The sequence below is a fragment of the Cornus florida genome, unplaced genomic scaffold, assembly GCF_030987335.1.
Source record: "Cornus florida cultivar Cherokee Brave unplaced genomic scaffold, ASM3098733v1 CherokeeBrave_3.0.0_Hap2_Chr05, whole genome shotgun sequence".
Taxonomy (NCBI): domain Eukaryota; kingdom Viridiplantae; phylum Streptophyta; class Magnoliopsida; order Cornales; family Cornaceae; genus Cornus; species Cornus florida.
Window position 1 is genome coordinate 76,509,651 of NW_026775575.1, and position 72,089 is coordinate 76,581,739.

Consider the following 72,089-nt stretch of genomic DNA (forward strand, 5'->3'; position numbering starts at 1 on the left):
GTTGTTCATCCAGAAATGATTCATGAATTTCAAGATTTGGAGAAGATTCAACCATTAATCTAGACAGATGATCGGCAACGACATTGTCGGAGCCCTTTTTATCCTTGATTTCAAAGTCAAATTCTTGAAGAAGTAGAATCCATCTTATCAAGCGAGGTTTGGTTTCCTTTTTCATTAAAAGATGCCTAAGAACGGCATGATCGGAAAACACAATTACATTGGATCGTAAGAGATATGACCGAAATTTATCAAGGGCATATACTACGGCAAGTAACTCTTTCTCGGTGGTAGAATAGTTCAATTGGGCACTTGAGAAAGTCTTACTCGCATAGTATATAGCATATGGTAGTTTACCTACCCTTTGCCCCAAAACAGCACCCATTGCGAAGTCGGAAGCATCACACATAATCTCAAATGGTAAGGACCAATTTGGAGGTTGCATGATAGGAGCGGATGATAGAAGAGTGCGAAGTTGATGAAAAGCATTTAGGCATGCTTCATCAAAGACAAATGGAGTCTCCTTGGCAAGAAGGTTACACAAGGGTCCAGCAATTTTGCTAAAGTCTTTGATGAATCGGCGATAAAAACTGGCATGTCCTAGAAAGGAGCGGATTTCTCTCACCGTAGTAGGTGGAGATAATTCAGAAATTAGCTCAACTTTCGCTCTATCTACTTCTATTCCTCTTTTAGAGATGACATGTCCAAGCATGATTCCTTCTTGAACCATCAAATGGCTCTTTTCCCAACTTAACACAAGATTAGTCTCACGACATCTTTGAAGCACTTTTTTGAGCTTTTGGAGACACGAATCAAATGAGGACCCAAAAACCGAGAAGTTATCCATGAAGAATTCTAAATACTTCTCCACCATGTTCGAAAAAATTGACATCATACACCTTTGGAAAGTGGCAGGAGCATTGCACAATCCGAAAAGCATCCGTCGATAAGCAAATGTACCGAAAGGACATGTGAATGTGGTCTTTTCTTGATCCAATGGATCTAAGGCCACTTTATTGTACCCCGAATAACCATCTAGGAAGCAATAGTATTGTTGCCCAGCCAATCTTTCCAAGATTTGGTCAATGAAAGGTAATGGAAAATGGTTTTTCCTAGTGGCAGAATTCAGCTTTCGGTAATCTATGCAAACACGCCATGAAGTGGCGGTGCGTTTCGAGATGAGATCACCCTTAGTATTTTTAACAACTGTGATTCCTGACTTCTTGGGAACCACTTGAGTTGGACTAACCCATTTGGAATCAGAGATAGGATAAATGATTCCTGCATCTAGAAGTTTCACAACCTCCTTCATGACAACTTCCTTTATATTTGGGTTCAATCTCCTTTGAGCATCCCTAAATGGCCTTTCATCCTCTTCCATGTGTATGCGATGCATACAAATAGAAGGGTCAATGCTTTTTAGGTCAGCCACACTCCATCCAATGGCTTCTTTGTTAGCTTTAAGCACTTCCAAAAGATCATTCTCTTGGTCATTTTCAAGATTGGAAGCAATGATGACCGGAATAGTCTCTTTTGGGCCTAAGAAGGCGTATTTCAGATTTGATGGAAGAGGCTTAAGCTCAAGAATAGGAGGAGAGATGAGAGATGGAACTGGTGGAGTACTAGAGAGTGAAGGAAGAGGTTCTTTCTTGCTTTTCTAAGGTGGGTAATCCAAAGTGGCCACAAAGTCCATCAAAGCATTCACCTCACTTATGGATCCTTCTGTGTCAAAACCACAACTTTCAAACATTTCACAAAGGCACGCCTCAAGAGGGTCCTTAGATAGAATAGAGGGAAGAGTCTCCTCTATGGTTTCATCTAAGACATCTACTAGGAAACACTCGTCTTCATCTGTGGGATGTTGACTTGCATTGAAAACATTAAGTTTAACCATCATGTTGCCAAATGAGATATCCATAATGCCAGATCTGTAATTAATAGTGGCATTGGCGGTGGCAAGGAATGGCCTTCCTAGGATGACTGGAATGTGATTGGTGAGATTAGGGACTGGCTCAGTATCTAGTACCACAAAATCAACCGGGAAATAAAATTTATCAACCTTAATTAGAATATCCTCAACAATCCCCCTTGGTTTCTTAATTGATCTATCGGCTAGTTGGATGACTACCGATGTTGGCTTCAAGTCCCCTAATCCTAATTGCAAGTAAACAGAGTATGGAATGAGATTGATACTTGCACCTAAATCAAGGAGAGCTCTACGAACCTCTTGGTTTCCAATAACACAAGAAATAGTCGAAGCACCCGGATCCTTGAACTTAGGAGGAGTGTTATAAAGAATGATGGAACTCACTTGTTCTGTTAAAAGCACTTTCTTAAGGTCCCTTCCCTTGCTCTTCCTCTTTTGTGTGCACAAGTCCTTCAAGAACTTTGCATATGGTGGAATTTGCCTAATTGCATCTAGAAGAGGAAGATTGATTTTCACTTGTTTAAACACTTCCATCATATCATGAATTTTTCCTTCTTGTCTCCCAAATGATGAAGTCTCTCTCAAAGCTTGAGGAAATGGAGCTTTTGGCTCATAAGGCTTCTCTAATTGGGGAGATGATGATGAAGATGATGGAATGTCCTTTTTGGAACCACTAGCATCCAAGGAAATTGGAATAGAATTTGGAATGAGATAGATGCAACCACTTGGTTGTGCCAATTCATTATCCTCCTTAGGTACCTCTACCTTATTATCCACTTTCCTACCACTCCTCAAGGTAGTAATTGCTTAAACTTGCTCATTTCCAGAAAATTCTGATGAAGGACTTGCTTACGCCATAAATTGCCCTTTAGGATTGGTCTCAGTTTGACTAGGCAACTTACCTTTCTCTCTCACATTTAAAGAATTAGCTAATTGCCCAATTTGAGCTTCAAGCTTTGCAATTGATTGAGAGTGAGAATGAAACAGTTGATTATCTTTTTGAAGATTACCTAAAGCTTGCAAGACTTTGTCCTCAAAAGCGGAACTCTTAGGAGGCGCTTGATTTGGATTAGAGTAAGATTGAGAATTTGATGCTTGAGGATGAGAGTAGGACTGAGGATTTGATGCTTGTGGATGAGAATATTGATTCACATTTTGAGGATAAAATGAAGGACGGTAACCTTGAGAATTCTGATTTTGATTTTGGAGATGTGGGGGAACATACTTTGCTTGGTAACCTTGAGTTTGAGGAGGGTTTGCACCGTCTCCTTGATTTCTCCATGCAAAGTTTGGATGATTTTTCCACCCCGGATTGTAAGTATTGGAATAAGGGTTGTTCCCTTGATGAATGAAAGCAACATTTGCTTGTTCTTGAGACTCACTTGGTATAATTTGTCCAAGAGGGCAATTTGAAGTTTGGTGAGTGTAACTAGAACAAGTCATGCACATTTCATTGGAATGGTGAGGATATGATTGAGTTACCGGACCTTGATTCAAAAGGAATGTATCAAACCTTTGAGTAAGATTTTTGACCTCAACGGCAATTTCTATGGAAGAGTCTATTTGATTTATAGCTTTCTTTCCTCCCATATGTGCTAGGTGACTACCCTTAGAAGATGAAGATCTATGCATTGAGTTTTCACTCATTTTTTTGAAAAGTTGCCAAATTTCATCTTCATTTCTTTCAATGTAGCTTCCGCCACAAGAAGCATCAACAATGCCCTTATTGGCATCGGATAAACTTGAAAAGAAACATTGAACTAATTGCCACTTAGGAATGTCATGATGTGGACACTTCTGTAGCAAGTCATTCAAACGTTCCCATGCTTCATGAAGGGCTTCTCCTTCTTGTTGTTTAAATTCACAAATGGAAGTTCTAATGGCATCAGTTCGACTTGCGGGGTAATACTTTTTTAAGAACTCTTGTTGCAATTGTGCCCAAGAGGTGATTGTATTTGGCCGCAAGTTGTTGAACCAATATTTAGCTTTATCCCGAAGAGTGAAAGGGAAAAGCTTCATTTTTAGGACTTCTTCCGGAACATCCGTGATTTTCACGGTGGAACAAACTTCCAAGAACTCATCTAAATGTTTATAAGGCTCTTCATTGCTCAACCCATAGAAAAGGGGGCACATGTTAATGGTGGAAGCCTTAATCTCATAATGATGAGCACGAAAATTTGGCAATTGAATGCAAGTAGGTGCATTATATTGATTTGGAGTGTAACGATCCCTAAGGACCATTGGAGGATTGAGAGGATTGAGAGGAGGATATGGCATTTGACCTTGTTGATGATATGCCATTTGACCTTGTTGAGGGTTTGCCATTTGAACATATTGTTGTTGTTGCTCACCAATTGGGGGAACAACATATGGCCTTGGCATCCCTAGATTAGGTTGTTGCACCGCATGATTAACTAGTTGTGGCATTCCCAAGGGTGGATGCACACCTTGAGGATCCACAATATGAACTTGTGGTGGGTGGTGCACACCATTATGATCCACATGACCAAGATCTACAATGGGATCTTCAATTGGATCTTCCATTAAAGGTGATGGAAGATCAAAATTTAAAAGATTAAGATGACTATCCCTAGTACTACTTCTTAAACGCCGAAGAAAAATTTCGAGATTTTGATTTACAAGAGCAAGAGCACGATTAAGTGATCTACGACCATGCATGCACTAGAACAAGTCAACACACCAACATTTCAAAATTTCAACCTCCACATACGATGTTCCCAAACTCCTCAATAATATCAATGCACTTAAAACAAATAAATGCCTCCACACGGGCCGATGCCTTCTACAAGAAGGTATGCTTGTACTTAAAAATAAAACAATTCAATTTAAGCCTCTACTTGGGCTGTCCAAAGCATGCAAATTGGTATACAATTAAAGTACTAAAATTAAAAAGAACTTACAGATGGTCCTTAAGCAACTTCAAATTTTTTTTTAATTGCTTCTAAGTCCAGCGTTTGCTCCACTTTGCTTCAAGTACCTAATTGACAAATCAAATAAAAAAAAATTAAAAATTAAAATGACTTAAAAGTAGACAATCAACAAAGAACTAATGTTTAATTCAATTCTTCAAAACCGTTAGATCCCCGGCAACGGCGCCAAAACTATGGTGCGACCGAGCGTGTGCACAAAATAATGCACAACACTTTAGGTTTAGAAATAATGTCAAGTGGGCACCATATTTTAAAATTTATAAAACCACTAAACACTTATACTATGGAGTATGAAGTGAGCAAGGATCGTCCCAAGAGATCTAAACAATTATAGGTTTTCCAGAATTGAATTCTACTTTAGTGCTTATGTGATTGCCAAAAGGGTTTTGTTTGTGATTGAAACTAATTTTAAACTAAATGATTGCAATAAAGAAATAGAGTTTAAGAGATTGGAAAGAGACTTAGGGTGTAGGATTCACCACTAAGCACATTCCCTAACTCACTCACTTTCAACTAATTGGGGAAATAATACTATGTAATCTATATGTGGCTAACAAGTGCAATGAAAAGTGTAAACCATCAATTTCAAGCATGAATCAACTACCTAATGACAATTAAACTAAGTGTAGTGCAATTCACCCATTCAAAGCATGATTTATCAATCCAAGTTTCAAATTTAACACACATTAATCTAGAAGATAATGTAATTATGACAAAAAGTATGGAATTCAAATATAAGTATGGATGGTCTACTTACCTAATAATTGAATTGCAATTAAATTAATTAAACTTAAATTAAACTAATTAAACATGAATTTAAAACTAATTAGACAACAAATTAACCTAAACATGTAGTACCATCCATCAAATGGAAGCATTTTTCATCAATTTGAAACACAATTACAACTAAGTAATACCATGCATAGCCATCACAAGAATCAATTAACAAAGAATTCATGTGTAAAATTTGTTTATCAATCAACCACACATAAGACAATATGAGATTAATACAGATAATCAATTGGAAGAATTTAATTCATAATATTCAAGACTATACACTAATTACATAAATTAATCCCCAAAAAGTATGAAAAGAGAGAGAGAATAGGTTACATGCTTAGGGTTTATCCAACCCTAAGTAGAAGAATCAGCCACTCATGGTTGATGGAGTCGAAGACAGGACAATCCCCATCATCTGCTTCATCTTCTCTGAACTTTTCTTCCAAACCCTAGCCTGTTCTTACTTTTTCTCTTTTTTCGCGTGTTTTTCCAGAGAGAAAATACGATACTACGATACAGAAAAAAAAAATAAAAATAAAACTTAATTAATTTCTCTAATAATCTTTACCTAAATAAAAACTAAAACTAACCCTAATCTAATGGCTCACTGGGCCTTAAGTAACAATCTCATTAAAGCCCGACAGTTCCTAAAATGAGCCCAAAAATTAAATAAAAACTGTAATGTTGCTAAGTCCTGGGGGATCGATCCCCCACCCTGGGGATCGATCCCCCCAGAGTTGACAAATTCCTTTAAGCCTTATTCAGCTCCATTTTTGCCCCGGGCTATTTGGTTTGCTTCTCCATCTTTGGGAACATCATCAAAGGCCCGAAATTGACCTCTTTGTGCCATTGTCTGAAAATCTTTGCTTAACTCCAAAAAGGCTTAATTGGACCGTTCTTAGCTCATTTTAACTTTATTGTCCTGAAATACACATAAACATAAATTAGGACTAAAACATAAAATTAAGATAGATGCAAAGACTGAAATACCTTAGCTTAGGTGCTGAAATGTGCAACATTTAAGCACTTATCAGAATCCTAGGCCTTCTCGGACCCCTCGTAAACTCAGTATCATCCACCTGTTCCTTAATGCCCTGACATGAAGACTCTCCACGCGTGACAACCATGATACTAAATGCACGAGAAGAAAGAGGTCAAAAATAACGCAAGTTATTATGACCGAATGCAACACACACTATGGATGCACGAAACAAGAAGCATGTCAATGTATGTGACATACAGTCATGCTAAAATAGGTAAGCATATACAACATGCTAAACAGATGCGGAAATCTTCTAGGCACTTAAGCACATAAGCACATAGACATGTCATCAAACTAAGCACGTAAACATGTTATAATACTAAAACATGTTATCAAGGCATATGAATAAAGTCAAAGTACACCAATAAAAACATGATATGCACCCAAAACCCGTTGTCTTAAGGTTTTCGAACCTAGGAGCTCTGATACCACTTGTAACGACCCGGGTTTTTTTTAACCCGGTGGGTAAGTGATGAACCGAGGATTGACCCGTTAACGGATCCAGATGCTGAAGCAAAAGATGAAACCATAGTCTGTTGAGATATAAATCATGTCTAAGACACAAATGTGACATTCCATGTGGTTATGGAAGCTAAAGAGAGAAAAGGGGGAAACTAGAGTTAAAATGGGCTAAATCCGTCAAACAAGGGCAAAATGGTCAATTCACAATTAAAAGGAGAAAATTGACTCTAAACAAGTCAAACAAGGTGAATACAACTTAATCTAATCATTTCTAATATTCCAAGAGGTTTTAAGAACTTTGGATAATAATTCCCGCAAAATATCCTTTCCCAGTTTAAGTGAAAACTGACACTACTTCACTAAAACATACATATCTCTCACTGTGTTTGGAATCTGAGAATGTGATTGGTACCATTGGAAATTTGACTCAAAATCCTTGAGTTTAGGCTCAATAATCACCCTATTTGGTTTAGAAATGAAGACGTTATGACCCTTTGAAGTTGGAAGACCAATATTGAAACAAAATCTAGAAGCTGTGCATATGCAGGCTATTTAGTTCAACCGAAACACCTCGAAAAGCTGCTATAAGTCCTGCTATATGCCAAAGGTGTTATGGTTCAACCCATGCTTTGAATCCTATGATGATTTGGTTCAAAAATGAAAGTTTAAAACTGATTTTCAATGAGATTTTGAGTATGTGAACATGCCAACAACCTTGAAATGACTAAATGAATGTATTACAACCACTTATAGCCTTATACATGTCCATTACAAGAATTTCATATGCCAAACCCTCAAGGTTGGTTTAAAAACATTTTTAAAGAAAAGGATGGTTCCAAATGACTACAAGTGTTAAAGTAAACATATTTGGCCCTTGGCCTCATTACACACACATCCATATAGTATCAAAAGGTGCACTTACATGCACATTACATGTCTTAAACAATAAATACAAGTTTCTAACATAATAACCAAAATAAGGTGTGATATGCTAACAAACACATATTCTAACATAGTAAAGATGCTTCAAGTAGTCTAGCAAGTCTAAGATTGTTGTGCATCCCACAATATAGCTTTTTTTACCTAAAAAACACCCGGTAACTTTGGGGTGAGTAAACAAGTTTACTCGTAGGGAATGCACAGGTTTATCTTTATACAAGGTTTGCAATTCAATACAATTTAATCCATGCTATTAAAGTGACATTAAAACTTTTAACATAGCATAATGAGATGTAAATTCGCAAAGTTAACAATTTGGAATTTAAATGCGAAATCAAACCAAAGTGGATACTTGGATATCGCCTGGATTAAAACCGTACTCTTGGGATCACTTTAGGGCTATTAACCTATGGGTACCTTCCCATAGTGCGCACTATAATGTAGGGAGCTCTCTATCTCCCGTACTAGAACCAAGTCCTAGCCTAGTCAAGATCTTGATAATATCCTAAGTCTCCAAAATCAATAAGTAGAGCAACAAGTCATGATATGTGATAAAACACAACAAGTTCCATGAATTGAATGACTAAATCATTAGAACAATAAGATAGAAATTAATTAAACTAATTAAGTAATTTCTCTAGATTTCAAGAGTTGTCCAAATGATTCCAATTAAATATATGACAAGGAGTAACTCATGGACATGTCATATATCAAGTCTAAAATGGAATTAAAGCATGGTACAATTAAGTAGAATTTAAATCAATTTAAATTAATTAATTTTCTAGATATAAAAGCTCATTTAAATCATGCCAAATTAATACTATAACACCCCCTACCTCAATAGAGAATAGAATCTCTATAATCCAAGGCAACCAAGCTTAAAAATAGAAAATTAAACAAGGGTTTTATAGAGAAGAGTGAGAGGAAACTTAAGTATTCCAAGTTTAATGGTTTTAGGTGAGTGGACGGGCACCAAAATTGAAGTCAAAGCTATTGGTCAAGCTTTTCCTTCAATGGAGGCTAAGTTAGAGTTCTTGAGAGGAAAGAGATGAATGAATAAAAATGCAAATCCTAAGTTAAAATGGTGGGATTCTCCACTAACTATGTGCTCTTGCACTACTTCTCACAGACACACTAATGCGAGACTAAAGGTGAGCCCTACACTTGTCACCATCCTATGTAACTTCTTAGGCTTAATATTGAATCTACACTTGTTAACCATCTATGCCAACAAGTGGTCTAATCCTAGGTCAACAAATGGGTGAATCTCCACCCTCAATGTGCCAAGAGATTAAGCCTCTAAGTAGTTCCACCACAAGACCAACAAGTGGCACCTTTGGGATGTGACACTTGTCACATTTTTTAAAAATTGCAAAAAGGTCCTTTTTGAAAATATCTTCCAAATTAAATTACAAAATGGTCCCTAAGACGAAAAATAATTACTTTTCTTAATTACACTAAAACCCCTCAAGTTTAGGATAATTACCAAAATGTCATGCTTTCATGCACTTTACAAAGAAAATAAACATTTAATATGCTTTTCTACAAAAGTAAAAATGTAGATATCATGGAAATGAAATATCATGGATGTATGCTAAGTTGGAATCACATTTGAGCACAAAAAGTGAGGTTACGCATGGAAAAATAAAAAAACAACTAAAGGATGAAATAGGGAAAAGTCGAAAAAAAGAATTTCCGAAAAAAGAAAGGAAGGAAAATGACCGGGTCATAACAATAAGTTTCAATATAAGGTTCAAATTTACAACCAAAATTGCATATCCATTTATTATCCTTTTTAGTTCCAACCATTGTTACATACCTTCTTAATGGGGTAGAAGTTATGTCATCCAATGATTAATGCTCTTCACCAACTGAATTGTCCATGGAAATAGAATCCAAGCCTTCTGCTCCATTAACTTTAGTCATTGTAATCCTACAAAGTAAATAAAAAATTAGAGAGTGTGGTGGTTATCGCACTCCGAACCCAAAGTTTATGCAATGTGGCTAAGTTTTACATTTAGAAATTGCCACTACTAACTTTCACTGAAAATATAGCTAAGGTGAGTAGGGATCGTCCCAAGGGATTGAGTGTCGTACTAGGTTGAGGAATCAAAGTTAGGGTTAGTTGGTTGAGTGATCAAAATAGTGGTTGGTTGGTTGAATTAAACTAGATGCAAATTAAATTAAAGTAAATAATAATGCAATAGAGAGAATAAAAGAGAGAGAGAGAAAGATCTTGGGGTTTAGAGATCACCACTAAGCATAACTTTTCTACACCTTTAATGAATGATAAATGAGGGGAAAGACATGTATTGCAACAAGGTGTGTGTGTGGTTGTGCATGGATGGCAAATTAAACATATATTGTCTAAACAACATGGTGGATAGCACAACATATCAAATTAAGCCATTAATCCTTTCTTTAAACTCATAATCCAAACACATCACAAGGTTAGAGATACATTTTACTTGCTTTTCATAAATATGGAACATCAAAAACAAGTATGAATTGTCCTCCTATTTAACAACTACACTACAACTAAGCTAATAATATGAAATTAAACTAATTAAACTAAGGGAGAGGTATAATCCATCAAGCAATGAGTATGAACTATCAAATAAACCACAAGAATATGATATTAAGCACTATGTCTTGACAATCTCTAGATCTATGGTATCAACACACATAGACATGCATCAATAACACAAGAAATAAAGACAAACACATGAACATCTATTCTAGCATACATAGACATATGGATAGAATGAAATGATCAATTGGAAGTATTAAACCACATAAATCATTGGAGAAATAAGATCTATATATATAAAAGTGTCAAGACATGAATCACAATACAAATCCCCTCAAAAATACATAAATCAAGAAGTAGAAAGCATGCTTAGGGCTAACTCTAGCCCAAGAGGATGTCTAGTCACTCATGGGTGATGTCCTCCAACCCTCAAGGGCAAGCTCCATGGAAGAAATCTGCTCCTTGGTTGATGAAGAGTCTCTAATGGTGTCTTTAGCCTCCTCCGCTTCTTTGCTTCCTCCCTAAGAGTTCTACAAGGTATGATATGATATGATGTAAAAAAACAATCCTTATCCTTCTATAGGTAGGTCAAATGACACCCAAAATGAGCTGGGGTCGTACAACAAATATTCCCCAATGATTATATAAAGAACAACTTTTTGTGAACTGGAAATTTAACTTTTTCGCACAGGAGGAAGTTCGATTGATCGAACCTTGGACTTGGATTGATCGAACATGGCTGAGATCTATCGAACTTAGGCTGGATCGATCCTCAATGGCGGTGCCTTTTTGGATAAAAACAAATCTGAGATATTTTGAAGATATTTTTGGGAAAAGGACAAAAGCGGTTGGTAGGGTGGTACAACTGGATCAAACATTTGGATAAGGACAAGAATGTTCAATTGATCAGAAAAGGAAGTTGGATCGATCGAACTTTTGAGATTTTTAAACAGGGACGAACATGGCTCAGCTCCATCTTGAAGTGCTGAGATCGATGAAAGTTGGATCGATCGAATTTTTTTTGAGATCGATCGAAGTTGCTGAAATTCTACCCTTTGCTTCCTTTTTGCTCTGCTTTGCTCCTTTCTTTGATTCATCCCAGAATTGTTTCAATTATGCTCTTATTTGGCTGAGTTAGCTTGTTTTGGGGATAAGTACTTGAAAATAGAAATAATACGAAATCAATACAAAATGGTAAAATAAGATAGATAGAGGTTCTAGAATACCTAAGCTTAAGGGGTTTAAATACGCACTTTTCAGTACTCATCACACCCCCAAACTTAAATATTGCTAGTCCCTAGCAATGAACTAGAAAGTAAATGAATGAAATGAACAACTATACAACTATGTAATAGAAAGCAATAAATGAATAACGCCATTTTTGTAGGGAACACAATTACATTTAGCACATGCAACAAGTCTTTTAAACCCCTAAGTTACCCCTAGTGGACGAGGGAAGTCTCGTGAGGGTTTCCAGAAATGATACCCACAAACATTAAGCTCATTCTTTCTAAAGAGATACCAATATTGCAAACAAGCATTGGGAGAAAACTACCTCAAGTACGTAATTTTTCAAACATTTCTGAGCAATTTCCCAAAATCTCAACATCAAGCAAGCAAGTATGGTCCTCCACACATCAAGAAAATGATCATGAAAATCAAAACAACTCAAGAATCCTTTTTGAGTGGACCGGCATCAAGTGTGTTGCTATCTTAGCCAACTAAAGAATTAATCACATCCTTACCCTCAAACTAGCACACAAATCTAATACCGATCATCAAGGCAAAAAGTGGACCTTTTATTAAAGCTTTATTGTTTTAGGTGCGCTTGTTCTTTTCACTCGATTTTTTTTTTTTATTTATTTTTTTTTTTTTATAGGGTCAAAGATGGAAGCATAGTGCAATGTGTTGATCTATTAAGCTTTCTAGCGATCCATGAGGTTGAGCGTTAGGTCAATGACTCCTAAACCAGACGGCTTTAAGGCATTAGATGTTCAAACACCCGTACGGACTTACAAGCTCAAATCGACTAGGCTACAAATTAAAACAACCTCCATCTAATCATTTCTCACCTTTTGGGAGAAGTCCTCACTTTTTTATTACTTTTGCAACTTCTTCTTTTTTTTTTTTTTTTAAATTTAATTATCAACCTAGAGTTTGGGCCCTTCACCTTTCGGCGCAAGAAATTCAATGCTTGATGAGGTTAGAATCCCGGCTACTTAGTGAAAATGAGTTGTTATCCACCTTTATCAAGAATGAAAGCTTTCAATGCACTACTAGCCCAATTAGGATATAACCAATTCAATAATCAACAAAGCATGTACCCCATAATTGAATGCTAGTGTGCGCCTGTGCTAGTGTAGAATCCTAGAATGAATCTCAAAACAATCACAAAATCAAGATGATGTGGACCACAACTGTAAGCAAGATATCATTTTTTCAAAAAATTTACTCCTAAATGGCATCTACAAGGCATACAAGGAGTATTGAACTCTCAAGTCATGCAATTTTTAAATTTTAAGCAATATAGTCCTTAAAAGATCAAAATCATAGCTAACATGGACCAATCATAGAAAATCTCTCAAATACACAAAATATGGTCAAAATTTTGAATTTAAAAACAAACACTGCAAAGCACCATTACCCCCAAACTTAAATGGCACAGTGTCCTCAATGTGCAAAGAGAACAAAAGGAAAGAGTATACCGGTGCGATGAAGGCAAAGAATGGTTAGGACAGAAGTATCCAAAGTGGGTGGCATAGCCCCCCCCAAACTTGGGATTAACTATGGTCCTGAAATTTGGCACTTGGATAAAACTCATCAGATAACAAAAGGGATAATAATAGTGCACAGTGGTCATGCAAGTGTAAATAGGATAGCAACTAAAAATAGAGAGAGGTAAAAAGGTGGTCCTAAAAATTTTGGGCAGTGCTCTTTCTCACTAAAGTCACTGAGATACACCTGATGGAGTAAAACAGACAGATATAAGAATATGACATCCATAAAGAAAGCATATATATAAAGCAGGATAAAGTGCATAGTACATCATAAAATCAAAACCGACAGACCGGCTACAAAAATAGTATACAGTGACAAAAATATAGCAAGTATCACAAATATCAAGTATAATAAGGAAGAGGGACTGGGAATCTCAGGTGGATGAGGCAGGTCGCGCTCCGCGGATGTCTCAGGATAGATCACAAAATGCGGCCATGACATCTGTACGGAGGGAAACAATGTCAGCTCTGAGGGCGACAATCTCTGTGCGGATAAATATCACTGAGTCCTCTAGAGTTTGAAGACACTCTCCAAAGCTGGGTGTCTGTGCTGTAGCCTCAGGTGCTGGATAGGGAGAATGATGATCCTGAGCCTGCTCCTATGCGTGAATGGGTGACCCAGCTGGAGAGTGCTGTTTTGCATCCTCTGCAGGCTGCTCTAAATCAATGTCCATATGTACGGTAGCCGGATCGACTGCTGCGTCGTCCGCTGCCGGGTCTGCTACTGCTATTGCCTCCTCAGCCTCTAGCTCCTCTGCTACCTCGGTTGCGTCTTCCTGTAATCTCTTGATAATGACATTGTAGCTCTTATCCCAGTCCTTCTTTTGGAAGGTACAGGATCCTCTCTCAGGGTGCTCCCGTGGATGGAAGGGATAACGCTGGTCTAGCAAGATCTGGGTGATAAGGTGGCCAAATAGGAAAGATTTAGCCCTTTTGGGCTGTTCCTTGCTAATGTGATCATCATAGAGCTTCCTCATCATGCTTCAGATGAGCGCAGGGATAGACAGCCAATGCCCTGTATAGAAAGCGTACAGAGCGGTCAAGTAGTCACCTTTCCGCTGAATCTTATGGCCGGCCATGAAGACGTTGCAGAACAAGATTGAGTCAAAGAACCACAAGTCATCTGGCAAATATGTGTGGGTGGCAAAGGTCTCGCCATTGGCATAATGACCTATGAGAAGAACGGCCATATTTGCATATAAAGGCCGGTATAGCCTGGGATATGTCTCATGTAGCTTTGGAGGGCAGTCATGTAGACAATGGCACGATCTGGATAATATGTCCACAGTGATAGAAATCAGATGGCCATCAATGGAGGTCCTCAGCTTCGTCGTGTTATGCGGGGCAGGTCGGAGGTTCTAGAAGAACATCCGTACTAGCCTCGGGTACACCGGGTATGTGACAGGGGAAATAATGGCTGTAAGGCCCCTCCATAGTATATCATCATAAACTGATCGGGTAAGTACTGATCGGGAAAAGAAGTCAGTGTCGAAGACTGACTCATGCGCCACTGGAAGGTGTGAGTATCTACATAATGGCTGGTCTAACTCCTGGGTTGGCTGAGCTGGCTGTGGTGGTGGAGATGGTATGTGCTCAGCCTCAACGTCACTGTGTGAAGGAGATGCGCCAACATCAGAGTGTAATCTGTTGTCAGAATGGGGAGACTATGTGGGCTCAGCTAGCTTCTCCTGTATGGGGTCCTGGGCATAAGATGGACCGGCCTCGTCATCCAAAGTCTGCCTGCCTTGGCGGTGATAGTGTCTGCGGGCTACAGTTTTGACCCGAGCCATGTCCTGTAAAATAATTGAAAACTTGCAAGGGAAGTCAGTGCCAGAATAAAGAATTTAAAGCACAAAATAGAATCATTTATGTCAAGTAAGATAAATAAAACAGATAAATGACATGAATCTATAGAAGTGACAGGATGTGAATATGCTAAGCAATATAAGTGTAAAATGCATCCAATGTGGAAAATCACAGGCATTGGGCATGAATGAGATAGCATGGACACAAGATAAGATGCATGGAATGTGTATATGAAATCTGTGAAGTTCGATCGATCACAAAAAATGTGAGATCGATCTCACATGATCGATCTGAGAAACTGAGAAACTAAGTTCGATCGATCTCACTAGATCAATCTGAGAAATAGGTTCGACCGATCGAACTCTGTGAAGAACGTGGACAGTCACAGATCTGTGACGTGGATGATACGGGGCCTTCATGAAAAAGGTCGTGGGCCCATCAACACACAAAACATCAATCCTAATCACCTAATGAAGCCCATACTCCCAAAAATAAATCAATTTCTGAAAATAAATACAACCATATATAATTTCAAACTTCATCAATGGAGATTTTCAACATTAAAATAGCTTGGATCTAACATTGAAATCATGTATGTATCAAAGGATGCTTGAAATACAAGATGAGATTCGAATCTTACCCAGATCGAAGGATGAGATGAGATGGAGATGAGATGAAGATCCGAGAGGAGAGAGAGAGATTCGGGATAAGATGAAGCTCACCGGAGATGGGATAGTGGATGGGTGCAGCGGCAATGCGAGGGTTAGGGTTTGAGAGGGTTAGATCGATCTTTGGAATTGATCTACAAACCCTCAATTTCATTTTTAAAAACTTCCCCAAACCAGTTCGATCGATCGAACTGAAACCTCAGATCGATCGAACTGAAATGATCTCTCTTTTGAAATTTTTTTTGAAATTTTTGAATTTTTTTTTTTTTTTTTGAATAAACATTAAAAATCAAAAATTTAAAACTAAAAATTAAAAAATTAAAAATAAATTGTTTTGGATTTTTAAAGAATTAAAATAAAATAAAATCTTTTTGGGAGTTTTGGAAAATAAAATAACATAAAATAAATAAAAAAAATATTTTTGGAATTTTAAAATTAAAAAGTCAAAACAAAGTCAAAGTAATGAGACAGAGATCGATCTGAACAAAATGTTCGTTCGATCTGACAGAGAGCTAAAAAATATGCAGGTTTTGGATTCGGAAATTTTTCTAAGTGTTGGAACTCAAGATTGATCGAACTTGAAGTTTGGATCGATCTAGGAACTTATGATCGATTTGAGAACAAGTTCGAACGATGGGACAAAGAGGTGATTTGGATGCAGGTGGATGCAGGTCGAAAATTTTCTAAGTGTTGGATGCAGGTAGAAGTTCGATCGATCGAATACTCCTTGGAGATCGATCGAACTTATGCAAAATGGTCAATTTCAACATAAAAGTGCATGCAATCCTAATCACAGTTCCTAGCAATGCATATGAACCAAAAACAAGTATTTAGACTTCGCAAGAATTGAAATTAAAGATAGAAATGAGGGAGGAATAGGGTTTTGATACCCTACGAAACGTCTTGCTAATCTTTAACGTCTCTAGTAAGACGTTGGGCTCTTTTAGCCCGGATCAAACATCTTATAGTGCATCCCCTCCTCAATGGGGTGATAAGTGCTTTGAACTTCACCCAACAAATGGTTCTTTAAGGAACTTGTTGGATTAAGCTCAAAAGACATTTTCAGTCCTTGGTCAAAACAATCTTTGGGCTTCCACGCCCTTTTAAAACAAGATTTTGAAACAACTTTTTTTGGTTTCAAGGTTGAAGATGGACTTTTTGAAACTTTGGTCTCACACAAAAACTTAATTCCTTCACTTTTAAGGTCATGACATTTATCTACAACATTAATCTCTTCATGTTTGTCAAATGAATTAGGGGTTGGATTAAAAATATTCAACTTTACCTTCATATGGCCAAATGAGATTTTCATTATCCCGGTCCTACAATTGATGTTGGCATTTGCAGTTGCCAAGAAAGGACGGCCAAGGATAACGGGAATTTGGCTCTTAGGATTTAGGACCGTTTCCGTGTCAATGACAACGAAATCAACGAGAAAGAAGAATTTATCAATTTTAATTAATACGTCCTCGATGATACCCGTAGGCTTTTTGATTGATCGGTCGGCAAGTTGTAAAACTACCGACGTTGGTTTTAAGTCTCCTAAGCCTAATTTAACATAAACCGAGTATGAAAGAAAGTTAACACTAGCTCCTAGGTCAAGAAGAGCCCGATTAATGATATGATCACCAATGATGCATGAAGTAGTAGGTGAACCGGGGTCCTTAAACTTTGGAAGAGTGTTATGCTGCAAAATTGAGCTCACTTTCTTGGTTAAGACCACTATTCTAGGTGCTTGGCTTTTGTTCTTCCTCTTTTGGGTGCACAAGTCCTTCAAGAATTTGGTATAAGTCGGAATTTTCTTGATTGCATCTAAAAGTGGAAGATTGACTTTCACTTGCCTAAACACGTCCACGATTTCATTTATTTTGGCCTTTTGCCTGTCATTTGAAATGGATCCTTTTAAGGCATCCGGAAATGGAGCTTTTGGCTCAAAAACCTTTTCAGAATTTTTCTTTGAAGTCTCTTCGACACAAGAAGTTTTCAAATCATTTTGCACATCTTTCTTTTCAAAATCACTTTTCAAATCACTTTTCAACACATTCTCATTTATATGGTCATGCACATGTAATGAAGAAGGAATATGATATGAAATGGGACGGGTGTTAACTTGTGGTTGCACCGGTTCACTCTCTTCATTGGACATACCCACTTGGTTGTCCACAATCTTTCCACTTCTCAAGGTAGTCACCGCATTGACATGCTCTATTGTGTGACCTTCCGATGAGGAATGAGTCTCCACAATGCATTGTTGCTTTTGTGGGGCATTCAAAGGCATTTTTCCCTTCTCTCTTGCATTCAAAGTGCTAGTTATTTTCCCTACTTGGGTTTCTAGCTTTGCAATGGATTGAGAGTGAGAATGAAGTAATTGTGTGTTTGTCTCTAAAGTGCCCAAAGCGGTCAAAACTTTCTCTTCAAAAGTGGGACTTCTAACATTTCCTTGGGAATATGATGGTTGATTAGGAAAATAAGAATTTGAAAATTGGTTTCCTTGTGATTGATATGATGATCTAAAACCTTAGGAACCTTGGCTTTGCATTGGAGGTGGAATGTACTTTCCTTGAAAACCACCTTGGGAAGGGTTTGAGCCCTCCCCTTGGTTTTTCCAAGAGAAATTCGGGTGATTCTTCCAACTAGGATTGTAATGATTTCCATAAGGATTGTTCCCTTGATTAGTAAAAACAGCATTTGCTTGTTCATGATGCTCACTTTGCACATGTCCATGGGGACAATTGGAAGTAGAATGTAAAACACTTGAACAAGTCATACATGTTTCATTAGATGTATGATGAGAATGGTTAGGGAAGGAAGATACTTGATTCGCTGAGTTTTGGTGGATTAAAAATTGATCAAATCTTTGAGATAATGACTTTATTTCGGCAGCAATTTCATTGGAGTGGTCGACTTGATGTAAGCCAACACTCTTCCTGCCACTAGAATTTCTACCATTCTTCGAAGATAAAGTACGATGTAAAGAATTTTCACTCATGCTTTCATAAAGACGCCACACATCATCCTCATGCCTATCAATGTAAGAGTCACCCATGGAAGCATCAACTATGCCTTTGTAATTGTCCGATAAGCTCTCAAAGAAGTATTGAACTAATTGCCATTTGGGCATGTCATGATGTGGACACTTCCTAAGCAATTCATTAAAGCGTTCCGATGCCTCATGAAATGTTTCTCCATCCCCATATGAAAACTCTCAAATTGAGGTTCTCATGGCATTGGTTTTAGAAACCGGATAGTACTTCTTTAAGAACTCTTGTTGCATTTCCGCCCAAGAAGTTATTGAAAAAGGCCTAAGATTGTTAAACCAATAATTTGCCTTGTCTTTAAGGGTGAATGGAAAAAGTTTAAGCCTTAAGACCTCTTCCTCTTCTGGCATGTCCGTGTATTTTACGGTGGAATATACTTCAAGAAACTCATCCAAATGTTTGTATGGTTCTTCACTTGGAAGTCTATGATAATTAGGAAGCATTTGAATGGTTTGTGGCTTGATTTCATAGTGGTGTACTCTAAATGGTGGCAATTGAATGCATGTGGGTGCATTATATTCATTAGGCACATAGTGATATCTTAAAACAAGGGGAGGATTAGTAATTGGAGGTGCAACATGGGCACCTTGGTTGTCTTGAATGATGGGAGGTGGTAGAGCATAGATTGGCCTTGGCATTCCCAATGGAATTAGGCCTTGTTGTTATGGTGGATGAACATATGGCCTTGATATGCCTAATGGTACTTGCATGTTATCATGATGCATATTGGGGTAGAGGATACCTTGTTAGTCTATTGGACCAAGGTCTTCCACATGGTTCTCATTGTGTCCTTCCATTAATGAAATGGATCAACTAGAACTACCTCTTCCCCTAAGGTTTCGAACAATTAATTCAAGATGAAAATTTAAAAGGACAAGAGTGGGTCTCAATGATCTACGACTATGCATGCACAATGCAACACAACAATCAATGACATAAACACTTTACCTTCATAACAAATCAACAATCAACAAACTTCCTCTACATACAATGTTCTCATACTCCCATGCTTAAACAATATGCAAGAAAAGTAAATTGCCTCCACGCGGGCTCACGATTTATCTAAAAATTGAAATACTAGCCTCCACGCGGGCCGACGATTTAACTAAGGGATGAGTAAAGAAAAAGCTCACAAAGGTCCTTTAGCACTTCAACTCTAAATTTATACCTTAGCTTAGCAATTTTTTTTATTTTATGATTTTAGCATTTTTCCTTTGCTTGCTTAGCTCCTTTGCTTGGAATATCCTTTGCTCATCTTCTTAGCTCAATACTCCTAGTCAAACAAGAACAAACACAATAAGTAACAAAATTGAAAACAAAGTAAAGACACGATCAAAAAAGTACTAATTCCTAATTGATTCCACAAATACGACGTTGCCAATCAATCAATCAATCCCCGGCAACGGCGCCAAAAACTTGGTGGTTGTTGCACTCTGAACCCAAAGTTTATGCAATGTGGCCATGTTTTACATTTAGAAATTGCCACTACTACCTTTCACTAAAAATATAGATAGGGTGAGTAGGGATCGTCCCAAGGGATTGAGTGTCGTACTAGGTTGAGGAATCAAAATTAGGGTTAGTAGGTCGAGTGATCAAAATAGTGGTTGGTTGGTTGAATTAAACTAGATGCAAATTAAATTAAAGTAAACAATAATGCAATAGAGAGAATAAAAGAGAGAGAGAGATCTCGGGGTTTAGAGATCACTACTAAGTATAACTTTTCTACACCTTTAATTAATGATAAATGAGGGGAAAGACATGTATTGCAACAAGGTGTGTGTGTGTGGTTGTTTCAACAAGCATGGATAACAAATTAAGCATATATTGTCTAAACAACATGGTGGATAGCACAACATATCAAATTAAGCCATTAATCCTTTCTTTAAGCTCACAATACAAACACATCACAAGGTTAGAGATACATGTTACTTGCTTTTCATAAGTATGGAATATCAACAACAAGCATGAATTGTCCTCCCATTTAACAACTATACTATAACTAAGCTAATGACATGAAATTAAACTAATTAAACTAAGGGAAAGGTACAATCCATCAAACAATGAGTATGAACCATTAAATAAACCAGAAGAACATGACATTAATCACTATGTCTTGACAATCTCTAGATCTATAGCATCAACACACATAAACATGCATCAATATCACAAGAAATAGAGACAAACACATGAACATTTATTCTAGCATACATAGACATATGGATAGAATGAAATGATCAATTGGAAGCATTAAACCACATAAATCATTGAAGAAATAAGATCTATATATATAAAAGTATCAAGACATGAATCACAATACAAATCCCCTCAAAAATACATAAATCAAGAAGTAGAAAGCATGCTTAGTGTAATACCCCTAATTTTAAAGGATAGTCTCGGTATTTATTTATTTGTTTTAGTTGTATTTTTAATTTATTTAATTGATTATTTGACTAATTGCTTATGTGTTTAATTGAATTAGGTATTATTTGATTATTTGATTATGTGTCTATGTATTATTTGTATTTGTCTATGTGTTAATTATTTAATTAGATTATGTGCTTAAATGGTGTTTTGATTAATTGTAAATTAAATGTTTTCTTTTCTTTTATTATTTTCTTTTATTTTTCTTTTATGGTTATGATTAGTAGTAATGGGCCAACCAATTGGGTCCCATGGATTACTTGGATAGGAGGTTGGATGTGTATGAATTATTACCCATGGATAGTTGTGTATGTATATATATAGATATATATTATATACATATATAAAAAGAAAAGTAATTTATTAATTACTTTTATGGTAAGTTGGGTAATAATATTTAATCTGGTGTATATGTTTTATATTTAAATAATAAAAATATACATAGATTTGATACGTGTTATGTTTTAAGTTACTTTATAATATTATGGTAACTTAAGTATTATTGGATAATCCATTAATAAATAATGGAATGTGTATAATTTATTTATTTAATAAACATATACATAAATTATATATGTAACATATTTTACTTATCTTTTTAATATATATAAAAGGAAAAATAATTTATTAATTACTTTTATGGTAACTTGGGTAGTAATATTTAATCTGATGTATATGTTTTATATTTAAATAATAAAAATATACGTAGATTTGATACGTGTTATGTTTTAAATTGCTTTATAATATTATGGTAACTTAAGTATTATTGGATAATCCATTAATAAATAATGGAAAGTGTATAATTTATTTATTTAATAAAGATATACATAAATTATATACGTAACATATTTTACTTACCTTTTTAATATTTTAATATTTATTTTTTTTAAGTTGACTTGGATTGGGAAAAGGGTTAGGGTTATTTTATTTAGCCTATAAATATATAGTTATAGGTTGTAAAAGGGGGTTAGAAATATTTACATGATATATTCTAGAGAAAAAGAGTTAGAGAGAGAAGGAGGAAAATGAAAGAAGGAGGAAAAAAAATCCTATAGAGAGAAGATCAAGGAAGAAGAAGTTTAACTTTCGATCCGAAAGTTTAAGTCAAGTTCTTCTTCTATCTCTTTCCCTTTGATTCGTGTTTCTGTATATGCCTAGGAAATTCCAGGATTTATTAAACACATAAAATTAAATAATTATGCATGTTTAATTGGATTAGAACATAGGTTTTATGAATTTTGTTCATATCTGTTCTTGTGTTATGAATTGATAAATGTATGATTTTGATTTGATTTCCGGTGTGAATTTTTACATGTTTAAATTATGTAATTTTCATATCTGTGGAATGATGGAACGTAGAAACATGCCTAGGATTCCTGAACATTAAATAGGAACTAGGTTTGGGTTTAAATAAATTTAAATAGACTCAATCATAATGATGCTTGCTATTTGAATGTTTTAAACAAACAAATGAATTTAATCTTTTAATATGTTTTAGCAATTGAGATTAAATGTGTAGGATGAATTGGATATGGAGAATGCTTATTTGATGGTATAATAAAATATCATCATATGTATAAGATTCAGTTTATGTAGGACATATGATATAGGAAGCTTAAATAAATAATAAGTCATTCCTATTTTGTGATAACTTGATATCATATTATCATAGTTATTTCTGGATTGTTTGATGTATTTCCTTAATCGTTACATTAATTGTTGGATTGTGTGGTTTAATACACCGGTATGGGACGGTGACATTCTAGGGACGGATTAACTTATCAGTTAAGTCCTACCTATTTTATACAAGGGAATGGATTAACTAAAATGTTAAGTCCTACTTATATTCAAGTCAGGTCAGCTGAACAAGTTGAATGACTTATGGAGGATTAATTTATTATATAAGGGAATGAATTAACTAAAATGTTAAGTCCTACTTATATTCAAGTCAGGTCAGCTGAACAAGTTGAATGACTTATGGAGGATTAATTTATACTGAATAGGATGGTTACTAGATTATATATATATATAAGTATGGTGCCATGATATGAGCTTGAGTCTCAGGATCAGTGGTTATGGTGTGTATATTGCCAAGGATGTGTAGCTAGATATAGTGTAGTTGTGTACCTTGGTAGGTCTAGGTACTCATGCCCACTATATGTGCGTTTTGCATGTTGCCTACTATTCAGGTTGAGACAACCCTATAGTCTAGTGAAGTTCCTTTAGTGTGTATATATATATATACGGACTACTAGTTACTGTTGGATTGACTAGGATGTATATGTATATCGGATCTCTGCTTGGATTGTAGTAGAGTAGAACTTGTTTGTGGGCCTGACCCACCATTATTTTTCAGGTGTTCGTTAGGAGTAGAGGTTGTTCGTGCTGAACGGAGATCAGTCTACTCCATTCTTCCGATGCTACATAGGAGTTCCTTTATGATTCAGTTTCCTGATTTAGACAGTTATTGCTGTCATTTGTTTAGTTTGGATTTTCTAGGGGTCCACACAGTATGGATTCCCGAGTTGTATTTTGGAGGATTAGTTGTATCAGAAGAGTTTATTAATTAATGGAAATATATTCTGAGGTTTATTATTAGATTATCATTTTAATTTCTTGTTAGTATTTTATTTATTCTTCTTTATTCTTTTGTATTCTGTGTTCGTTTATTGCCGATTTTGTTTTTGATATCCTCGGGTATTCGGGCGTGGGCCTGGCCAACCCGCATTCGGGAATCCGAGGGTATCACACTTAGGGCTAACTCTAGCCCCAAGAGGATGTCTAGCCACTCATGGATGATGTCCTCTAACCCTCAAGGGCAAGCTCCATGGAAGAAATCTGCTCCTTTGTTGATAAAGAGTCTCTAATGGTGTCTCTAGCCTCCTCATCTTCTTTGCTTCCTCCCTAAGAGTTCTACAAGGTATGATATGATATGATGTAAAAAAATAATCCTTATCCTTATATAGGTAGGTCAAATGACACCCAAAATGAGCTGGGGTCGTACAATAAATATTCCCCAATGATTGGATAAAGTACAACTTTTTGTGAGCTAGAAATTTAACTTTTTCATACTGGAGGAAGTTCGATCGATCGAATCTTGAACTTGGATCAATCGAACATGGCTGAGATCTATCGAACTTAGGCTGGATCGATCCTCAATGGCGGCGCCTTTTTGGATAAAAACAAATCTGAGGTATTTTGAAGATATTTTTGGGAAAAGGACAAAAGCGGTTCGTAGGGTGGTACAACTGGATAAGATCAATCATTTGGATAAGGACAAGAATGTTCGATCGATCAGAGAAGGAAGTTAAATCGATCGAACTTTTGAGATCTTTGAACAAGGACAAACATGACTCAGATCCATCTTGAAGTGCTGAGATCGATGAAAGTTGGATCGATCGAACTTTTCTTGAGATCGATCGAAGTTGTTGAAATTCCACCCTTTGCTTCCTATTTGCTCTACTTTACTCCTTTCTTTGATTCATCACAGAATTGCTTCAATTATGCTCTTATTTGGCTGAGTTAGCTTGTTTTGGGGATAAGTACCTGAAAATGGAAATAATACGAAATCAATACAAAACGGTAAAATAAGATAGATAAAAGGTTCTAGAATACCTAAGCTTAAGGGGTTTAAATATGCACTTTTCAGCGCTCATCAGAGTGAAAACTGTAAAATAGTACATTAAAAGCTTAATAATAATAAAAAAAAATAAAAATAAAAAAACTGTTAGAAGTTATAACTTAGAAGTTTAGAACTTAGAACTAAATGAAAACAACTAGTTTGATAGAAAGAAAGACCCAAAATATGGAGAGCGAGTAAAGAATACAGAGTAAAAATCAAACCAAATAACAATGAAAAAAAAAAAAAAAAAAAGAAAAAAAAAAAGAACTAAGAATAGAGAAGAAAAGATAATGAGTTACTTGGCCATCCTTATTCCTTACTCCTTACCTTTTATTGCTCTTCAAGAAATCAAAGATTTGTTCGAATCATTCCTATTTCCTTCAGTTCAAAGAGCCCTAAATGTAATAGCAGAGAGAATATTCAAGAAATCAAAGATTTGTTCGAATCATTCCTATTTCCTTCAGTTCAAAGAGCCCTAAATGTAATAGCAGAGAGAATATGAAATGATGGAACGAGAATATGACTATAAGAGTGAATCAAGAGTTAATTACTAATGAAAGAAGTTCAAGAATCACAAACCCAACACTTAATAGCAGATAGAAAATTGAGAAATCAGAGATTTAGGAATTCACAATCAGAATATGAAATGTTATTCATTCATTTATTTCTTTACTAATAAATATTGTCTAATGAAGGTAAGTTACGTAAGTATTATTAAATATTAAGTATATTGTTATATAACTTATATTATTTGATTTTTGACAGAGTTTACTAAATTAAATTAAAGTGATTACTTTTTGACATAATTAACCTTATTTGGTCTATTTAAGTTGGGGGTAAAACCAAAATTTCTCAAGATTCAGACCAAATTCGTGAATTTATTGTCAAAAGTCGTCGAATTCTTAAACAAAATACGTGATTTTACCTTACACAATTCATCGAATTGAACTTTAAAAACCGGCAAATTCTTAAATTGAATTCGCGAATTCAAAATTATGAATTTGCGAATTCAAAAACATGAGAGCGTGAATTTTTGGCGAATTCACTTTCAAAACACCAATTCGCGCGCGGAGCGATAGAGCGCAAGTGGTTTGAGCAAATTATGTGACTTAGCTCTATTATGCAATCTAAGCATTTGGCAAAATAATAAACTGGCATTTTATTAAATTTAATACTTTAATTGCCTTTTTTGTTCCTCTTGGTAAAGATTCTCTTGGGTTTCTGAAAATAATTTTATCCCATCAATATCAGAAACCATATCAGGTTTTAGGAGATATTCAAGGTTGTTTTAGAAAATTTGTGATAGTTGATTACACCCATGAATTAAAATTTTGGTTGTTTGAACTGGGCTTAACAGATCCTGCCATGCATGCAGATGAGCCCATAGTAATATAATAATAAAATAAACTAGTTTCTAAGTTTAAATATAAAAAATTCTTTTTTCTTTTGAAGGAAGGAACATAAACAAATTATTGTATTACCGATATATATATATATATTGATATTATAAGTTTGACTTTTAATTATGACCTGAAATAGATATGTGTCTAGCTTTTAATTGGTTACTAGTTATGTGGGATTATGGGAAACAGGTATATATATACTCCTATATTAATAATCCTAAATTTGAGGCCTTAGGTAACCGCCTAGGTCGCCTATGCCTAGGGCTGGCCTAAGTGCTTAACACCTTCTCCAAGCGTAATCGAACCCCGGATCCATTTATTTGATTCACACTGACTAGTAGAGAATCATACATTACACTCCTTCCCGTTTTACTCATTAGAGTTCCTTAGGTGATCTAACACACTGAAACTTAATGTTAGTTGATGAATTCGAACACATTGGCTCACGCCCTACCCATTATTCTACATCACGAGAAATTATTCGTTGCAATGATAACGTGGTGCAATGGACGACTACAAACACTCCATCAAAGCACATATATCTAGACCTGTCAATGGATCGGATTCTAGCCCGAATTCGATCCGACTACTCGGATATGAATTAAACAAAAAACCCAATAACTCGATTACGATCCGAATCCGATAATCTGATTTCATAACAAATCGAATATGGATTTATGCTGATTCGATCTGATAATAATCCGATTTGATTAAATATATATAATAATATTTTATATTATAAATTATACAATACAATACTCCTATCAGATTTATATTAGATGTAACCGAAAAACAAAAAAAATAATAATTAAAATATATATGTATAATAGTGTGGTGTTTTCACCCACATACTAATAAATAGTAACGAACCCAAAAAATTTTGTGAAAGGGGGGCAGTCTTTTAATTTGTGGAGGCAAACTTATATAGTGCATCTATTTTTATAATTTTAATGGGTTTTTTTTCATAAATTTTCAAAAATTTAACGTATAAGATGCAAATAATAATAATAATAATTTCTGTGGGGTGAATTATAATTTTTTAAAAAATTGAAGTATAAAATACAAAAAAAAAAAAAAAAAAAAAAAGAATCCTGTGGGGCGAATTATAATTTTATTGGGGCATCTTCATAAATATTAAAAAATTTGAGATATAAAATGAAAATATAAAAAATCCAGTGGGGGCATCAATGCCCCCATTGGTCCTATGTTGGGTCCGTGCCTGCTAATAAATCTTCTAATATACATATTAAGAATGTCATAATATTTATTCACTAACAAAGAGTAAATGAGATATATATTTTCTTTTCCTTTCATATTTTATTTATCTTTTGTTTTCCATTATTTTTTTTCTAATAATTGTTTTTAATTCTCTTTTGATATTAATTTTTTTCTTTTTTTTTTTTATAAAAAATTTACACTTTTTGCGTATCGGATCGGATATCCGTTTATAAACAAATCGGATATGGATTCACCTATAAATAATCTGTCGGATTATCAGATCGGATCGGATAATATAAAATGCTTATTGCATTCAGATCCGATCCGTTAACAAGTAAATTTTTTATTATTGCATTTTACACTCCTAAATTTATACTTTTTTACATTTATACACATAAAATTTTGAAATTGCCCTCACTAAAATTATAAAAAACACTCTATATAAATTTGCCCCCCCTCATATGAATTCTTAGATCCGTCCCTGTACATATATCAGCCTTTTGATTCTATTGTAAGTCTACTTTGCTTTGATAGAATATTGATAGCCGTATGTTGCACCACGTCGTTGTGGCAACGGTTGCAACGAATAGTTTCTCGTATATCACACCTTCCACCTCGACCACATTTAAAATTTAAGAAACCTAACGACCCGTAAAATTGGCCGTTTTTTCCATTTTGGCTATGGCACTGCTGTGATCGTCACATTGACAAGTTTCCAGCACGACAAAAAAATCCAACACTTATGTTGACATCTCTTAAAACTCGTATGCATAGGCGGATCCAAGGGTGGGCGAAGGTGGGCTTCAACCCACCCCATATTTTATTTTATTTTTTTATTTTTTATTTTTTAAGTCCAGCCAAAAAAAAATAAATAAATAAATAGATAAAAAAATAGTAATGATTGCCCATCCCAAATTAGCCCAATCCAAAATTAGCCGACCCCATTCAAAAATGCTGTATCCGCCCTTGCTCGTATGTCCATTCATCCTTGGGCCTTTATTTCACCGTAATTGAGATATGGTCAATCTGATTCCCACCATGACATCCATGTATATGACTATGAAACTTGGACAACCCGGGGGTCTTGGGTTCGGTTGTATCATTCAGATCGATGGTTACCACCCAAGCCTATTAAAGCCTTAGATCTCTTCGGATGTTGATTTGGTTTAACATCTGTAGAAGTCACAAGCAATATGAAAGGTAAAATAAGTATCTATATTTGGCAAAAAGTTTATGGGTTCCTAACATCTTTCCATTCATAATCTAACCTCCGGATCAGCTGATTTTATCCGCTCTCTAGATTCCTAACTCCAAATACACAAGACATCGGCTTTATTCATTGATAATTATCTTTTAGCCCTTCATCGTATTTAGGTTCACAATTTGGCACGACAGCTGACATGCGTGCGTGGATGGAATCGCGAGCTTCGACATCAACTATCAATTCTTTTATAGGCCAAGTCTTATCATTTTAAAAAAGGTATCCAACTATTGCTTCATCATTTTAATATTTAGGGTAATTTGCACTCACACTTCTTGAGGTGTTTCTTGAGATTTGTAATAAAAATAAGTAGATATAATTTAGGAATAGTATGATCCAATTACCCCCCAATTTGTAAATTTGAACAACACCACTCAAATCATGATAAGAGTATGTAATTGTTTTTGACTTTTGAATTGACTCATTTAAATCATTAAAGTACAATATTAATCTTTTACAAGTCCTTTGATTTGATCAAAATTTGACAAAAAAAAAAAAAAAAAAAAAACTCCACCATGGCCCTCGCAATTTTTTTCGCAAAACCTTATTATAGTATTAAATTTTAATTATTTATGATAATGTTTTAATTATTTATGATAATGTTTTACATAAAAATTAAAGTTGGCCCCCTAATTTTTTTTGTAACACTCTATTTATGGTACTAAATCATAGATATTAATAGTTGTTTTCTATGTAAAATTAAAGTTGATCTCTCTCTATATATATATTTTTAAATTCTATATTGTTCCTTGATATTAAATATAGTTTAATAATGAAATTACTTGTAACCTCTTAAAATTCCAATAAACCTCTTGCTGTAAAAGATCAAATTTAGTAAAAAAAAAAAAAAAAAATACTAATTATTATGGTAATCCTTATAACAACATACTAGATTTACGTACACATATATTCACACATACATAAATATTATTTTTTATGAATTAGAAAGAAAAAAAAAAATTATTCAGTTGACAACAACAATGATTCAATTGATCCACTTCGGATATGGCTTAGCGGTTTACTCGCTGAATTTTGGAGCTTAGGAAGCCAAAGTCTAGGGTTCGAGTCCCGCCAGGTGTTCTTTGTTGGTAGTCTCTGCTGCCTTGCAGTGACTTACTAAACCCGATTGGGGAGGCGCCCTTCCAAGTCCTCGGGAATTAGTCGGGTTGTTAAGGGGCCCTAAGAGTTCGTGCAATGTTCTCTTCAATTTTATTGCATATTATTTATACGCACATTTTAACAATATACATTAAACTTGCACAAAAAAATTTCTTATAATGATTTTATGTTATTTTAAAATTTTAATTTTACAATTCTAGTTTGGCCCCACCAATTAAAAATTCTTGGGTCCGCCCCTGTCGGTATGCAAATGGCATTGGTAGCCACAGTAGTGGAATTTGATATTTTTTTTTATTTTTTTATTTTTTGCTAAGGGTCATTTTGGTCAAATAAAAGGACCTATAAAGATTAATATTGTAATTTAATAATTTAAATGGGTCAATTCAGAAGTTAAAGGGTAATTAGGTATTGTTATCATGGTTGGGGTGTTGTTGTTCAAGTTTGCAGACTTAATGAAGCAATTGGATGACATTCTCCCCAAGTTGTATCTACCTGTTCTTATTACAAACTTGGAGGAGTGTAAGCACAAATTATCCTAATATTTATTATATTATTTCTCAAATTTGATAAGATGTTTTTGATCATGGCGATTATCTAGTCAAATGGTAATTGTATTACTCAGAAAAAAAAAAAAAAAAAAATGTTAAACACTTTTGGTGAGCAGGTTGAGTAACCTCTATCACAATATATTCCAAAATATTTAGTGTGTTTGTTAAAAATAAGAAGTATTTTTGCCTAACTTTAGACAATCTCCCCCTGGCTGGGGTTGCCCTTGATGAACAATGGTATCCCCGTGCTCCCCATAGTGCTGGGGGCTATGAGGAATAGTATCTTAAACCTTGTAATTAACAACTTTGGAATGAAAATTGTTTCCAGTAAATCATTTTGCAGTAATGAAAATTATTTCCATATATACAGTAAATCATTTTGCAGTACATCGCCCATGTTTAATTTTCTAGGGTGACTTCGAGTACATCCCTATTAATACTAAAATGCTCAACAATTATTTTGTTTTCTTGAAGGATGAAAGATCAGCATAGTAGGTTTTGATCCATCCTTCAATGACATCTAACTCTCTCTTTCGTTGCTCGACCAACCAAATTGGATCATTTGGCGATGCTCCCACTATGTCTAAACAATGAGATCCTGCAAATTAAAGTAGATATAGTAAATCTCTTGAAACATCAATGTTATTTTAATCTAGGAGTAAATTGGGTAAATACTTATACACATATATATCAATATATTCTAAGGTTAACTACAAAACAATATTTTTTATTAACTAGTAACTTTTAAGGTGTATTCGGTTGCATGTAATTAGAGCATTGGAATTGAAATTGGTGAAAGTGGAGAATTTTTTTGTTCAATATTTTGAGTTGCTTGTCTCTAATTCCACCAAAAAAAAATTTTTCCCTAAATTTTCAATTTCTTGCAACCGAACATAACCTCACCGTGTTGAAAATATCCCTGGTAAAGCCGCGAACCCCTCAACAATTTTAAAATTGTAACTTATTGTCCCTAATGTGTTGTTCATTTTCTTTTAATTTACCATTTCACCCCTAAGGAAACGTAATCTAAGAATAACATTGGTTGTATAATGCCAATGAAACACTTTATGACACACAAAAAAAAAAGGGGGTTGTATACATAACAGCTACCTTACGTTGGCTATTCATGGATCTAATTATAATCCTAGGTCATTTTGATTAATATATAAAGAAAGGAATTATAAAGATTTCAAGTCCAAAACTGTCATTTTATTGTCACGATTGTAATGGCGAGAGTACTAACATATTTTTGGAATAGTATAAGGGGTTATTTATATATATATATATATATATTTTCAGTTTCTCTGTATGTAAAAGTTTTTTTTTAGAGCAGTTGGTTAACTTATCAGTGTCACATATTAACTAGCATCAACTATATATATATATATGTATATATACTTACACACATAGATGCATATCATCTACTGTCTTAATTTTGTGCAGTGCATATAAATTGTAAACTGATTTAGAGGGGTTTATATATAATTTGTTTGGCCAGATTGACAGGGTCCACCTACCATTAACTGTATGAATGGCAAGAATAGTGTCTGAGATGTCCTTCAACACCCTGTAATAAGATAATAAAATAAGCATATTAGATCAACTAGACTAGGATACGTGAATTAATTTTATCTATTTACAAGGATTGAAAAAGAAAAAATGTCCTTTTCAATTACCCGCTAGCACTATAAGGATCTTTTAGTCCATTGGAGAAAATGATGTTGCTACCAAACCTTCGGAGAACCAATCCAATATCCTACAATGAGCCATTGAAAAGCACATGGTAAACCTCTAAAAGTAATTAATTAGTATATAAGAGTAAAATGATTATAACAGTTATGGGAAGAACTTTGAAATATAATTAATTGACAAAAATAAAATAAAATAAAATCAGAAGTACATACTTTGCCTCCAAAATAGGTTGTGATCCAATGAGGTCTTGGTGGGACGCCATAGGAGTTGATGCAACCATTGGTGAAGTTACTTAAAGTCGAATTATCACGTTCCAACATAGTGTCTCCCCTTTCTCCAAAGGGCCCAACTAACTCACTGCATCTCTAAGTACACCAACCAACAACTAAATTCCAATGAAGAAAATTTTAAGCTCTATTTGATTCAATTTTTAGAACATAAATAAATATAGGATATAAGAAATTATTTTGTTGATTGTTTCGGATAACATTCTTCTATAATTTTCCAAAAGCAATTTTATGCATGAAAATTCTCATTCCTTTTTTTTTTTTTTTTTTTAAAAAAAAAAAAATAGAGAGACTCCACTTTGATCACGTATATTATATATACACACACATAATATTTACCGAGTAATGGTATAGAGAGAGACATTCTCAGATGGAGAAAATCCCTTTATCTTTTGTGATTTTCTCCCCTTTTCCTATTTGTCTCCTAAAAGTTTACCCGGAAAAGAAAAAAAAAAACCATAATATTCATCACAATATATCACCAATAACAAATTAACAATAGTGGTCTTTATAATTTCTCTTCTATAAAACAAATTCGTATGTCAAATTTGAAGGATTAGGATTCTCTAACTGCTACATGCATTATAATAAGTTGAATAATGAGCATCTGTGATTTTTAAAGCAAATCTACGATGATAATACACCATATCATTATTGACAATTAACTATATATATATATGTGTGTGTGTGTTTCTGTGTGTGTATATATGCAACTTACTTGCCAAGCATACCCATCTGATTCGGTACCAGAAGTCAGGTTTTGCCTCGTATCAAAGCATTCTTTAGTCTTGTTAGTGGCAACGACACCAGCAAATATCCGACCAAGAATATCGGTTGTATTAGATGCTCTATCAATGGCACGACAGATCATAGTTACAGGATATTTTGGTGGAGAATTATACTGGGCTGCATCCATGAAGATGCCTGATATGAAGTCCTTGAGCTCCTCCGATCCATTTATGGGGCTGAACCAATTTGAAAATTATTCATTTTTGTTAAGAAAAATTTATTATAAAACTAATTAGTGGATAGAGAATGAATATGGTATATAATTAATTACGAGCAAGTCTTGAATCTCTGACTAAGGATTGAAAGACCATTTGGCTGAGAAGCAACTTTATTTATTTCTGACCATGAGTTTTTTATAGTATGAAAGCAACTCTTGCTAGCTTGCTGCAACAATAGTACATATATAGTTACTTCATTATACCATTCCATAGGCTCAAATTAATTTAGCTTGAAAGGAAGAAAAAACACAATATATAGTGAAATTAAATTTATTTATTTAATTAACTTGTACCTTGAAATCCTTTGAAACAACAGCATAATACTCATTATATGGGAGGGCGCCATGGAAAAAAAGAACAGGTGCCGATGAGGCTAGAGCTCCGAGGGCGATGTGGGGATACTTTAATCGAAACCATGTCGCAAGCACTGAAAATTTTCAAGTATAGTATGGGAAATAATTAGATGATGATGATGATGTGTGTGTGTGTGTGTATATATATCTATATGATTGGGAAATATATTAATGGTTAATTAATATTACACATATTTGCTAGCTTGCTTACTTCCTCCATAGGATCCTCCTATTACAATAACGGGAGAGTAGTGAGCAGAAAATTTCTCCTTGAGGTATGTGATTACAGATGCATAATCTGCTATTGCTTGAGCCGAATTGAAATACCCGCGAAGAGTAGCATTTTTTATCGCATTTTGAAATGATACGAATGGAACTGATTTTCCGTAGAACCGATGCTGATACATGAGCAAACAAATTAAACATGCATGTAGTTTAACTTAATGCTAAAACAATGACATATATATATATATATATATATATATATATATATATATAAAGCTAGCTAGAGGTGTTGGATTAGGTACTATACCTCTATATAGACTAAGAGAGCTTTAAAACGAGGGGCATTTTCAGTTAGAAGCCCACCACTCATATCAGCAACATCACCATCAAATAACGAGTCCTCAGCACCAAGGTAAACGAAGATTGGCGCGTTTTCCTTGGCACCGCCCCAGTGTTTGGAATTAATCACATATCTTTGTTGAAAAGTGGTATAACTTTCAGGGGTATAACTAAAGTGATCAAGTGTTTGATTGTAGAAAAATATCTCATAGTCGTTTTTTGGGGTTTCTGCATTTGTTTGTGCTGCTGCTTTTGTTGTCTTCGTTCCACCTCCTTTCAGGAAAATTCCTCCGGAAAGACCGAGACTTGGTATATTATATGGTTTTGCAGACACAATGGTTGAGGAGATTAGAGAAAGCAATGAAACCAACTGAAACAAAAGTTTAAGCAAGATCAACATTGTAATATATGGGTTGAGATAGATCTAGAGGAATTGATTAATGTCTCTTAACTCCCATTTGAATCCTCAAATATACGTTCTGCTACGTGTATATATATGTGTGTGTGTGTGTGCGCGCGCCCGCGCATTTATACAACTGGCCTTTTTTTCTGGTAAAGGTCATTAGATTATGTTGACGGAGTCATTTGAATACATGCATATGGATAGAATTAATTAAATCCCTTTGGCTTTCTAGATGTATGTTGTCAATGTCCGACTGAAATCTTAAGCAATATATTGGTTTTTATTCTAAATAATCTTCGGATTGGATTTATTTTTCAGTCTTCCCTTTTGTCACCTTCCTTCTATGGCGTACTGCTTGCTATATATAGTGTTTGATATATTTATATATATTCCAATATTTGGCTTTGCTATATAAAGTTTGTATATTGAGTACAGTGTTCTTCAATAAAAGTCTATTTCCCCAAAACATATATTCGTATATCTGCTATCTATACTCCAACTAAAAGTGGATAGAATTTATAATATTTATATGCACTTTAAAACACTTAATTAAAATAATTACTAAAACACCACTGCTTATAACCATGCAAATTTAATTTCAAAAATATCACAAATTAAATCTCTTTTTTTCATTAGAAAAACCTTTTTTTTCCTGATTTTATTTTATTTTTTTATTTTTTATTTTATTTTATTTTTTTTGATGGAAGCGGAGGTTGATTCAACAACAACTTGTGATTAAGGAGAAGATTGATTATTTCTCTTATTCTATTCGAAATCCAAAACCACCACTAAAAAGTGACCATAACATTATCTCTCATCCGTGCAATTTTTCTTTAAAATTAAATTTTAAATGATTATCTTCATCAATCAAGAAAAATATCAGTTTGCCGTATGCAATTTTTTATTATAACTTCATATACCATATTTATGGATATTATATCTTTCATATAATGGATTAGATCGCCTGATACAAAAGAGATTAGTAGTGGTAAAGATGAGAAAGGAGAGAGAAAAACTGATTTACTACTTTGCGGGGAAGATAAGAAAGGAAAGAGAAAAACGGAAGAGAGAGAATTTAAAGTTACTATTTTGATTTCTGACATAGATATCCATCCAAGCAGACACATAAATTCGGTCAGACAAATCGGTATATTGTTTCGGTTTAACTATCATTTTCCTTAAATATATATATATTATATAACTTTCATGTTTTCAAATTGATATATCTTATAAATGTTTTGGGATTGCCAAAGGTTTTACCTTTTGGATTTTAATACTTTTTAATAAAAATATAAAATATATGAGCCAATTTAAGATGGGCCATTAGTCAACATAAGATAAGATATCTAAAAGTTTGAAATTAAATTAAAGATAACATTGAAGTTCGAATTCAAAATACGGAGAATATTTTCAAATTCTTGACAAATTGCAACAGATTGGAGAATCATCATATATAACTACGAAACCTGACTACTAAATAAGTACGAGACAATTGAATACATTAAATTACTGCCACTATTTTAGAACTTCGGTGACTGACTTTATTGTTAGAGAGCTCATGGCAGACACCAAACCAGTACTTGTCAAGGTTCATCTCTTTTCTTTGTAGGGAAATGGAGTCGTCCCAATCCATGTTGAATGTCGCTTTAACAGCTGGCGTTGTCTGTGAGAATCAGCAGATATGCAAATGGATGCAAAATGTATTCAAATTCACTTATTTTTTCCTATCATAACGTCAAATCGAGAACGTAATCCGAGAACACAACTCCAAGCAACACATTACTCAAAGGGGCATAGCTCGAACAGCTCGAACAATTAAAGGCCAGGGACATAAGTCAAAAAACTCTTATTCGAAGCCTCAAGATATGTTATGCTATATATGTGCCATTATACAACTAGCATATTTTGACTTACAAGGGAAATTATTGAAGATCATCCAAATCATGTATATTTATTCACAAAAAATTATATATGTAGGACAAATGGCAAGTTAAGTTGCTTATTATTGTGATAGTACTTGATATATATCAAAATATTTGCTTAGACCATGAGAGGACGTGTCTCGGGTTTACGTGGGATCATAATTATAGCATACAAAAATTACTTATACCGTCTCCATACATCACGGTAGTAGGCCATGTAACTTGGTTCACTCAAAAACTCTTATATATATATATATATATATATATATATATATATATATATATATATATATATATATTTATTTATTTATTTATTTATAATAAATAAGAAGGGGAGCATTGATCCATCTCCAAGGCTTGAAGATCAAGCCCGCTCTTCCAAAATCAATATTGCATGCCGATAAAGTTAGTGTGAAATTGCATGTTAAATGTCAAAATCATGAACATTGAGTCGTTTTTGCTCATTTATTTGTGCATGACATGGCTAATTCATCGAAATGTGCTAAAAAAAATGTTCGGTGATATGATTCACATATTCTATTATAAGATATATAAGGAAACTAATGCAAAATGAAGAGTAATGATTTCTTTGTATAGTCTATTATTTTGGCCATGTCCCACCTGGTTGAAATTACAAATCATTATCCTTTCAATATATATATATAACTATATATTTGGGGAGATGAGCTACAACGACAATCTAAAAAAAAATTCTAACTCCCGTGTCTAAAATAAATGTTTGATACTCTCGTAACTTTCAATATATATATATATATATATATATACACACACACATATATACATATATATATATTGTTGTATTGGAAGTTTTAAGTTCAACGCTCTCTTCAAAATGATTGAGCCATAAAATTTATTCCCTTATTAAAGGGGGAGTTTAGTGAAACTCGTAAAATATATCCCTTATTAAAGGGCAAGCTGATTCAAGCTCAAAAAATCTATCCATTATTGAAGAGCAAGCTGAATGAAGCTCGTAAAATCTATCCATTATTAAAGAATGAGCTAAGTGGAGCTCGTAAAATCTCTTTTATTTAAGTGGCCAACACATGTTGTTATGAGCACTTAATTACGTGACAATCTACAATATGCTCGGTCGATAAATAAATAAAAAGAGCTCCCTTCCAAAAGAAGGAAAAAATAACTTTTAACATTCTCGATACTCAACAAGCGAATAATGAGAATAGGGGCAACTAATGAGCCAATTTAAGATGGATATTAGTCAAAGAGAGAAAAAGATAAAATATCCCAAAGTTTGAAATTAAATTAACGATAACGCTAATGTTCAAATTCAAGTACGGGAGAATATCTTCGAATCCCCAATAGATTGCAACATACTGGGAGAATCGCCATATGTAAATATGAAGTCTGACTACTGAACAGGTATGAGACAATTGAATACATTAAATTACTGCCATTATTTCAGAGCGCCGGTGATTGACTTGATCGTCGGAGAGTTCTTGGCAGGCACCACATCGATGTCCATCAAGGTTAGTCTATTTTCTTTGTAGAAAACGGTGTCGTCCTGAGCTGTGCTGAATTTCACTTCAACAAATAAAATGGTTGAAAATTTTCCTTTTTTCACTACTAATAATACCTCTTTGAACCATTCAAAATAATAATAATAATAATAATCATAATAAAAAAAAAAAAAGTGATACCTCTTTGAGAGGAAAGGGATATAAAAAAAAAAAAAAAAGGAGAATTACAAGCACCTCTTCTATATTAAAATTAATATTTTATATATTTTATTTGCAAGTTGTGTTCTTTTATTTTAAGAAGCCACACTGTCAAATTCAAACACGGCTTATAAGAAATATATTTTCTCTGTTATTAAACTATTCTGTATTTTATTTTTTGTTTTTAAAAACAAAGTGATGCTTTTCATTCCTCAAACTGTGTGACTATTGAAAGTATGGGTCCACCCATACAAAATGGTACACAAACATTCAAACTGCTTAAATTTCTTGATCTCTCCGTCTATCTGTTCAAAATATTTTAAGAGGTTTTCTTCACTACCTTGGAACCCATTTCATAGGAGACTCATCTTTGGTTTGTGTGCATCAAATCGCAAACCAAAAATCCTACTTTTTCAAATTTATATACAAGTTTGGATTTTTATATATTTCACTTACCCAACGTCTATCAGGAACTTAGTTTTGTGTTGGATAATTTTGGTGTCAATCAAGTGTGGATGGAAGCACATAATGTTTGGAATATGTTGTAAGATTAAACCAAATGTTGAAAATATCAAGTGTAGGATACGTGAACCAATTCAACTGTGGAATATATGCACGAACCAATTCATTTGGAGATGAAAGACTTGTGTTAAAGTTAGTGTTTTATTTATTGTCTTGTATTTTATGTCTTTCTAGAATTATGTATTGGTGCTTATATATATATATATGTTCTTGAATTATTTTGTAAGTAAGAAGTGAGAAGAAATATATATCAGAATTTTAGAGTTATTATAAATTGTGTGTTTTTTCCTTCTTCAATTGAGTGCCTCCTACAAATCAGTATCAGAGCCTCAATGATTGTATGAGTCCGAAAGTCTCAGAGGGGGAATGATCTTGGAGCCTGAAGCAAAATAGTATATGGCTCGTTGAAACACTAATTCAAAGAAGATTCAAGGAGTATGTGTCGTAAGAAAATTCAAAGAACGGATTGTTAGCTAGCAATTGTTGCACAAAAAAATAAAAATAAAAAATAAAAATTTGATTCTCTCGAATTATGCGTACTGGAGCAATATAGTGTCTGTTTATCTTAAAGCATGTGATTTATGGTTTGGTGTCATTACAAATCCAAAAAGCTGTCAGGAAACAAAGTTTAGAAAAAGAAAGAAGAACACGTACTCAAGACATTCGAGAATGCAATTCATGAAGAAGTTTGGAAGCATGTTGAAAATTCCAAATCAGGTATGGCAAAAGCTTGAATTTATGTCTCCATCCAATTATAAAGTCCATACACTATCCATTGAATATTGGGTTCCAAATTATGATGAAAATGAATTTTTTGAAAAAAATTATTTGGGAAGAAGAAAATGAAGAAAATTTTGATGAAATTGAAACAAAAGAATTTGAGAAAGGAAAATTTGATAAGAAAAGTGAAAAGATGGAAGGCGAGAAAATTGTCAAATGGAGTTGAAGAAACAAATAAGAGAAGGAGTTGATATTGTTGAAGGAAAATTTTTTAGTGATAAAAATGAGATAGAAGAAGAATTAGTAAATACTAATGGCGACGTAGTCAAAGAGGTAGAATTTGAAAAATATTAAATTGAAGCAGAAAAATAAGAAATAGATAGTGAAGATAGTGAAGTGATCACAAAAAGACAAGTTATAGGAATTGAATTTCGAGAATTTGGTGAAGAAATTGGAATATCAAATCTTGGTGAAGAAAACAAATGGTCTAAAATTTCGAATGGAGCAATATAGTCAATTTTAGAAGAAACATAATATGTTTAATTGGATGATGTTATTGTCAAGGTTGCAACTTACACGGTTGGGCGGGGTTGAGGTATAACTTGAGCCTAACCCACCATATGAAATGCTAAACCCAAGCCTAACCCTAACCCTATCCTCAACCCTAACTACTTAAATCGAGCCCAACCCATTACTCTACGGACTTAGATTTCTTGTTAAAACTTTGGGTTAATTCGGATTACTCATATAGCTAATCTTCACACCGAAAATTTAATACGATCTTGCATTAGTTGGAGATTAAATTACTCTTAAACAAGAAAAAGTTCAAAGACTTTTTGTAGATTTTTAATAAATTACAAACAAATTCTTAGAAAATTGATTATCCTAAATGTTAACATACAATAAGTTAAGATTTAACAAAGGAAGGTGAAAAGAAAAATGGTAATCATAATTTAAATATTATATATAATGTATTTTAAAGTAAAAATATATACAAAATTAATATTATAATTTGGGTTCAGGTTGGTTCGGGTTACTAGCACTTCAACCTAAGTCCAACCCTAATTGTAAAAATGATTGCCCAAGTCTGTGAAAAACCGGGTTAGGCTTGGGTTGGGTTTGGGTTTTCCAACCTAAGTTGTACCCCTAGTTATTATTAAAGAAAAATGAAAGAACGTTTGCATAGAATATTTCTCAAGTGATACGACATGGGTGTACATTGAAGCATAATTTCATTAAAATGAGCAAATCAAAAGTAAATTCAGGAAGTGTGGGAATTTTGAAGTGAATCTCAACAACAACATTGGAAATTAGTTTCAAGGTCAATCAGGTGAAGAAAAATACTAGAAGCATGAAGAAGACAAGATACAAAGCTTGCACATCAAATGAGATTGCAAAGAAGATTTTGTCATTTGAAAGCATTGGAAATTTGATGTATGTAACGGCTACAAGGCTCAGTGGGGGAGATCCAATCCCTTTTGAATTGCAAAGAAGAAAAGTGGAAGAAAGTAATGGATGAAGAAATCAAAGCCATTGAAAAGAATGGCACATGGTAGTTGGTTAATCTGTCACCAAACAAAAAGCCTCTTGGTGGAAACATTTTTCAACACAAACCTTGTAAAGATGGGAATGAATAGCAAATTTGGTTTAGGGGAGGCATTGTTGGAAGATTAAACCAAATGCTGAAAATATCAAGTGTAGGATACATGAACCAATTCATGTGTTGAATACAACAACTAGCTCATTTGGAGATGAAAGACATGTGTTAAAGTCAGTGTCTTATTTATTGTCTTATATTTTGTGTCTTTCTAGAATTATGTATTGGTGCATATATATACAATAGTTTAGTATGTGTTAGACATCATAGCATAAGATAAGTTGTGTTATATATATACACTATTATATGTAAGGAATTTCTTAACACTTTTGATTTTTTTTTTTTTTTTCACATAAAAAAGTTCATTAATCTATAATAATTCATACCAGACATGAACATTAATTCCAAAAAAAAAATAGCACCTCCCACATATAAATATATACATACATATTTAATTAGTGAAAAACTTTTCTTTTTCCTTAAATAGAAAACTGATAATGTGTTTAAACCTTTATTTATCTCTTTTAAATAGCAATTTATTTTAGTTAATAATTATTTTATTATTTTATGAATTTTTTGTTAAAATGCTTATTCACGACATATATATCTATATATATAGTAAGATTATAACATAGAATGATAAAAATAAAAATTAAAAAAAAAATTGATATAAAAAAAGAAAATATATATAACAAAAAGAAAGCAAGTAAATTTGGTAAACACGAAACTCATTTATCTCCCATAAAATACCCATGCCTCTTGGAAGACTTATAAAATTAATTGTATCAGTTGCCAAATGTATATGCTATAGGATTTTCTTGATCAAAATTCTTTTTTCTTTTTTCTTTCTATTATGAATAAAAAAAAAATTGGAAAAAGAAAACAAATCAAACCTCCACCGAAAGAAAAGTCATCCCCTATTAAAGTAGGAACATCCCACACATAATCCTAATATCCATCAAATTATTCCTCAAAATAATGTAAAATGAAAAACTAAAAATGTGTTTAAACATTTATTTATTTTAATAGTAATTTATTTTATTTAATCAACATTTTATTTATTTATTTATTTTTGTTAAAATGCATATTCACGACATATATATCTATCTATTTATTTATATATATATATATATATATATATATATATATATATATATATATATATATTATCCTAAAACTGTAAGGAATTTCTGAACATTTTTTAATTTTTATTTCTTTCATAAAATGTCTCATTAACTATACCTAATGATTTATACCTCATTTACATTAACATGCCCCATTAAAAGTATAATTAAAGGTTAATTTTAGTTTATATAATCTATTCTATATATATATATATATATATATATATATATATATATATATATATATATATATACTATTCTAATGAAAAAAAATGTATATTATAAGTGTATTAAAAATGTTGAGAGTTGAATAGTCAATAATTACAATTTTTTAAATTGCCCAAGAGTTACATATAATATACTCTTCTATATTATATATTTTGGGCATTCCCTCTCTTTCATTAGTATTTGTTAGATTTTTTTTTTTTTCATTGATTAAAAATCACTATTTAATTTTGATTAATTGTCATGGATATTGATCATTCTGTTAGTTGTTTTTGTTTTGGTCAGAATATTAATGAATTAAGCTTAATTACTCTGCACATGCATAATTGTTTGGAAGATAAGAGGGGAAAGTAGAGTAGAGGAAAAATATTGAAGCATGGTTTCAGAAGTTTGTTTTGTTAAACACTGATTTTTTTTCTTTTTCAATTTTTTTTTTGGTTTCGTTTTGCATGATTATGTCATGCATAAAGAAGGCCTAAGAATTGGAATTTTTTTTTTTTCTAAAGGTATTCTTTCTTATCACTTTAACCAAATATACTCTGCTACATTATATATTTTGGGCTTCCCTCTCTTTCATTAGTATTTGTTAGATTATTTTTTTCACGGATTAAAAATTACTATTTCATTTTAATGAAATGTCATGGATATTGATCATTTTGTTAAGTGTTCTTGTTTTGGTCAAAATATTGAATTAAACTTAATTACACTGCAGATAATTGTTTGGAGGATAAGAGGGGAAAAAAGAGTAAAGGGAAAATATTGAAACAATGCTTCAGAAGGTTTGTATAGTTAAACTCTGAATTTTTTATTTTTATTTTCTTTTCTTTTTGTAAGATCATGTCATGCATAAGGAAAGAATGCCTGAGAAGTGAAATTTTTTTTCAGAAGGTATTATTTCTTATCACTTTAATCAAATGTACCCTGCTACATTATATATTTTAAGTATTCCCTCTTTTTCATTAGTGTAGGTGCAAAAATTCGTCAATTACAATAAATTGAAGAATAAAAGCAAAACACTCAAAATAGTAAAAATAATAAACAATAGATGTTCAGAGAATTTGTCGATGATCTTTATTGAAAAAACATGCCTCTATTTATACAAGATTTAATGGTAAATTATGGTAAGAATCGTCTTGCTTGTCCGTCACATTTTATTCACCATTATCCTTCATCATTATATTCCATGTAAGGCATTTCTTCTATATAAGATTCTTTCTTTGTATAAAGTTCTTCCATGTAAAGCTTTTCTTCTATGTAGGGTACTTACTTCATATAGATTCTTCCTTGTGAGGTTCCCTTGATAGCGTAATTGACTTGATCCGAATTATGGATAATCTTTATCCTAGCTGCATATTTGACTGAGGATGGGTAAAGTTAATTGGTGTTGGGCTGATGATAATTCTTTTGGGCTTCGTCAAGCTGGGCTTAAAAATCATGTGGCTTAGGAGAATTAGGTTATGACTTATTTAATGACATGGCTGATATTTATTGGTAGGGGGTTTTTTTCCTTCACAGTTTGCCCCCAATTCCCTCATAATTTGAGCAACGGTCCCTAATTAGAAGGAAATTGAATTTACTCGTTTTCCAGAAGTGTAAGAGGTGGTTTTGGAAGTGACTATTGACATTCTGACCACAAAACTTCTCTAAAGCTTGCTTTTATCTTCCCTATGTTCGTAGCCTCGTCAATTTCTCAGGTCAGTTTATACTTTTCTTGTTACTTTCATATCATAACCATTTCACCCATTCACGATAAAATAGAAATTATGGATTCTGAAACTACCCCTTCGGCATCTCCTGTTCTTCTTAAAGTTCCACCACCTAGGGTTTCTAACCCTATTAAGGTTACGAGTGATTCTACCGTGAGGGAAGATAATTCTTCCTCAAGCGGAGGAATCCACTTCTGGATCTATCGATATCTTTATCAAACAAGAAAAAGAAATGATTTTGTCAATTTGACGCTTTAAGTTCACCATTGATTCAGTAATGGAAGAATTTGAGATCCCCGAGGGAGTAGAAATAGTTGAGCCTGGTGCTGATTTTAGTTCCGGTGAAGGGGTAGGCGAGAATGAACTGCTTTTATCTGTCGGACATCTTAATGCCCTTCGTTTTCTCTTTCATCTCTTTTGTCACTTAGTCTTCAATAAATTAGGTATTGCCCCTCTCCAAGTAAACCCTAATTTTCTTATAATAGTGTCAGCTCTTCTTATTCGCTGAAGATTAGAAAGTGTTGACCTGAATTTTGCTGACTTATTGTTCAGCTATACCATTTCTAGACACCAAACCGAACTTGACCACTATTATTTCATTTCTTCTCTTTAACAGAGGATATGCACAGACCTTCCTACTTCTGAGAAGAGATGGAAAGAAAGAATGATCATTGTTAAGGGAAAATGGTCTGTGCCTTAGTCGGAGAAACTTCCTATTCCTCGCAAATTTGGGATCTTAGGTATAAAAGACCTTTATTCCTTTCATCCAAAGTGTTCTGGTTGTTTCTTGTGATACCTCCTAATTTCGGAACACGGGTTGATCAAATCCGCGCACAAAATTAGGGAATATCAAAACAATTGAAGTATTTAAATAAGTACAGATTACAAAATAAAATAAAGAATAAATAATACGATGAAGAAAACAAAAACTAATAAATAATAAATCCACTAATAATTCTCCAATGGTTACAACTCGGGAATCTCGTAACTCAAGGACCCCTTAACCAAAAGTCACTATCCAGAATTTCAGAAATAAATAATAATTTTAAATAAAGTAATAATATCCTACTTTGAAATAACTCAAAAGAATAGACAATTCCTCCAGTTGCGGATCCTCAACCTTTAGACTTGGACCTTTAGTAACCTAAAAGATAAAAATAAAGTGGGTTAAACCCACGAGCAAGTTCTCTCACCAAGCCTATGAAAACTAATAAACAAATCATCTATACCAAAACCAACGCTAATAAAGTTTTAACTTTAATGTACGATGATACACACATATATAAATACTTCTATATAATACAATAATCCTATCCATCAATAGGTTCCTTAAATTTTCAAAACCATTAACCAGTGATTAATTAATAATCATACCTAAACCAATCCAACAATATATTATTCTTTTAAAAAGAAACTCCTTTAACCTTAATTCCATCATAAACAGAAATTTAATCATTTAAGCAATAAATTACAATTAAAGGAATAATACATTCAATCCAAATCCCAACAATGATTTTGATTATCTAAATCACATAGCAACGATACATGCCTTGGCAATTCATCCATGCCTTCACTATTATTATTTTACTAATATTATAAAATAATACAACTTCCCTTTTTAAATTATAAATTATTCTAGTATACGAATATCTATGAACTCCAAATTATATATACAACAACCCTAGATGCAATTTAAACATCTAATGCACATAGCCATTAACTTATGCTTTAGCAAATCAACCATGTCATTATAAACCTATTTATTTATACCTTGTCAATTCAACCATGCCTCCTCAAGTATAGATATTTATACTTTTAAATTAGCAATTCATCCATGCTTCCTATATATGTATTTTATTCATACAAATACGTAGGCAATATATTTATGCCTTTGGTAACTCATCCATGCCTATAATTCAACCATGTACCAAACCTTAAAATTAATTTAACAATAAAACAAACCATGCATAGGCATTCCATGCATATTATATGCATAACATTAATTTAATAACCAGCCTATTATGATTTAATTAACCATACTATTATACCAAATAAGAGTAATAGTATTAATACTCTTAAATGATATATATACATACACATATATTATATAGTATATAAATATGTATAGTAACATCCATATATATATATACACACACACACACACACACACACACACACACCTCATTCAATGGCAAAATATTAATTAATTATCTTGTGCAAATAAATACAACTAAATATCTTAGTAACACTCTATGACTCTCAAACTAAAAAAATATCTCCTTTAGTGGTTGCTTTCAACACGATTAAGCTTAAAATTAGTTCTGGGACGTCATCGGACCCTATAAGAACTTTTCGGGACCCCAAACATTGCCCCACACGCCCCTATGCGCCACCACGCTCTCTTACATTTACTGCACGCGCCCACACGCGCTGCACACGCGCCTGATTTGGCCCTCTGCGCATGCTGGCCTCTCCTCATTGGTTGCCCTTCCTTGTCATGCTGAGCTCGTCCACACTAAATCTTCATCCACCCTTTAGATTGCATCCAGTTGTCAGATCTTATAGGCGCACCATTTTTTCTTAGACCGCACCGCATTAGATCTTCTCGTTGTTGACTGGACCTTACCAATGGTCTAGATCTATTGTGTACCCAAATTCTATGCGCTGCACCACCCCATAATCACTTCTGATCATCAGGACCATCTGATGGTCCTAATTTAAGTACACCAAGGCGTTGTGCACTTTGCCGCATCGAATCCCAACCCCTTTGTGGATGCGCCGATCCCCATGATGCTCCAATTATATGTATTAACCCAAAAATTTTATAAACACATTATATATTTTACTAAAAATTATATTAAAAAAAATTCTAAAAAAAAAATCTGAATTATATAAAATATCCAGAAAATTTTAGAAGAATCCCAATACTTAATAATTAATATTTTAGAGCCACATTAACATATATTAATTTTACCCCATATAATATAATTAATCATGCTAAACATAATTAAATCAACCTTTAAAAAAATTCAGAAACTAAAAATAAAATATCCTGATAACATATACATGTATACACATGATTAAATCTACATATATGTAAATAATAAAGGTGATCCTAATCCTCCGATTAATAAATTATTTTAGATCAACGCTATAAAAATAAATACTACAATTTTGATAATCAAGGTGATATGCTTATGAGTCCTAAGAGGAAAAGTAGAGAAAAACTCACTTGTCTCTTCTAAATCCAGTTTCCTCTTTCTTTGATCCGGCCTCTTCTTCGTTAGCCCTTCTTCTTCTCTCTCTGGCTCTCTTATTTTTCTAACGTGAAAACATATCTAAACCCTAAAGTCTTATGGTATATTTATGCACATTAAAAAATCCAAATCATTTTCCAGTTATGACTACCAAATAAAATAATAATAAATAATAATCTTTAAATAATAAATATATATACACATATATATTATATAGTATATATATATGTAATACCCTTAATTTTAAAAGGACAGTCTTGGCATTTAATTTAATTATTTAAGTGCGTTTTTAATTGTTTAATTGTTTATTTTTCATTGAATTGTGTGTTTTATTTATTTTTTTTTAATTTTATTTAACTGGCATTTTGTTTAATTTGTGACTGGTTTAATTATGTACTTATGTGGCTATTTAAATAAATTGTTTTTTTGAAATTAACTGTTATCCGTGTTTTGGTTGCTATGTATATTAGATGTAGGGTTTTATTTTAGTTTTTAATTAATCATATGAGGGATTTAGATGACTTAGGGTTGGTTTTGTATTAGAATTAGGGTTGTGCTGAAGCCTATAAATACAGTATTATACGTTAGTTTAGGGTTATAAACAAAACGCTATTCACTACGGTGAGACAGAGAGAACTTTGAGAGATTCCTAGAGAGGTTCAAGGATAACGGGGCGAAGTGCTTCTGGGTTGAACCAAGAGCACTGGAGGTGTAGAACAGGAGTCTCGGACGTGGACGGAAGCTTCAGAGATGGTGGTTTAGAGTTTCAAAACTGAAACTCAAGGCAAGTCTTCGTTCTATTCCTTCCCTTTAATTCGTGTTCTGTGCATGCCTAGTTAGACTCAAGGGATTAGCCAAGCATTAAAATAGATTAAATTGAAGTTAATATTAATCTTGTAAGCATGTTTGAATCAACTTTTAAATCGTTGCATAAATCTGTTTTTGTGTTGAAAGTTATTATCGCTTAAGAATCTGTTTGCATTGGTTTTAATCTTGCTTAACCTTAGTGTATTTGGGATTTGATGCATACCTATAATTAATTCTAGGACATCAATTGAACCCTAAAATAAATTATAAAAACTAAACAGTGACTCTGAACTTCGCCGGAGGCGAAGAAGACGAACAGGTTAGGGTATACGGCTTTCAAAGGAGGATAGCTGGCTCACCAAAAGAGGGAGCCAGCTTTAGGACTTGGAGAGGCGGCTCTACAAGGGGTAGAGCCGGCTCCATATGAAGTGGAGGCAGCTCCACCAAGGGGAGAGCAGGCTCCTTTGTTTTAGGAGGCGGCTCTACCCTATTTTCTTGGTTTTTCTGTGTTCTGGATTTGGTTTGGACAGTAGGGGTTGGTTCTAAGTGTTTTCAGATGCTGTGAATGAAGAATAGACCCGTTATAGACTTGTAAAAACTCTTAAACTGCGTGTTAATGCTAATATGTTGAAGCATGAAAAATTAGAAGGTTAAACAATAAACCTGTATGTGGGAAGTTGGATAATCAATTAAAACTGCTTACTGTTTTTCTAAAGCAATTTGGTTTCTTCGCATGATTTAGTATTTTTAGTCATGTCTTAGTTGTGTTATAAGCATATAGTTATTTATCTGTAAAAATTAGTATGCTTATATGGAATTAATTGATGTTTATTTCTACTGTTTGTTTGCATCAATTATGGTACTGTTTGGAGGAGTTAAATGTGTAGTCTTACTTTATTTATATAAAAGACTGGAATAGGATTTCTAAATCTTATATTGGATGCATAATTTATCATACACATGTTAGACTATATTTATGCTAATTCTGGAGTATGGTTGATAAGTATCTATTACCGTTTTGTCTACTTTTGTCAACTTTGTTAACTGGAGGATTATATATACCGATATGTGATGGTGACATACATGGTTTGGACTAGTTCAAACACTTCGTCCTACCTAATTTGGATTAAGGTATGGATTAACCATATAGGTTAAGTCCATCACCTACTTGTGTCATGCCAACAAAATAGTTGAATGACTTAATGTGATTTCAGGACGGATGATTATACATATATCAGACCACTACAGAGATGGATGATATTTTGTATTAGGAGGAGTACGGACTTTATATATTTATTATATGGTGCCATGGTATGAGGTTGAGTCTCAGGACCATAGTTAGGGCGCTTATATTGCTTAGGATGATGGATAACTGGACATAGGTGTTGTTCCCTGGTAGATCTAGGTACACATGACCACATAATGTGCGATTTGCATGGTATCTCTACTCAAGCTGAGATAGACCTATTGGACTAGTGAGCGTCTTATAGTGTGTAGTATATACATATATGGACTACTCTAGATATTGTTGAGTCTATCTAAGATGTATCTGCGTATCAGATTCTTGTTTGGAAGATATTGTTGAGTCTATCTAGGATGTATCTGCGTATCGGATTCTTGTTTGGATCGTAGTAGATCAGGACTTGCATGTGGGCCTGACCCACTCTTTTATTTTTTAGGTGCTCGTCAGTTCCAGGGTTAGAGCTTGGTCGTGTAGAGCAGATATAGACTTCTATTCCACCGACTACGTAGGACTGCTTACTTTTTAGTTTTGGATCTTATTTCAGTTATTTCATTTACAGTTGGGATTTTTATTAGGGGTTCATTAGATGGATTCCCGAGTTGTTAATTAATTGGAGGTTTTAGAGTTTGGATTTTTATAACATTATTTTGAGGATTTTCAATTAGAGTTCTTTTCAGCCATTTGTACTTACTTCTTATTATTTCATCTTATATTTTGTGTTCATTAAAGTATTAATTGTTTGATATTTCCCTCGGGTTTGGGCATGGGCCTGATCAACCCATGTCTCGGATCCGAGGGGTATCACAGTTGGTATCAGAGCACTCCAGGTTCGAGTGTCTCTAGGATTCTATCGTATAAGACTTTCGCGTAGCATTTTCTCTTGATTAAAGCTTAAGTTTAGGATTTATTGTATTCTTTCCAGTTCGGTTTAATCGTACTGATGTCTGTCTTTCTGTATTGACAGAATGGTTAACGCAAGAACAAGACGAAACAATCAGCGACGAAGGGAGGTGGCCCGTAGGCAGCGTCAAGAGGATGAGGGTCAGTTCTATAAGGAGCAGGAGGAAGTTCAGCAGACTCGGGATCAGGGAGGAGATCCAGAATATCCTCCTCACCTCAACGACCTTATTGCTCAGGCTATAGAAGCAGGGGTAACAACAGCACTTCGAAATCAGCCTCAGGTACAGCCGGCATCGTTACCAACACTGGTACCAACACCGGTTATTCAGACTGATACTTGGGAGAAGGCCAGGAGTTCTTTCACAAAGGGGAGCCCACCTGAGTTCACAGGCTGCACCGATGCGAGAGCAGCTCACCAGTAGAAATAGGACATCGAGCGACATCTTTGCTTGGTTCAGTGCATGGAGGTTTAGAAGTAGATGCTTGCTACCTTCAAGCTAGTTAGGGATGCACTACAGTGGTGGGAGTCAGTTACCACCATAAAGGAGAGGATGACATTGACTTATGATGAGTTCAGTGCACGCTTTGAAGATAAGTACTTCCCTTATACAGTCAGGGCAGCCATGAAGATAGAGTTCCTCAATCTGGAATAGGGGAACATGACAGTGGCAGAGTATGAGCAGTAGTTCACATGTTTGTCTCTTTTTGCTCTAGAGGAGGTGGATACAAAGGAAAAGAAGCGCAATAGTTTTGTCAAATGACTGATATGGTCTATTAAGCGAGCTATCATAGGGAATCTAGCCTATACTACCTATGCTCAGGTGGTGGACGCCACTTTGCAACCGTATCAGTTGACTGTGGATTTCAGACAAGCTCGGGGTGATAGAAACTCTGATAATCAGTCAGCTGAGAAAGGGGACAGCAATGGACACTGACAGAATGATAAGGGCAAGTTCCAAGGACAGCAGCCTTGGAAGAAGCACAAGGGTGGTTCAGATGCTCACCGGAATGGGGCACCTATTCAGAGGCAGCAGAATGGGGGACCACAGACAGGGTCAGCCACTGGCTAACCGATAGAGGAGGCCATTTGGAACTTTCCAGGGTAGTTGCTACACTTATGGGGAGTATGGTCATACCTCGAGGTAGTGTTCTAAAGTAGGACAGGGACAGGGACAGCATGTGCAGCAGGGGCAGAGGGCGCCAGTGCCTTTACTAGCTCCACAGGTTCCACAGATTCAGGGACAGACATATCCAGCTTTACCGGCACCACCGCAGCCTCAGGGACAGGTACCACAGCAGCTACACTATAGCAGGGTGTACAACCCCATGCCCCAGGATATGTAGGCACCTCAAGCTGTTGAGGGTAAGTTTCCTATTCATGGTTTATATGGACATGTATTATTTGACACGGGTGCTACACATTCATTTGTTGTTAGATCTTTTGTTGTTTTATCTGGGATGAGGACAAAGGTATGCACTAGACCTCAGGGTATTTCTACATTATTGGGTGACAAAGCCATTCTACATGAGAGTGATGGGCCTGTGACACTAGATATCGGCAGACTCAGATTTCTAGCCAATCTATTGGTCCTGGACGTGCACACTTATAACGTGATACTTGGGATGGATTGGTTATCTCACTACCATGCCCAAGTTAATTGTTTTGATAGGTCTATTATATTTACCATACCTGGTCAGGATATGTACGTTGTAGCTATGCCTCGTTCTAAAGGGGGCGGTAGTACTTATTTATTCCATGTGTAGAAGGAAACAAAGGAGGAGGTTACTGTGTCATTGGATCGTATACTGATTGTACATGATTTTTTGGATGTTTTTTAGGAGATTCCAGGGTTGCCGCTTAGTTACGAGATTGACTTTGTGATTGACTTAGCTCCAGACACTACGCCTATTGCTAGGGCACCTTATAGGATGATACCAGTGGAGATGAGAGAGCTGAGGGATCAGATTCAATAATTACTCAGCCAGGGTTTTATTCATAGGAGTACATCTCCCTGGGGAGCACCGGTCTTATTTGTGAAGAAAAATGATGGTTCGCTTCGCCTGTGTATAGATTACAAGGAGTTGAACAAGGTTACTATTCGTAATAAGTATCCTTTACCCAGGATTGATGATCTATTTGATCAGTTAAGGGGAGCCACATACTTCTCCAAGATTAATCTGCGTTCTGGATATCATCAGTTGAGGGTTAGGGAGCAGGATGTTCCTATGATAGCATTTCTTACGAGATATGGATCTTATGAGTTCCATGTCATGCTGTTTGGGACGACTAACGCACCAGCAGTTTTCATGGACCTGATGAACCGAGTCTTCAGGGCTTATTTGGATCAGTTTGTCATTGTTTTCATTGATGTTATCTTGATTTATTCTAGGTCAGAGTATGATCATGATAGACATCTTCGGATTATGTTACAGACGCTTCGTGAGCACCAGTTGTATGCCAAGTTCGAGAAATATGAATTTTGGCAGCGGGAGGTGAAATTTCTAGGTCACGTGGTGTCAGAAAGGGGAATAGCAGTGGATCCAGCCAAGGTTTCAGCAGTGGTTGAGTGGGGATAGCCTATTTTACCTACCGAGATTCAGAGTTTCCTCTGATTGGCAGGATATTACATAAGGTTTATCTAGGGGTTCTCCAAGATAGCAGGGCCACTCACTCATCTGACTAAGAAATGTGTACGGTTCGTATGGGATGAACATTGTCAGAAAGCTTTTGATGAACTGAAGACTAAGATGACTTCTGCATCGGTTTTGTCTACCCCACAGAGTGGGATAGAGTATCTTGTGTACACAGATGCTTCGTTGTAGTGTTTTGGATGTGTTTTGATGTAGGAGGAGCGACCGATTTCGTATGGATCTCGGAAGCTTAAGTTTCATGAGTTTAATTATCCAACACATGACTTGGAGTTGACAACTGTGGTCTTTGCCTTACATATTTGGAGGCATTATTTGTTGGGTGAGTCCTTCAGATTATTCAGTGATCACAAGAGTCTATAGTATTTGTTCACTTAGCCAGAGCTGAATATGAGACAGCTCAGGTGGTTGGAGTTTGTAAAAAACTATCACTTTTCTATATAGTATCATCCAAGGAAAGCGAATATGGTGGCAGATGCACTTAGTCGCCGACCTGTTGGTAGTCTTTCTGCTATATTCACCACTGAGTGGAATGCTTTGAGGAATGTGGATGAGTTGTCAGATGCTTTTATGGCTTGCTTGGTGGTTACACCTTCCATCATTCGCAAGGTTCTGCAAGCACAACTCATGGATCAGCAGTGCATTGACAAGGTTGTAGAGATAGCTTCTGGGGAGGTTCCATTTTACCATGTTGGGACTGACAGAGGTTTGAGGTACAAGGGACGTTTAGTGGTACCTTCTGCTGATGATTTGAGGAAGGTCGTGCTGACTGAGACTCATCATTCTGAGTTTTTTGTTCAACTAGGTGGAGACAAGATGTATCAGGATATGAAGCGGAAGTTTTGGTGGGCAGGTATGAAGAGAGACATTGCTCTTTTTGTTTCTCAATGTAGTACTTATCAAATGGTTAAAATTGATCATCAAAGGCCGGCAGGAGCTCTACAGCCACTACCGATACCGAAGTGGAAATGGGAGAGCTTTTCTATGGATGTTGTGGAAGGATTGCCCAATTATTTCAAAGATCACAATTCCATTTGGGTCATCATGGATAGATTGACCAAATTAGCTCATTTTCTGCCTATTCGCACTAATTTCACTTCAGAGCAGTTGGCGAGGCTTTACATTTCAGAGATTGTGAAGTTACATGGCATTCTATTGTCTATAATATCGGACAGGGATTCGAGCTTTGGGTCAGGGTTTTGGAAGGGCTTTCAGCAGGCTTTAGGTACATAATTACATCTTAGCATTGCTTATCATCCTCAGACTGATGGACAAACGGAGAGGGTGAATCAGATCATGTAAGATATGCTTCGGTCCTGTGTTCTTGACTTCAAGGGCTCACTGGGAGGATTATTTGCCACTTGTGGAGTTTACTTATAACAATAGTTTCCAAAAGACTATTGGTATGGCACCATTTGAGGCATTGTATGGTCGATCGTGTCGATCGCCTATTTGTTGGATGGAAGTTGGAGGAGCAGATTCTTAGGTCCTGAGTTTATTAAGGATACTTTTGAGAAGATTGCTCTTATTAGGGATCACATGCATACTGCTCAAAGTAGGCAGAAGAGTTATGCTGATCGGCGTACTCGTGCTTTGGAATTTAAGGTTGGAGATTAGGCTCTACTCAAAGTGTCGCCTATGAAAGGTGTCATGCGCTTTAGGAAGAAAGGGAAGTTGTCACCGCGATTTGTCGGTCTATTCCTGATTATATATCGAGTTGGGGCTGTTGCTTATCGGTTGGCACTTCTGGATAATTTGGATCGCGTCCACAATGTGTTCCATGTTGCAGAAATTTCTACGAGATGAGGATCGGTATCAACATATCGATGTAGGGGAGATTGAGTTGCAGCTGGATGCAACGTATTTAGAGCCACCATGTCGAATCATTGACCGTAGGGATCAAATCCTTCATAATAAGGTTATCCCTTTGGTGCGTGTTCAGTGGAGTCATCACAATGAGGCTGAGTCCACTTGGGAACGGGAGGATGTCATTCGCTCGCAGTTTCTAGAGTTATGGGAAGAAGGTAAGAGTAAATTCTGAGGACGGAATTCCTTTTGTTAGGGGGGAAGAATGTAATACCCCTAATTTTAAAAGGACAGTCCTGGCATTTAATTTAATTATTTAAGTGTGTTTTTAATTGTTTATTTGTTATTTTTCATTGAATTGTGTGTTTTATTTATTTATTTTTTTTATTTTATTTAACTAGCATTTTGTTTAATTTGTGACTGGTTTAATTATGTGTTTATGTGGCTATTTAAATAAATTATTTTTTTGAAATTAACTGTTGTCCGTGTTTTGGTTGTTATGTATATTAGATGTAGGGTTTTATTTTAGTTTTTAATTAATCATATGAGGGATTTAGCCGACTTAGGGTTGGTTTTGTATTAGAATTAGGGTTGTGTTGAAGCCTATAAATACAGTATTATACATTGGTTTAGGGTTACAAACAAAACCCTATTCACTACGGTGAGACAGAGAAAACTTTGATAAATTCCCAGAGAGGTTCAAGGATAACTGGACGGAGTGCTTCCGGGTTGAACCAAGAGCACTGGAAGTGTAAAACAGAAGTCTCAGACGTGGACAGAAGCTTCAGAGACGGTGGTTTAAAGTTTCAAAACTGAAACTTAAGGCAAGTCTCTGTTCTATTCCTTCCTTTAATTCATGTTCTATGCATGCCTAGTTAGACTCCAGGGGTTAATCAAACATTAAAACAGATTAAATTGAAGTTAATATTAATCTTGTAAGCATATTTGAATCAATTTTTAAATCATTGCATAAATCTATTTTTGTGTTGAAAGTTGTTTTCGCTTAAGAATCTGTTTGCATTGGTTTTAATCTTGCTTAACCTTGGTGTATTTGGGATTTGATGCATACTTATAATTAATTCTAGGACATCAATTGAGCCCTGAAATTAGTTATAAAAACTGTACAGTGACTTTAAACTTCGCCGGAGGCGAAAAAGACGAACAAGTTAGGGTATACAGCTCTCAAAGGAGGAAAGCCGGCTCACCAAAAGAGGGAGCTGGCTCTAAGGCTTGGAGAGCTGGCTCTACAAGGGGTAGAGCTGGCTCTACAAGGGATAGAGCCGGCTCCACCAAGGGAAGAGCCGGCTCCTTTGTTTTAAGAGGCGGCTCTACCCTATTTTCTTGGTTTTTCCGTGTTCTGGCTTTGGTTTGGACAGTAGGGGTTGGTTCTACGTGTTTCCAGATGTTGTGAATAAAGAATAGACCCGTTATAGACTTGTAAAAACTCTTAAAAGGCATATTAATGCTAATATGTTGAAGCATGAAAAATTAGAAGGTTAAACAATAAACCTGCATGTGGGAAGTTGGGTAATCAATTGAAACTGCTTACTATTTTTCTAAAGCAATTTGGTTTCTTCGTATGATTTAATATTGTTAGTCATGTCTCAGTTGTGTTATAAGCATATAGTTATTTTTCTGGAAAAATAAGTATGCTTAGATGGAATTAATTGATGTTTATTTCTACTGTTTGTTTACATTAATTATGGTACTGTTTGTAGGAGTTAAATGTGTAGTCTTACTTCATTTATATAAAAGACTGGAATATGATTTTTAAATCTTATATTGGATGCATAATTTTTCATACACATGTTAGACTATATTTATGCTAATTCTGGAGTATGGTTGATAAGTATCTATTATTGTTTTGTCAACTTTGTTAACTGGAGGATTGTATGTACCGGTATGGGACGGTGACATACTAGGTATGGACTAGTTCAAACACTACGTCCTACCTAATTTGGATTAAGGTACGGATTAACCATATAGGTTAAGTCCATCACCTACTTGTGTCATGTCAACAAAATAGTTAAATGACTTAATGTGATTTCAAAACGGATGATTATACATATATCAGACCACTACACAGATGGATGGTATTTTGTTTTAGGAAGAGTACGGACTTTATATATTTATTATATGGTGCCATGGTATGAGCTTGAGTCTCAGGACCATGGTTAGGGCGCGTATATCGCTTAGGATGGATAACTGGACATAGGTGTTGTTCCCTGGTAGGTCTAGGTACACATGACCACGTAATGTGCGATTTGCATGGTATCTCTACTCAGGCTGAGACAGACCTATTGAACTAATGAGCGTCTTATAGTGTGTAATTTATACATATATGGACTACTCTAGATAGTGTTGAGTCTATCTAGGATGTATATGCGTATCGAATTCCTGTTTGGATCGTAGTAGATTAGGACTTGCATGTGGGCCTGACCCATTCTTTTATTTTTCAGGTGCTCGTCAGTTCTAGGGTTAGAGCTTGGTTATGCAGAGCAGATACAGACTTTTATTCCACCAACTAAGTAGGACTGCTTAGTTTTTAGCTTTGGATCTTATTTCAGTTATTTCATTTACAGTTGTGATTTTTATTATGGGTCCACTAAATGGATTCCCGAGTTATTAATTAATTGGAGGTTTTGGAGTTTGGATTTTTATAACATTATTTTGAGGATTTTCAATTAGAGTTCTTTTCAGCCATTTTTATTTACTTCTTATTATTTTATCTTGTATTCTGTGTTCATTAAAGTATTAATTGTTTGATATTTCTCTAGGGTTTGGGTCTGGGCCTGATCAACCTGTGTCTCGGATCCGAGTGGTATCACAATATATTCCTTTTATAAATAATCATTAATTAAATAAATCATATATATACTTATATATATTAATAAATATATATATCCTTCCATAATGATTATTAATTAATTATATTTATACACATATAATTATATATATATAATTACATAAAGATAATTATTTTAAATATCTTCATATCCATGGCCTTTATTAATTAACCCAACAAGGCTTCATTCAAGCCCAAGACCCCATCCATTGGTCCCACTCCTCTTAAGCCCAAACCAATTAACTTAAACAAATAAAATAATTAAATTAAACCTATTAAATACAAATAATTCACAATAAAATCACACAAGCTTAAATACACATAAATCAAATAAACAATTCACTTAAAGCATTCCACAAATCAAATACCATATCAATTCAACAAATATAAATACAAAATATAATTTAATTTAAACAAAACAATTAATCTACGCACTTATTTTAAATAAAACAAATCATTTAAAAATAAAATAAAAGTAATTAATCACAATTAAATCAAACAAATTATTTAAAAATAAAATAATAGTAATTAATTCCAATTAATAAATTCTTTAAAATATCGGGGTATTACATTTCCCTTGCCAAGTTTTGCTATTTCGTAGTATTTATGATTTTCTTGGTGTTTTTTCAGCATCATTTCCATCTTTGGTGGGTAGAACGAGGCTTATTTTCCTTGAGGAATGAGTTTAGAATAACCTTCCTTCAGTAGAGGACCTTATTTCTTCCTCCAACCTTAAGGAGATTGCATCTAGTGCTTCAGTAGCTAACCTCATGGACTTGTCGGATCCTTCATTTGATTCCTTTCCTCTAACTGAGAATGAGAAGAGAAGAGCTAAAGCTCTCAAGAGAAAGGCCGCAGAGGATACTCCTCTGCTGGTTATACGTTCTACTGAGTAGGAGAATGAGGCTAAAGATGCCTCTTTAAAGAAGAAAGCTAAAAAGAATCCTCCTTCTTCTGCCAAAAGCAAAGGTATTAATCTTGGCAAGAACAAAGGAAAGGAAGGCGAAAAAGTAGAACCTGAAGAAAAAGTTCGGGCTTTTGTTTTAGCAGATAAAGGGGAGCCCTCGAAACCAACTTTTTTAGGGGCTGACAAGTCTGTTCTGCATTCTGGAGATTCCGTAGTCACAGATCCTTTTGTTGTGTTGGTGGTTGCCCGAGGGATGTGGCTTCCCAAAGATGAAGAGCTTATGGGAAATATGGGCCTAGATAAGCTTCTGCCTTCTACCTCAGTGCGAGTTGTGGAGGTTTGTTTGTTTTTTTTTTTTTTTTTTTGTGTGGTGCCTTCATACCTTCTTTGTTTGTAGAATCTGTACCATACCATGGCTTTGTGCGCAACCGCTGAAGCTCAATCTATTTCCATTAAGAAAATGGAAAAGGATCTTGCTGATATGGAAAAGAAGCTCTCCAATGTGCAACTAAATATAAAAATTTGTTCAGACGCAAGAGATGTATACAAGGGCCAGCTTGCTGCTGCTGATGTCAAAATAAAAGAGTTAGAGGCTGAGAATCAGCGTTAGAGGGAGTCGATCTTTACTTATGTAACAGCTGTAAAGCAAATGCAAGACCGTTATTCTTCCCTTGTGTGCTTATCAAGTGCCAGAGCTTTTAGATTCGGCTTCGGGCAAGGATAATTAAGGATATAGAGGTATCTTTTCCTTATACTGAGGGTCCCAAGGCTCGAGAGGCAGAGGTACTATTCGCAGAGATGGTGAAGCATCACCAAGTGGGTCCTTAAGCTCCTAGCTCTTCGAATATTACTCTGACTTAAGCCTCAGGCCAGAATATGGTAGATGCCTTTGCTCCTACTCCTTTTGATCTCAAAAGGAAATGAATTTTAACTTTGTAATCTTGTCTGAACAAGTATATTTTTTGTTTTTGAACAATGTAAGGTTTTTTAAAAAAAATTTACTATATTTTTTATAACTTTTCATACTTTCTGTGGACTGAAGCTAATTGTTTATTCTTGACACTTTGTTGTCTCAGAAGATTTTGCCCCTCTTAGGGCCTTTGAACAATTTATGGACCGAAGATATTTCCTCGGTACTTATGCCCTATAAGAAATTTTACTCTTTGAAAACCTTCGGATTTTTATGATCCGAAGATAGCCAAAAAAATGAGGGGCAAGAAAGAGGTTCCCGTGATAGTTAAGTTATTAATTAGAGACGATTACACCATTTGGTGATCTACCTATCAAGGGACCCTTCTTGTTATTCATGAGTTTGTGTGCTATGGTTATATCAATGTCATCTTTTTCTTATATTTTTTTGATGTGGGACAAATTATTTGTTGGATCTAGCTCCGCTGGGCTAATACTTTGGGCCTGAGAGTAGGATATCCATAAGGATTATTTGCCCCCATTTGAGTTTGGGCCCATTTTTGTATAGCTGCATGCCTTTAGACTCTCAAGGTCTAAAGATTTAATATTCCTCGACATTCTTTTATGCCTTAGAGGAATTTATTGGTTCCTTCGGACTCTTGAGATCTGAGGCTATAACATTCCTTGACATTATTTTATGCCTTAAAGGAATTTATTGATATTTTTGGACTCTTGAGGTCAGAGGTATTAGTATTCTTCGGCATTCTTTTATACCTTAGAGGAATTTATTACTACCTTCGGACTCTTGAGGTCCGAGGTTTTAGTATTCCTCAATATTCTTTTATACCTTAGAGGAATTTATTGCTACCTTCGGACTCTTGAGGTCTGAGGTTTTAGTATTCCTCTGCATTCTTTTCTGCCTTAGAGGAATTTATTAATACCTTCGGACTCTTAAGGTCCGAGGCTTGAATTTCCTCGGCATTAGTATACACCTTAGAGGAATTTATTAATCCTTTCAGACTCTTGAGGCCCGAGGCTTTAAAAAGAGGAAGAGGCCAAGAAAAAAAGTTACCGAGACTGGGTAGCCCTCGATACATGTGATTGGGAGTCTATTCGTCTCAGAGACTTGTTTCTTGGTATCCATTTACAATGAGGTATGATTATATAAATCATATTCTCTGTTTATTTCTAGTCAATGTGGGACAAAAATAGAATAAATTTTACAGATAAGGCGTAAAACACAAGGCCTAATAATGGCTCGTGAGCCCCCTCCATTATCAATGGGTTTTTCAACCAGATTATATGTTTGAGTGTTTTCCTATGTAAAGGGAACTATTAGGTTATATTTTACCGATGTGGGACAACGTAAAATAAATTTTGTAAGAGAAAGTATTGAAGAAAAAGTATTTTTGAAAAATCTATTTAGGGTACTAGCAATTGAGAGGAACAGTATCCCACATGAAACCAATAAATATGAATTATGTTTGTGTGGAACAACAAATAGAAAGTACGTTTTTTTTTTTTTTTTTTTTTTTTTTTTTTTTTTTTTTTTTTTTTTTTTTTGGTGTGTGTGTGTGTGTGTGTGTGTGAGGAACTTATTCATAATGGAATTCGGAGATCTCTATAGAATGTAATGGCCCCCTATTATGAATAATGTTCCTTCCATAACCAAAAAAAGAGATTAAAATAATTGTTCTCCATTTGTGTTTTGGCTAATTATTTATGGATCATTCTAATTTTTGTACTCACACACATAAGGATATGAAAGTATAACAAATTGAAATAACTCTTTGTAAGAGATTTTATTATAATGATCAGAAATGACCTTATTTAATAGAGAACAAAAAGGAACTATCCTATTAGCTCATGCTTAGTGGTCGTACCTTTTCAGATATATTGCATTCTATGGTCGTGTAATTGTTCGGCCATTTTTCTCGGCCAACCTATAGGCCCCTTTCCCTACCACTTCAATAACCCTATAAGGTCCGGTCTAATTGGGCTGTAGCTTTTTAACATATGTCGTTTCTTACTTCAGCACCCAATCTCCCACAGCAAAACTTCTTGGTTTAACCCGCTTATTATAGCTATTTCATAGCTGTTGCTGGTACAAAGCTAGTTTTATCGCCGCAGTATCTCTTTTTTCTTCTAGGAGATCAAGACTATGTTCCAATTTCTGATCATTCCTTCCTTCCATCAGTATGTGGGTCCGTAGGGTCAGCACTTCTGTCTCTGTTGGAATTACGGCCTCGGACCTGTACGCCATTGCGAAGGGACTCTCCCTAGTTGGCCTTATTGGAGTGGTTCGGTAAGCCTAGAGTACCATGGAGAGATTTTCATACCACTTACTCTTAAGTTTCTCCAATTTCTTCTTCAGATAGTTGAATATAGTTCGGTTAGTTATCTCAGCTTATCCATTTCCTTGTGGATGGCTTACTGTAGCCAACTTCTAGTGGATTCCATGTTCATTAAAGAATTTCCTGGTATATTTGTTATCCAAATTCTTGTCGTTGTCTATTATGATAACCCTTGGCACTTTGAATCGACATATTATGTTATTCCACAAGAAGCTTTTTACCTGATCATGAGTTACGCTGGAATATGCTTCGGCCTCTACCCATTTTGTAAAGTATTCAGTGGCCAATAACACGTACTCCTTCTGTTCGAAAGCTTTTGGGCCTACTACGTTAATTTCCCATTAAGCGAAAGGCCAAGGATTTGCCATTGTATGTAAGTCTTTAGCCTGCTGATGTTTCATGGGGTCGTAGTGTTGACGCTTATCGCATCTCCAGGTACACTCTTTAGCATTCCTGGCCATGTATGGCTAGAAATAGCCTTGAGTCAAGATCTTATGGATGAGGGATCTTCTGCCTGAATGGTTACCGTAATCCTTCTCATGTATTTGCTTCATCACTTCGAGAGCCTCAACAGAGGTCAATACTAGAGTGAATCTCAAAACAATTACAAAATCAGGATGTGTGGACCATAAGTGCAAGCATGATATCAATCTTTCAAAAAATTTACTCTTAAATGGCATCCATAAGGCATACAAGGAGTATTGGACTCTCAAGTCAAGCAATTTTTAAATTCTAAGCAATATAGTCCTCAAAAGATCAAAATCATAGCTAACATGGATCAATCATAGAAAATTCCTCAAATACACAAGTCATACTCAAAATTTTGAATTTAAAAACAAACACTGCAAAGCACCATTACCCCCAAACTTAAATGGCACAGTGTCCTCAATGTCCAAAGAGAACAAAAGGGAAAGAGTATACCAGTGCAACTAAGGCAAAGAATGGCTGAGACAGAAATATCTAAAGTGGGTGGCATAGCCCCCCCAAACTTGGGATTAACTGTGGTCCTGAAATTTTGGCACTTGGATAAAACTCATCAGATAATAAAAGGGATAATAACAGTGCACAGTGGACATGCAAGTATAATTGGGATAGTCAAATAAAGTAGTGAAAAAAGGATAAGGGTGGTCCTGAAAATTTTGGGCAGTACGCTCTCTCACTGAAGTCACTGGGATTCACCTGATGGAGTCAAATAGATAGATATAAGAATATGAAAATAGGACATCCATAAAGAAAGCATACATAAACCGAAAATAAAGTACAGTACATCCAGTATCAAAACCGACAGATACGGCTACAAAAATAATATAATAGTATCAAAAATATACAGATATCACAGGTATATAAGAGGAGTAAGAAGATATGGAAATCATGAAGAAAAGGTAGGATGGGCAGGGCACGCTCCGCTGATGTCTCTGGATAGATCTCTGAATGCGGTCATAACATCCGTGCGGAGGGAAACAATGACAGCTCTGATGGAGACAGTCTCTGCACAGATAGATACCACGGTGTCCTCCAGAGTCTGAAGTGGCTCTCCAAAGTCAGTTATGTGAGCAGGAGCCTTAGGTGCTGCTGGAGTGGGAGAATGATGATCTTAAGCCTGCTCCTCATCGTGAACGGGAAACCCAACAAGAAAGTGTTGCTCTGGGTCCTCTGCAGGCTACTCTAAATCAATTTCCATGTGTATGGTAGCCGGATCAACTGCGACATCGTCCGCTGCCGGGTCTGTTGCTGCCGCTGCTGCCTGCTCTATCTAACTCCTCAGCTGCCTCGGCAGCGTCGTCTCGCAGACTCTTAATAAGAGCGTTGTAGCTCTTATCCCAGTCCTTCTTCTTGAATGAGCAGGCCCCAGACTCAGTCTGCTCTCATGGCTAGAAGGAATGACACTGATCACGTAGAATCTGGGTGATAAGGTGGCCGAATGGGAGATACTTAGCCCTTTTGGGCTTGGCCTTGCTGATTTGGTCGACATACAGCTTCATCATGACGCTCTAGATAAGCACAGGAATGGACAACCAGTGCCCTACATAGAATACGTACAGAGCTGTAAGATAGTCGTCGTGCCTCTGTGTCTTATGGCCTACCATGAAAATATTTCGGTATGGCACCGAATCGAAAAACCACAGGTCGTCTGGCAGATAAGTCCGGGTGGCGAAGGTCTCGCCACTGGTATAGTGACCTGTGAGTAAAACGGCCATGTCTGCATATGATGGCCTATAAAAAGTGGGATATAAGTCCTGTCCTGTAGCTCTAGAGGGCAGATGTGTGGACACTGGCAAGATCTGGACAATATATCCACAGTGATGCAGATCGGGTAGCCATTAATGGTGGTCCGCAGCTCCGCCAGGTTACTCGAGGCAGGCCTGAGGTTCTGGAAGAACATTCGGACCAACCTCGGGTACACTGGGTATGAGACAGGGGCTAGTATGGCTGAGATACCCCTCTGGAATATATCGTCATATGCTGATCAGGTAAGTACCAATCGGGAAAAGAAGTCTGTATCGAAGACTGACTCGTGCGCCACTCGAAGGCGTGAGTATCTATGTAATGGCTAGTCTAACTGCTGGGCTGGCTGAGCTGGCGGTGGTGATGGAGATGGATATGCTCAACCTCAGCGTCAGCCTATGAAGAAGATGCCTCGATTAAAGCCTGTAGTCTGCTATCAGAAAAGGGAGACTAAGGTGGAATGGGCTCTGCTGGCTTATCCTGAATGGGGTCCTAGGCATGAGATGGACCTGCCTCATCATCCGAACTCTGCCTACCCCTGCGATAATAGTGTCCGCGAGCTACAGTCTTGACCCTAACCATGGCCTGCAAAATAAAAGGAAAACTTACAAAATGGGAGTTAGTACCAGCATAAAGAATTAAAGCACAGTTGATAGAATCATGTATGTCAAATAGGATAGACAAAATAGATAAGGAACATGAATCTATGCAAGTGACAAGGAATGAGTGACCTGATGTGAAGCATGGTAGACAGTATAAGTATGGAATGCATCCAATATGGAAAACACAGGCATTGGGCATGTTTGAGATAGCATGAAACACAAGAGATGGTGTGTGAAATGTGAGAAGCAAATCTGTGAAGTTCGATCGATCACAAAAATGAGAGATCGATGTAAGTTCAATTAATCAAGAATAAGTGAGATCGATCGAATAAAAGGTTTTATCGATCGATCTGTGAGGTAATCCTCGAAAAGTCACAGATCTGTGATGTGGATGGCACGGGGCCTTCTGCACAACAAAGCATCAAATTGGGTCACTTGATTCGGCCCATAACTCTAAAATCAAATCAAAATCAAGAAAATATAAAAACATATATACATATATATATACACATATATACAAAGAGGTTGAAGCTTCATCTATTGCAATAGGCATCATGAAAACAACCTAGATCTAACAGTTAAAGCATGTGTTCATGAAATCGAAGCTTGAATCAAAGAGGTGAAGTCTCGGATCTTACCGGAATTAAGAGAGAAGGTAAGATGAAGATGAGGTCCTAGATCCGAGAAGAGAGAGAGAGATTCAACGCTTGAGATGCTCGCCAGAATCTCGCCAGAGATGGAGAAGAGTTGAGATGCAGCAGCGAAGGGGGAACGAGGGTTTGAGATCGATTCTTGTGAAATTGATCGAATGACCCTGAATCGATTTTTAAAAACATTCCCTTGCCAGTTCGATCGATCGAACTAGATCCTCAGATCGATCGAACTGACATCGATCTCTACTCTTAAGTGACAAAGTATTTTTGGGATTTTTGAAAAATAAAAACGTAAAAATATTTTTAGGATTTTTTTGAAAAATATATATATATAAATATATATATTTTTTATTTTGTATTTTTATTATTTTTTGGAAAATAAAAATAAAAATGACACTAAAAATTAAATAATATATATATATATATATATATATATATATATATTTTGAAATTTTTGAAATTAAGAAATTAAAACAAAGTCAAAACAAAGTCAAAGTTGAAAAACAAAGAACAAAGATCGATCTCTCCAAGATCGATCTCAGAATACCTTCGATCGATCATGAATGCATAGAATTGAAAAAATGTTCGATTGATGGGACAAAGAGCCTTTTGGATGCAGGTGGATGTAGGTTCAAAATTTTTCTAAGTGTTAGAACTACAGATCGATCCAAGATAAAGTTGGATCGATCTAGGAACAAGTTCGAACGATGGGACAAAGAGCTGAAATATACAGGTTTTGTTTGAATGATTGGACAAAGAGTGATTTGGATACAGGTTTGATATAGGTGGGAAGTTTGATCGATCGAACTCATTTTGAGATCGATCGAACTCATGCAAAATACTCATTTTCAACATAAAAGTGCATGCAATCCTAATCACAGTTCCTAGCAATGCATATGAACCCAAAGCCAATATCTAGACTTCGCAAGAAATGAAATTAAAGATAGAAATGAAGGAGGAATAGGGTTTTGACACCCTACGAAATGTCTTGCTAGTCTTTAACGTCTCTAGCAAGACGTTGGGCTCTTTTAGCCTGGATTAAACATCTTGTAGTGCATCCCCTCCTTAATGGGGTGATGAGTGCTTTGAACTCCACCCAACAAATGGTTCTTTAAAGAACTTGTTGGATTAAGCTCAAAAGACGTTTTCGGTCCTTGGTCAAAACAATCTTTGGGCTTCCATGCCCTTTCAAAACAAGACTTTGAAACAATTTTCTTTGGTTTCAAGGTTGATGATAGAATTTTTGGATATTTGGTCTCACATAAAAACTCAATTCCTTCACATTTGAGGTTATGACATTTTTCCACAACATTAACTTCTTCATGCTTGTCAAATGAATTGGGGATTGGATTAAAAATATTCAACTTTACCTTCATGTGGCCAAATGAGATCTTCATTATCCCCATCCTACAATTAATGTTGGCATTCGCGATTGCCAAGAAAAGACGGCCAAGGATAACAGGAATTTGGCTCTTAGGATTTGGGACCGATTCCGTGTCAATGACAACGAAATCAACGGGAAAGAAGAATTTATCAACTTTAATCAAGACATCCTCAATGATACCCCTAGGCTTTTTGATTGATCGGGTGGCAAGTTGTAAAACCATCGACGTCGGTTTCAAGTCTCCTAAGCCTAATTTGACATATACCGAGTATGGAAGAGGATTAACACTTGCTCATAGGTCAAGAAAAGCCTAATTAATGATATGATCTCCAATAATGCATGAAGTGGTAGGTGAACTGGGATCCTTAAACTTTGGAAGAGTGTTATCCTGCAAAATTGAGCTTACGTGCTCGGTTAAGACCACTTTCCTAGATGTTTGGCTTTTGTTCTTCCTCTTTTGGGTGCACAAGTCTGTTAAGAATTTGGCATAAGCCGAAATTTGCTTGATTGCATCCAAAAGCGGAAGATTAACTTTCACTTGCCTAAAAATATCCATAATTTCATTTGTTTTGGCCTTTTCCTTGTCAATTGAAATGGATCATTTTAAGGCATCCGGAAATGGAGCTTTTGGCTCAAAAACCTTTTCAGAATTATTCTTTGATGTTTCTTTAACACAAGAAGTATTGAAATCATTTTGCAAATCTTGCTTTTCAAAATCACTTTTCAAATCACTTTTTAACACATTCTTGTTTGAAAAATCGTGCATATGCAATGAAGGAGGAATATGATATGAAACGGGACGGGTGTCAATTTTTGGTTGCACCGGTTCACTCTCTTCATTAGACATACCCACTTGGTTGTCCATAATCTTCCCACTTCTCAAGGTAGTCACTGCATTGACATGCTCTATTGTGTGACCTTCCGATGAGGAATGAGTCTCCACAACACATTGTTGCTTTGGTGGGGCATTCAAAGACATTTTCCCTTTCTCTCTAGCATTCAAAGTACTAGCTATTTGCCCTACTTGGGTTTCTAGCTTAGCAATGGATTGAGAATGAGAATTAAGCAATTGAGTGTTAGCCTCTAGAGTGCCTAGAGTGGTCAAAACTTTCTCTTCAAAAGTGGGACTTCTAACATTTCCTTGGGAATATGACTGATTGGGAAAATGAGAATTTGAAAATTGGTTTCCTTGTAATTGGTATGATGATCAAAAACCTTGGGAACTTGGCCTTGCATTAGAGGTGGAATGTACTTTCCTTGAAAACCACCTTGGGAAGGGTTTGAGCCCTCCCCTTGGCTTTTCCAAGAGAAGTTCGGGTGATTTCTCCAACTAGGATTATAATGATTGCCATAAGGATTATTCCCGTCGTTAGCAAAAACAACATTTGCTTATTCATTATGCTCACTTTGCACATGTCCATGGGGACAATTGGAGGTAGAATGTAAAACACTTGAACAAATCATACATGTCTCATTGGATGCATGATGGGAATGGTTAGGGAAGAAAGATACTTGATTTGCCAAATTTTGGTTGATCAAGAATTGATCAAACCTTTGAGATAATGATTTCATCTCGGTGGCAATTTCATTGGAGTGGTCGACTTGATGTAAGCCAACACTCTTCCTACCACTAGAATTTCTACCATTCTTCGAAGATAAAGTTCGATGCAAAGAATTCTCACTCATACTCTCATAAAGATACCACACGTCATCCTCATGCCTATCAATGTAAGAGCCACCCATGGAAGCATCAACCATGCCTTTGTAATTATCCGATAAGCTCTCAAAGAAATATTAAACTAATTACTATTTGGGCATGTCATGATGTTGACACTTCCTAAACAATTCATTAAAGCGTTCCCATGCCTCATGAAATGTTTCCCTCTCCCCATGTGAAAATTCCTTAATTGAAGTTCTTATGGCATTGATCTTAGAAATCGGATAGTACTTCTTCAAGAACTCTTGTTGCATTTCTGCCTAAGAAGTTATTGAAAAAGGTCTAAGATTGTTAAACCAATATTTTGCCTTGTCTTTAATGGTGAATGGAAAAATTTTAAGCCTTAAGACCTCTTCCGGCATGTCCGTGTATCTAACGGTGGAACATACTTCAAGAAACTCATCCAAATGCTTGTAAGGTTCTTCACTTGGAAGTCCATGATAGTTAGGAAGCATTTGAATGGTTTGTGGTTTGATTTCATAGTGGTGTGCTCTAAATAGTGGCAATTGAATACATGTGGGTGCATTGCATTCATTAGGCACATAGTGATCTCTTAAAGCAAGGGGAGGATTAGCAATTGGAGGTGCAACATAGGCACCTTGATTTCCTTAGATGATGGGTGGTTGTGGAGTATACATTGGCCTTGGTATTCCTAATGGAACTTGGCCTTGTTGTTGTGGTGGATGAATGAATGGCCTCGGTATGCCTAATGGAACTTGCATGTTATCATAATGCACATTGGGGTGGAGGATGCCTTGTTGGTCTATGTTACCAAGGTCCTCCACATAGTCCTCATTGTGTCCTTCCATTGATGAAATGGATTGACCATAACTACCTCTTCCCCTAGGGTTTTGAACAACGGATTCAAGATGTTGCCCAAGGATTGACTCTAGAGGGGGGGTAAATAAAGTCAATGGCCAATTTTCCCAATTTATAGATTTACAATTTCTAATCAACCACTTAAGCAATTACGCAATATTCAAGATATGAAAGTAAACAATTAATAGCACAATTGTAAAAGAGATAAGGGAAGAGAAATTGCAAACAATGACTCGGCGATTTTAGCGAGGTTCTGAAACTCCTACTCCTTGGCTCAAGACCCCTCTTGAGACTTCCCAATCAACTATGGCTTCTCTTTACGGGTGGAGAACAAACCTTTACATGAAGCAACTCCTTACTTTTCTTTCTTGCTAGGAGAATACCCTTCTCCTAAGCTTCTTTTGGGTCACACCAACCCTTACAGGTTTGTAGAAAAGTTTGTAGTTGAAGTACAAGATTGAATCTCTCTCAAGATAAATATACAAATGTAAGCTCACAAGACTAGAGTATATATGAATATCAATGAAGCTCAAACTCTATGAATGATATGATAAGAGAAGATGATATAAGTAAAGAATAAATGCTCTTATGAACTCAATAAAATCTCTCAAGTATAGAATAGAGCAAAAGCTCTTTTGATCCTTAGTTGAATCTCTCAAGTATGTATATAAATGAATGAGAGAGATGAGGAAAAAAATCTAAGAACAAAAGCTCTCTTTGATGCCTAATGAGATCTCTCAAGTTTTGGCTCTCTTGTATGCCCACAATGTCCTTACCTTATGTATTTATAGGCCCTTGGAAGAATATAGCCGTTTGGGGGCATTGTGGTAAGTTCCCAGGAAGTCAGATGGTTGAAATAGCCGTTGGGAAGCTTCTTCCCATTCATCTAACCGGTTACAAGGCTTAAACTACTTGAGTAGATGAGATTCATATCATATCTAACCGGTTACAAGCTTCTTCCTAACCGGTTACAACAGATGCATTTTGAAGTGACTCATTTTTGTCTCAGTACAACTACTCGATTACAAGAGGGTTCCTAACTGGTTACAACAATTGCAATGTGAAAAATGATCTTTTCTACTTTAGTGTAAGTAAATAGTTACAAAAACTTTCCTAACCGGTTACAAGATGGTTTTCATAAGATGTGTATTCTGTCCAAGTAAATGTCTTTACAGTATTTATATGTCCATTTACTTTAAGTTTACAATGTAAATAAGGAAGTACCCCCCGTTTGGATTCAATAAAAAATATAAGAAAATTGAAATCCAACTAAATCAAAATGTAGAAATTCAATTTTAGTACAAATTTGGATTTCCGACAATTTTGGTAAAAATGAATCCTCATGTAGACCAATGTAGAATGGATGAAAAAATCCCATAAAATCAGTTTAGGCTATTTGAAGTATAATGAATTATTATCGGGAAAAATTATTTTGAAATAATCATTATTTCAAAAATTCATTTTTCATACTTAGCCAAAAAGACAGTTTTTCATTAGGCAGATATTGGGTCCTAAAGTCGGTTACCAAGTCATTGTAATGAAGGCTTTATAGATGAGCAAATATGTTCTAAGCCTTAACATTTACTTTCTAGAGACCAAAGTGAATCATGTAATTGATGTGCATGGTCTTAACATTTCTAGCACAAGTGATGAACTCTTTCAAAGCTTAATCAAGCTTGAACTAACTCATTCTTTAGCAATGACTTCATGTGTTTATTATATGTGTGAATGAAGTGCATAGTCTATTGCTAATGGTCATAGGAACTTATGAATGATGTAATGACATGCATGGTCCTATAGAGATAAGCTTTAGATAGATTCATAAATACTTTGACATTTAATCCTAAACACTCACCACTCTATCTACCCCTTTCTTCAAGCTTTGTCGATGATCTTTAGGCTTTGAGGTACTTTTGTTTTCTTCCTTTCTTTGAGTTGCTTGCTTGCTCATTGTAGTCCAAGCTATCTTTGGATAGACTTTGCATTTGGTTCCTTGCAACTTCAACTCTTCTTTATATCCATTTCTTTCATTGATATGATCTTGAATAATGGAATACTTGGAATGATCTTTATAGCTTCATTGAGGTCATTCTTTGAATGTGAATAATCTATATAACACTCAATGTAAACATTAGTCCTTAAACATCATTAATGTTTTTTATCATCAAAACATCTAGATTGTCATTGGATGAAATCCTTAAGGTCAACACAAGATAAAAATTTAAAGGGACAAGAGTGGGTCTCAATGATCTATGACCATGCATACACAATTCAACACAACAAGAAATAATGACAAACACTTTACCTTCACAACAAATCAACAATCAACAAACTTCTTCCACATACAATGTTCCCATACTCCCATGCTTTAACAACAATATGCAAGAAAAGTAAATTGCCTCCACGTGGGCTCACAATTTATCAAAAATTGAAATACAAGCCTCCACGCAGGCCGATGATTTAACTAAGGGTTGAGTAAGAAAAAGCTCACACAGGTCTTTCAGCATTTCAACTCCAAATTTTTTAGCTTCTACTTAGCAATTTTTATTTATTTATAATTTTAGCATTTTTTTTCTTGCTTGCTTAGCTCCTTTGCTTGGATGCTCCTTTGCTCACTCTCTTATCTCAATGCACCTAGTCAAACAAGAACCAACACAATAAGTAACAAAAATTGAAATGAAAATAA

General features: G+C 35.1%; 1 protein-coding gene and 1 non-coding gene across 2 annotated transcripts; one reads left to right on the forward strand and one right to left on the reverse strand.

The window, feature by feature from the left end:
- The first annotated feature begins 3,701 nt into the window (after window positions 1-3,701).
- LOC132310584 (small nucleolar RNA R71) lies at window positions 3,702-3,808 on the forward strand. Its single transcript, XR_009482647.1, has one exon. It is a non-coding gene; the product is annotated as a small nucleolar RNA R71 (small nucleolar RNA).
- A 27,156-nt stretch (window positions 3,809-30,964) lies between these two features.
- On the reverse strand, window positions 30,965-36,448 carry LOC132309502 (uncharacterized). Its single transcript, XM_059807807.1, has 10 exons — window positions 36,356-36,448; window positions 34,381-34,782; window positions 34,060-34,246; window positions 33,789-33,922; window positions 33,549-33,661; window positions 33,207-33,453; window positions 32,414-32,566; window positions 32,186-32,265; window positions 32,027-32,076; window positions 30,965-31,107 (listed from the first exon to the last, which is right to left on the reverse strand). Exons 1-10 carry the CDS (start codon window positions 36,446-36,448, stop codon window positions 30,965-30,967), a joined length of 1,602 nt encoding a protein of 533 aa, XP_059663790.1.
- Window positions 36,449-72,089: the final 35,641 nt, after the last annotated feature.

What these genes read in the sequence shown, in the direction of transcription:
- LOC132309502 (XM_059807807.1), bottom strand. Translation starts at nt 36,448, where the DNA reads ATGGATTGGGACGACTCCATTTCCCTACAAAGAAAAGAGATGAACCTT. An exon ending in CAGAGATTCAAGACTTGCTC is followed by an intron (nt 33,454 to 33,548) that starts GTAATTAATTAT and finishes AAATTGGTTCAG; the next exon opens with CCCCATAAATGGATCGGAGG. An exon ending in GATCCTTATAGTGCTAGCGG is followed by an intron (nt 32,077 to 32,185) that starts GTAATTGAAAAG and finishes ATCTTATTACAG; the next exon opens with GGTGTTGAAGGACATCTCAG.